This window comes from Hippocampus comes, unplaced genomic scaffold (genome assembly GCF_001891065.2).
Source record: "Hippocampus comes isolate QL1 unplaced genomic scaffold, H_comes_QL1_v1.1 scaffold147, whole genome shotgun sequence".
Classification (NCBI taxonomy): domain Eukaryota; kingdom Metazoa; phylum Chordata; class Actinopteri; order Syngnathiformes; family Syngnathidae; genus Hippocampus; species Hippocampus comes.
Genome location: NW_017805009.1, coordinates 2,356,152 through 2,425,786, shown reverse-complemented (window position 1 = coordinate 2,425,786; position 69,635 = coordinate 2,356,152). Strand labels below are relative to the sequence as shown.

The following is a 69,635-nucleotide window of genomic DNA, read 5'->3' as shown; positions in this document are numbered from 1 at the left end:
CAAAACCGTGCTCATCATGTCCAATGCTTTTGTTTCACTCCTTGGGCATTAAGTTCTTGGTGACTCATTGTTGAGGGAAAATCAACTTACCATCCATTTCCTCTGGACGTAGCTCTCTGTCCTGGTGAGAAAACACAATAAATCATTTGTCAGTACAAGGAAAAAAACCCAAAAAACAACCATAATTGATGCCCAAACAAAGAGCAGCATTGATCTACATAAAAGAGAAGAAACGATTTCATGTTTGAATGGGCTCTTTTGCCGATAATCACACACCACCACAACAGTGTTAACAAAAGAATGTGAACCTGTGTTTCTATTCCCCCCCCCAATGCTTTCTTACAATGAACGCAACCTTTAAAGGGCAGGGACAGCGGCAGACATATCCCAGAAGCCTCAGGGGTTAACAGCAGAAGGAGCGTGGAGTCTAAACACAACATTGTGCCTTGACGTCAGATCTAAAGATCTGACGACTGGAGGAGCTGGAAACAACTTAGACTCAAGAACGCAAGGAACACAAGCAGACAATTGAATATGTATTATCAGCACTTCCTGTCATCCTGACTGTCAGGTCATCAAACATCAGCACAATCAGTGATAGCAAACTGTTCTCTACTTGCTCACATGCAATGCATTGCAAGATGTATTCAGATACAGACGTCACAATGAAAGAGGGTCTACATAACGTTAGTATCACAAATGATCACTTTTAATTTTGAGATACAGGGCCGTGAAAAAGTATTTGGCCCCTTCCTGATTTCTGTGTTCTTTGCATATTTATCACGCACAAAGATTTCTGGTCATCAAACCAATTTTAATATCACATGGCGACAACCCAAGGAAATACAAAATGCAGTTTTTAAATGCCAAATTAATTTATTTAGACACACAAAAAAATCCAAAGTTACCTGGCCCGATGTGAAAAAGTATTGCTCCCTGAATCTAATAATGGGTTGTGCCACCCTTGGCAGCAACAACTGAAATGAAGCGTTTACGATAATTGGTGATGAGTCTTTCACATCACTGTGGAGGAATGTTGGCCCACTCTTCTTCGCAGGTTTGCTTCAACTCCGCCATACTGGAAGGTTTTCTAACATGAACTGCCCATTTAAGGTAACGTTACAGCATGACAATTGGATTCAAATCTGGACTTCACTTAGGCACTCTAAAACCTTAATTTTTTTTTTTTTTAAAGCCATTCAGACGTGGACTTTCTGGTGTGCTTTGGATCATTGTCCTGCTGCATGATCCAAGAGTGCTTCAGTTTGAGCGCACCAACTGATTGTCGGACGTTCTCCTTCAGGATCTTCTGGTATACAGCAGAATTCATCGTTCCATCAATCATAGTAAGTTGTCCTGGTCCCGAGGGAGCAAAGCAGCCACAGACCATCACACTGCCACCACCATGCTTCACGGTTGGCATAATGTTCTTTACATCAAATGCTGTGCCATTTTTACCCGAGACGTAACAGGCCCCACATCTTCCAAAAAGCTCAATTTTTGACTCATCAGTCCACAAACTGTTTTTCCAAAAGTCTTGAGGATTATCAAGATGTCTTTTGGCAAATGTGAGACGAGCCTTTGTGTTCTTTTTGGATAACAGTGGTTTTCACCTGGGAACTCTCCCATGGATGCCATTTTTGGCCAGTGTCTTTCTTATGGTACAGTCGTGAAGACTGACCTGAACTGAGGCCAGCGAGGTCGAGAGTTCTTGTTCTAAGTTCTTTTGCAACCTCCTGGATGAGTCTTGGAGCAATTTTAGCTGGTCGACCACTCCTGGGAATGTTTACCACTCTTCCCAATTTTATCCATTTGTGGATGATGTCTCTGAGAATGGTTCGCTGGAGTGCCAGAATCTTGGAAATGGCTTTACAACCTTTTCCAGACTGATAGATTTCAATTACTTTTTTTCAAATTTCTTTTTAAATGTACTGTATCTGGATTGTGGCATGATGCGCTTGTTTCTTGAGATCTTGTAGCCGACTTCACTTTTTCTGACAGATTCTATTTACGTGATTTCTTGATTCAACACGTGGTGCTATGGTGGTGCCTGTGAAATTTAACTCAGCTTACTTTTGGGGTAATTATTTTTTACATAGGGACAGCTAGTTTTGGATTTTTTTTTGTACTTTAATAGATTAAATTTGACAAACTTTGTGTGGTTGCGCAACTGCATTGATTTCCTTTACAAACTAAATGCATTGATAAAATGTAGAATCAATTCTAATATGCCATAACTCATGTTATTATGGGGAAAAATGTCGAACGGAAATCATCCATTGCATACAAAACAATACAAATAAATGACTAATATACAATATTCACTTAATTATTTAACATATTGGTGTAGTGTAGGCCAAATGCTAAAAGCATTACTTCGTTTTTATTTACTTGTGCATGCATTTTTAGCATTTAGCCTACATTTTATAAATACTTCTGACAGTAAAAAAGGAGCCTGCTTGGACAATGGGACCCGAGATTTAGCAGCCAACTCAACTACAGGTCACCAGATTGGCAAGCGGTGTTTTCTGTCAGAGAACGAGGACAAGCGAGACACATGGTGCGTGTTTCCGTCAGTCAGTAAATTCAGCAACAAAAGCATATGGAAACACTGGGCAAGAACTGCTACAAGGGAATATGTAATTTGATTGATTGGTAGCATCACAGAAGTAGAGATAAAGCAGAAAAGCACTGCAGCTCAATGTTGCCCATTAAAGGCATCTGAAAACAGACAGACATGTCTATTTAATCCATCTGTGTTGACTTACAAGGCAGAGAGAAGCAGGAGAGGGAAAAATAAATTTCCAGGACAACTGAAGGTTTTCCAGGACATTTGAATTTTTTTTCTCATTTTCCATGTGTTTTCCATGACTAAAAATTGAGGAATCATTGTCCAGGTTTTCCAGGACACGTGGGAACCCTGATGTAGTCTGCAATGAACTCCAAATTAGACTCAAGATAGCCTGCTTGGCTCACCTCCTTACTGAACAAAATGTGTTTACATCTCATGTTCGTACTGTATCTTCAAGCATCATTTGGGAGATGGAGTGCAACAGTTTATCTGTTTATTGGACTCTCTTGTCGTGATTGTCAGTGAGTTGTGTAAGAAAGCATTACAACAATGTACAGTATGAAAACAAGTTAAAAGCATTGATAAAAAGGCAGGCTGCCAAGTTTCCATTCATCACGCATGACAGTTTACTTGACACATTGTACAGACTGCCACCTTGCAAGTGTACACTGTCACAGGAACAGTACGGTAAGCATATTCAGGAGCGGAGAAAATCAATGCCGTCGCACAACCACACAAAGACAACATGATGACAACAGCACTTCTCAGGAAGTAGAACACAGGTGGCCAAAGATTTCTGACATTCATTTGGAAGTGGCCCTACACAAACAGATCTAAGTTGTGCACATCCAACAAGAATTACAAAATCAGATCAGACTTCTGTTAAGTTCAAATACAAAGAGACGGTAGATTTTAATTTCATGTCCTGGGACATTCTTTGTTCAGTTCAAGTAATGCACAAGAATACGACTCTTACCGTTGTGAGGGGTGAATCTAGGCAGTTGCCCATACCAAAGGAGAAAAACGGCATTAAAAAGGACCAGGAGGACCCTTTCCCTGAAGAAACATTTGCAGCTTGACTTGTGAGAGGAGCATAAACTCTGGTTTCAACAAGACCCATGCGGACTGAAGAACTACAAAGTGCCGATGTTATGCTATCAACTGCCTTTTTTTGTGTTAATGAACAGAACAATTGGGAGCTTCCCTACTGATACGGCAGTAGGATGCCTTTCTCTGAGACAGACTAAGAAAGACGAACGCAGGCCAAGGACGGAAAACGGGAGAACGCCTATTAAAGGGGCGGTGATCCAGTGTTTCATGTCACACAGACCAAGCAACACAACTCAGTACAGATGCACAATTGCCAAAGGATAAAAATAGCAGGAGGAAGGTTTGAAAGAGTTTCCTTTTCTCGATAATCCCTCAAAATGCTTGCATCAACATATTGTATTGTGCGGTGTTACAAGGCTCTGGCAATCACATTTATGGATTCATTCATTTTCTTGACTAGCTGTATTTGCCCTGCAAAATGGTCCATTTTATCCACGCTATGCATCATGTTAGCTGCATCCTACACCCACACATGTCATCCTCTGCCCTCTGCAGGACGACACAAGGTCACTCTGACCTGCAGCAGATGCTCCCCTTAGAGGAGCATACAAAAACTGTGTGAGAACAGCACATATATCAAAATGGTACTCGACCGTATTACATGCCGGATGTAACCATGAAACATTTATTATGGGTGTAACGACTATACAGATTAATAAAGGCACTTACATTTACAGCGTGTCTCTTCTCTAGGTTACATTAATGTCTTCCCTCTGGATTGTGGTTTTATTTGTGGAATGATTTCTTCCTAATAAATTGGAGACAGAGTTGAATACTTTATTTACAAGCAATGTTTTGTAACTAATCACTGCCCTGTTTGGCAACATTATATTTGAGACTACATTTTGCATCATACCTAAATGGAAAGATTATAAAATCACTGCATGGGAACTGGCTTCTTGAATCTATGTTTTTTTTCCACTAACAATGCAGAAAGCTAATAAATAAAACCTAAAAAGATAGAAGCTCCGTGGGCCCGAATGAGTCAGATTGCCTCAGATGCTCAAAATGGAGCCCGCGGCATTTTCATATCAGTTCTCTGCAAACAGAGTTCCCAATAAATCATGCAGGAAGTTAAATTTGGCCACAGATTTGCACCTCGACTGGAACATTTCCAAGGGTCCAGCACAATCCACTTCAATAAGGAAGGGCTCTCATTGAGAAGGTCTGTGGGAGGATATATTACATAAGAAATGAATTTCTACAAGAAGGATTACCTGTTGTCTCTCCAAGAATTATAGTACTATATTTACACACTATGTAACGCTGTACACACTACGTATTGCCTATTGATAAAACTCAAATTTGTGTAAATTCTTAAAGTCGTAGTTCAACACTTAACATCTGTGGTCAATCTGGTGCCTCGTAGAACCCTGAAGAAAGTAAGGCGATTGTCTTCAAGAATATTCTTGAAACATTCAATCAGGCACTGGGAGAACATAGACATGCCACATAGGAAGGCCGGGGCTGGATTCAAACCCCCAACCTCTGCACTGCGAGGGAAATGTGCTAACCGGTCTACCACCATGCCGCGAGTACACAAGTAACACAATGAAATTTTTTGTGAATTACACAAAACTTGCTTTGATAGCTTGACACAACCAACAAATAGAAGGTTAGTGCTCTTACTGAGAAGAAAAAACATTAAATGTCACGTGTTAGGAGCTAGCTAGTGTTATCTCGACTTTTATGCTGTGAAAATGTGTTCCCATAGCCTTGCAAATTGTTTGAACGGAGTAAAAAATGTTAAAATAGCTAAAGGGAAAAATTTTAATACACCTTAATGTTAAGTAATGGCTTTTTGCCACCAAAGATGAACAGTGATTGCCATCTGTGAAAAATAATATTGGAATTGTTTTGAAATGTCAATTATATGCTTTGACCAACAATGTTTTCAAAACAAACTTTTACCTGTTGTACATGTACTTTTTTGTTTTCTTTTAACTTAGGATGTCCAAATATAACATGAAAGGACTGCTGATGAAAACCAGCCTCTAAGATAACTTGTGGCCATTTACAATGTATTTGTTAAAATGTGAATTCTTGTACGGTACACTGTCCCTTTTCCAAGAATTTGAATTTCAACTTGTGTTTTCCATATTAATTGGAATCATGTGGTCTTTGGGCACAAGACACAATGCATTTACTGTAAATTATTCTTGTGGACGACAACATCAAGCAATTCTCTTGGCCATGGATGGGTAATATCTTGCTTCTCTGAATTTGTTCCATCATTGTCAGTAATGCTGTCTGAAACACATTCACTCATGTCCACGCCATCCCTGTTTTTTCCCCGCTTTATAAGGCCCCAAGATCTCAATCAATAGAACTCAACTAAGGTTGTTCTCTCTATTCAGTCTTTTCTGTAGTGAACATGTTTTGGAGAAATAGAAAGGAGTAGAAAATACTGATACAGGTTTTCAAATAGGGAGTAAAAGCTAAAAGTCGTGAAAAAAATAAATACTGAAGTATGAATATGAGAAAAATCTATACTCAAGTACAGTAACGAAGTACTCTCTGCGTTACGGGATTTTTGTCATGTAAAATTTGCCTCAATAAGTAGGTAAACACTACTACTGTCGAGGGGGTCTTACCTGGCCAAAGAGTGAATTGAGGACAGTACGCAGGTTAACATCCGATGCAGAAGAAGCAGCAGCACTGGACCTCCGGGAGCGGCGTGAGGAGGTGCTGGACAGCGGCACCGGGGAGCTGGCTGACGGCGGGGACCTACTGGCCTGGCCGTCGCTTTTCGTCAAACCGCCCCTCTTCTGTTCCCGCGGATCGCACAGGGGTGTCCTGTCGTCATGAATGTCCGAGAGAGAGGGCATCCTCGGGAGAGGGCATTCACGGCAACGACGGCGATGCTCCGGCTGTGGCGGTGGCTCTGGTTCGGGCGGTCCGGGCGCGGACACTCGGTCCTCGCGGTTGTGCTTCCGGCGGCGGTGGTGTCGGTGTGCGCCGCGTTCCCTCACTCCACGGCCCTCCTCGACGTGAGGCTCTGGGTGGTCGAGGTGGCTGTCAGACGCGTGGGGTCGACACTTGACCCGCGCGGATTCAACTCCGTCGCGGTTGCCACTGAGCGAAGGGTGGCACAGCGGTCTCCGGGAGCTGACGTCGCTGTCTGCCGACAAGAAAGCCTCAACGGTGGTTCCATTGCTTTGGAGCGCGGCGGCGGTGGGACGGTGATGATGGTGCTGATGATGACTTCTCCGGCTCTCTGCCGTGCGTTCGTGGACGTGCGTGGATCTTCTCGACGATGTTTTCAGCAACGAGGTTGTGGAGTCAGATTTTGGAAAGGAGGAGCTCATTGCTGCGGGTCTACTGTGGTGTGTGACGGTGGGTTGATCGTCGACATCACGCGTCCTTCCCTTTCCATTGTCGACCAGTTTTCTGCTGCTCGCGATAAGTAGCAGCACCTGCTCGTGTGTGTGGCACACGTGTATGGCAAGCAAATAGGTCCAGAGAGCGCAGGGATAAGATGTTATTGACCCCCACATCCGTATGCTTTTGCTCCGTCCTTGCAGCTTTGAATACTGGTGAACACATTTTTATAAAATGTTTTCATAAGAGATGCAAATAAACTTTTTTAGATGAATATAGCGAATCTGCCCTCATTTTCGCTATATCAGGTTTTGCAATATACTACTACTACTACTACTAATAATAATAATACATGTCATATAGTTAGTAATTTATTGGTCATATTTTCATCTTAAAAATATGTGGTAGAAAAAAAGTAAAGCCATACTTTAAAATCAGGGATAAAAATACGTTGAAAGACATGAAGCCATATCAGAATAAAATTTGCTTTTGTCCAGTGTTATTTTAGTCTCGAAATACCAATGTTGGCAAAGTATGACCCGCGGGCCACAGACGCTACTTTTGTAATCCAGCCCACCAAACATTCACATAATTTTACTCAATTTTCTCCAGGGGTTTGGTAAATTTATTAATTTGTTATTATTTAACATTATTTTACGATTTAAAACAATTTTCCATTCATCCGTTTTCTGTATGGTTTATCCTGCGGTTGGCAAGCAACCAGTTCAGGTACACCCAGCCTCTGGGACCAAAGACAGCTGGGATAGGCACCAGCACACCCGTGACCCTAGTGAAGATAAGCGATACAGTGAATGGATGGATGGGTGAATTGTCAAATGAATTATAATGTAATTAATCATAAGTAACAATGTATACAAGAGTCATGATTTTTTTTTCAGGCAGACAGTATTCATTTCGCGCAGCTAAATTTAGATCCTTTGTGGCTCTTTACGTCATGGTCGAGGGGAAAGAGAGTGACCCGTGCTAAGAGCAGGTTGTGAAGCAATTAGGAGCGTGCCACCATTAATAGTTTTACGACCCGTCAAGTATGTCGGTCTTTGACGAGGGTTTTATCTGTGCCTTTCATGAGTGTGCGCATTCGAGGTGAGCGCCATTGCCATTTCATCTGTAATATGATTAATCGTTTTTATTAGTTGTGATTTCAATATCAATCAAAATAATTGCTGATTATGTTTTTCCCATAATCATCTGGCCCAGACTGTAACTTATCCGTCCGTTTTATAAATCACATGTGGCCCTTGAGCACAGGTGTCCCAATATGGTACCGTATTTTTGTACGTATAGTTATGTTGTTTAAGCTACATTTTTCATCCTTGGAATCACTTAGAATACAATATTTGCATTGTCCTTTCCTGAGAGTGTGGTCCCCCAACCCAGCCGCTTCACATTTTCTTCAAATGGGGTTTGCGCTCGGTGATTGTCAGTTGTGCGGTCACGGCAGGCAAGTAAGGCTGTGCCGCCCCCTGTTGTCCGGTTTCTGTATGTGAAGAGTAAAAAAGACTCAAGGCACTCACACAGGAGATGCTGCTGTTTGACTTTCTACGGTCAATAAACATGTTTTATCTCACATGTACTACACGCGTTGACGTTCAACGGCATCTCTACTATATTACACGAATGTGTGTGACATTTTTAGTCTTTCTTATCGGCCAGAAAACCGACCGAAAGTGCAGGGTGGCGGAAAGCAAGTACGTTGCCGCTGCCAGCAGGTGGCAGTGCTGCGCCCCCACTGTCTCAATGAAGCCCATTGTCATTGACGTACACAACGCCTCGAGAAAGCCTTGGCTGGTTGAGGATTATGCAGACATCTGGCCACCTTGAACTGGGAGTCCCATTCACTTGCATTGGGGTAGCTGTGTTTGGCTCCAATATCGTCGTCATAACTCGTCGAATTCGTTACAAATTTTGACATGGATTTGTTAGAAATATCAGACATGCAGTTATGGTACCAGACATCCAGGTAATTCTATCATAGGAGCTCTCTCTTCTCTTTAATGAATGTTAAATGAGGAAGAGCAAATTTATAGTATTTGTTTTAAAGCTAGATCTGAAAAAAAAAAAACGACTTGAATTTATATTCAATATTATTTTGTTTTTCTTCCTATCACATTGTTCAACAATGTGCATTTGATTGAAGCATAATTAGAAGCTTTGAAAACAAATATTCAAAATTGACTTTATTTGACACATGTTTCAATGAAAGTCAAAATTGAAATATAGGCTAATCTTCAATTTTGGGTCCATATTTTTATATTTGACTCCAAAGAAGTAGTGCCTCACCTCACCAGTCATGAACCTCACCACATGTGAGTCACTAAAGTGATGTACTGAGTTCATGCTTGAATGTGTTTGTTGGCACACTAGAATGTGTTAAAATTGCATTTTTGAAATGTTGAAATTGTTGTTGGTCCTTATGTCTCTCCATAATGTATGTCGAGTAACCTTTGCTTTGGTTTGTCTCAAACAAGCACAAGAATAAAAACAACATAATCGAGAAAGTCACACTTTGCATCCTGTCATTCATTTTGCGGCTTCTCCACATTAGGATCGGTGAGTTGGACCCACAGCTGACTTGGGGAAAGAGGTGGGGTTCACTGGACTGGGCACCAGCCAATCGCAGGGCAGTTTGCAAAAAACGCAAATGAACTCTGTTTTGTTTTTAAAATAAAGTATTTCAAATGAACACGAAACAACCATTCATTATTAGCAATGAGTCTTAAGCAATTTCCTCGCTGCAATTTCAAATATGACTATTGTGTGATAGACAGCTGTGAATCCACAAGGTATGCAACATCATTTTAAAATGACTTTTAGGAAAAAACTGACAACATTAATATTGTTGACCATTTATTAAATGTGCAGAAACACTTGAAAATCGACGCAAGGAAGCAACATAACGGGAATATATATAATACAATAGCATTAAAAAAAAACACAACATTGATGGTTCACGGATGGTTGATATTCCGACTAAACTATTGTAGGTTATAACTCATCACACAATAACATGGTAAGACACACTTAATTTCCAAAGTAGTTTGTAAAGACTTCTGAAGGCACTGTCAACTGTCTTATCTGTCTACGCACAAGCATTACGCAACATCCCCTGCTAAATCAGTCAGAAAGCTCAGAATGCTGTACTATAACATTACAAAACATCATCTCAACATGTCGAAGTCCTTTAAATAGTTTCTCTTTGCAGTTCCTTGCCACCTGGGTGGCAACAGCAGTAGGCACCAGTGTCCTGTAATTATCACTTTAGACAGCAGAGGTTGTAGCCACTACAAGCGAGTTAGTTTGGCACTGTCCCTAATCCAAATGTAAACAATTTTGTTAAACCATGAAGTCTAAAGAATGAGCTTTGATAATTATGCTCTTCTTCATATTGACGACAGTCATCCCCAAATCAAAAATTAAAAACAGACAGCTCAATGTGAGTGCCATTGTTCTTCGACATTGTAAACATCAGTGTTAGTTTGCAAACAACACGTGAAGCTGCTTGAGATTACTTTTCATGTGCAAAAAAAGAAAAAAAGTCCCTTTTAAACAGCACAAATCCATTATGATGGGTGTTAATTTGGATTCAGGATATATAAACGTATTAATGAATGTTTGCAGGTCATGCATAACTCAAAATAAAATATCTCAAGAACAGCAGCGTAGCAACTTCAAAAGTATTTTACAGAATCTATCAATTGCAACCAACATTGTGTTTGGACCGGCGAATTTAACTAACTCAAGACAACATGATAGTTATAAGCATTTAAAGACTGTTATTTCAAAACACATCAAACCATTTCACCCCCAATTTAACTTTAACGCTTACATACTGTATTTACAAGAATACAAATGTAATACCAAATGCATCCGAATTACCACCGTTTAGCAAATTTAGCAAAACATATTCATCTTCATTGTATCTCCACAGTTTGATTCATAGTATTGCCCCCCCCCCCAAAAAAAAAAGAAATGTGCTTTTCAACCATGTATTGTACAAGCAGGTGGGGACTCTGAGGACAATAAGCGACCTCAGCCGCATTAGCTATGTAAACATTCACGTAATGACTGATGTGTCATACCCCTGTTATCAAAGATATTTAGATGAGACCAATGGTACAAATATCTAGTTTAGACATTGGCTTCATCAGTTAAATATCAAAGCTAATAATCTCCAATTGTACATTCTATAGGTGGCTGATTCCACATCTTTCCAGATTGATGCCAAATTGACTGTTTTGATAAGTTCCCAAAAGAACTCATGTGTATTTTTGTGTTTAAAAATAAGCAAACAATGCGCTGCATGACCAATGCTGAAGATTCAGAAGTATTTTGTGTGAACACAGACACCGCAATGGATTTGAACTAAAACATTCCAGATGTCACAAAGCCTGCCGTAATTTAAGAGGTTTCAATGACAGCCTGGCGTCTGCATTCCATGGACATTAGTATTCCAGCAAATACCAGACTTTTGTGAAACCTCTTACAATAATGCTGATTGTTTTATTTCAAATCCTTTGTGGCGGTCTATCAAGGCAAAAAAAAAATAAATAAATAAAAAAAATATTCCGAAAACAAGTGTCACTGTCCAAAATACTGCTGGCACTCATTTTAAGTAAATGGTAAATGTGCTGTTAAATGCGGTCGTGTTTGACACGGACATGAGGCTAATATTTGTGCAGCTTCTCAGATGTGCTCAGATAAGAGAAAGAAAATGGAGCACACAGTGAATGTGACATTTGTTCTCTGGCACACCCTCACACACCCTTCTACCTCTTGCTTGGACACGATTCTTCACATCCGTTCACCTATTTGACTTCCTTCTCTTCTAAGCGGCCTGGAGTGAAGATGTAGTCTAAGGCTTGTCTCTCAGCGGCGGCCACATTGGGGTGCCAGAGGTCCACCATGAAGACCACTCTGAGGCCGTCCTCTGGACCCCCTACAAACAGAACCCAGAAAGTCATCACCCCAAAAAAATTACAGTGTTGCTTTTCACTTATAGTTGCTTCTGGATTCTAGTTTTCAGTCAAGCAGTCTTCATGATAAAAAGTTGAAATGCTTACCCTCGTGGAAGGCCCTGTGGAGGAAAGAGTCATCAAAAAGCAGACAGCTGCCCTCCGACCAGCATTGGGGCTCTCCACCAACTACAAGCTCACATGAGGGGGGCACTCGGAGACCTGCCAAAAAAACAAAACAAAACAAAACATCACGATCAAATTCATAACTTTGAAAAGCACCAAGAGCAATTGCGATTGTTATTATTGTACTGGATTGCTTTTTGTTGTCCTGCTTGCGGAATATCACTTAAATGATAGCTCAGGAGTGTTTATAATATCAGCCATTTGGCATGCATGTTATCATGTCTGCAGAGATCACAATTGAATGAGGGGCCAGGCACCAACATATGGCAGTGTTTTTATTTCTTTACAAAAAATATTTTAGAATTATTTAAGTGCACTGATTCAGTTGTGAAGATGTGTGACAGGAATTTTGTATTAATGCTTCAGCTAGAGTGCCACAATTAGATTTCCATTGTGAAATTGTAAAAAAAACCCAAAGCTGTCTGTATGAGTGATAACACTGAAGTTTGAAGCACTCTTGGACTAGAAAAATGTGCATCAGACAGGAGGAAAGCACTCTGGATTTCCTTGTGTGTAACCTACTTCCTGTGTGCTCCTTCTGAAATACTTAGCCGCTGTTGCACAGCGAGTCCACACGGCACATCTGCTTGAATGTGTTTAACTCAGCCGATTCACACTCTTACCCAGGTGGCAGCGCAGCCGCACATTTGTCGGACCATAATGTTCAGTGATTAGAGCTCCCGGAGACAGCACAGAGAAGCAGGCGTTTCCGAACACGTTGTTGGCGATGAAAGTACGCAGCTGGCCCAACACCCTCCAGGCCCGTGGACACCTCCTGACATTAAGTACCAGTGGGGTGCCTTGGTTGACCAGGTAGTAAGTCCACCATTGGCCACGAGGAGTGGAGTTGGCTTTCCAACCCGGTGGCAGGGGGGAGCCGCTGCGGGCGGGTGGTTGATTGTAGATCGTCTCAAACTCAGCCAAAAGGGCGGGGAAGCTCTGCTCCAGGAATTCCACATCGTGTCTTTGAATTTCCCTGGAGAAGAAAGGAGCTGACGGTAGGTCAGGTAGGAAGAAGACCTCAGGCCGCTGGATGGTTGGTCGGGTGTTAAGGTATCGACCTTGGTCGCGTACTCCTTTGTGCACCCTGCCCATACCCGACCAGGTGTAGCGTTTGGCGTATTCCTGCAGGCTGTGGTAGAGCCTCTGGTTCAGACTTTCTCCAGCGCTGGTGCAGCGGAAACACTCGGACGACTGGCAGAAAGCAAAGCCGTTCTGCTCCTCTAACATGGAGCCGGATTTCCCTTTGCCCCGATTACGACAGTCTGAGCCGATGAAGCCCCCCACCACCCCTCCAATCCTGCTAGAACCGGTCAGATACCTGCCGCGCAATGGACTCGAGCTGTGATCGCGGCCCACCCTGTAGCAGTACCACAGGAACAGCAGCAGGACACACACCACTGTGGCACAAGCACAGATCTCACACTCTCTCACAGACTGCATCCCTCCGGCCACCATCTCTCTCACACCCTCGAGTGACCACTCCATCTGGGTTCTGCTCCGCACGGCTCAATCTCACAGCAGAAGGGAGATGCAGATAGCAGCTAACAGGTCTTGTTTTGGATAGGGACTGGGAGCAGCATCAAACCACACAAAGGCTGTTGTCTCAAGCAGCTCTTCCTGCCCGCGACTTGAAAGTAATCAGTCTGCTGATTTAATCCGGCACCCTCGCTCTCCAACCTTAGCATTTTAGCTCTGGGCAAAGAGGGCTGCTCTCTTCATGCTTGCTTTTGGGCCGGTGGTGCTCGCGCCGCGCCTTCTCCTGTTCTCTCACACAAATGAAGACAGACGCTGCGCCTCGAGGTTATCCACGCCCTGAAAAACAAGGATAGACGGAGATAAAGAGCGGTGACGACAAGGCTGGAACTGACATCGGGGGGCTTCTATCTTTCTTTCTGTCTGTCTATCTATTTCATCCATCCATCTGCCTGCCCGTCTATTCAAGCATTCTCATCCACAAACTTCTTGCTATGATTAAAAAAGGGAAATTGTGACTGGTTGGTAAATAACTGAACAATCAGCCTGTCCATTCATGTTTAGTACATCCACCTGACAGTTCTGAGTTACAAGTTTGAATCCCAGTGCCAGCCTTCCAGTGTTTGCATTTTACTCCGCGCTTGCATTGTCTTTGTCCAGGTTATCCAGCCTCCTGTCACATTCCAAAAACATGTTTCTTAGCTAAAATAAAGACTCTTAATCAGGGGTTTCAAACTCAATTTATGTGGGTACCACTGGAGGTGGAGTCTGGCTGTGTCTGGGCCGCATCATGTAATCCACAAAAAGGGGGTTCAAGTAAAAAAAGTAAAACTATTCCAATCTCCTCAATTTCTACTAATAACATTTCAAAACCAAGGGTGTACCTTGTCTCTTGCCCAAAGTCACCTGGGATAGGCTCCAGCTCACCTGCAACTCTACTGAGATTCTGGATGGATGCAATAAATAGAAAGGAAAAAAAAAAAAAACTATCATAAAACAAACACCAAAAAGTCAATCAGCAAATCAGAAGTCTGAGACTTCTTGTTCTCAAGCATTTCAAGATGTTCAAGGTCCATAATGGGAAAGGAATCCAAAGACCTTTAACGTGGTTGTTGCTTCCATACCAGCTATTTCAGAAACAGTATTGGTCTTTGTTTGACCTTAAAGGCCACCCTCAATCCGTCGCATACCCGGGAATGCTGAAGAAAACCAAAACAACTCAAAACAACCACGAGTCAGAATCTTGAAGCCACATCACTACAATTTCTGTTGTTTACTTGTTTTGAAATCTTGTGCCCTCAAAATGTTTAGTCCAGACCTCCTACGATCAGTGACCACAGCGTGTATTGGTCACCAGCCAATTGCAGGGTACATATTGACAAAAAAAAAAATCTGGACTATTTTGAGTCTTCATTTAACCTAACAAGATTGTTTTTGCTGTAATTCAAACTCAAGCAACCCAAATATTTCCATGGCTATTTCCTCCCAGTTGGTACATATCCATTCACACACACACACACACACACACACACACACACACACGAAACAACATTATATAAGCAGTGCCAATGCCCACAGTCCTACACACGTTTATAATTGGGATTCTGTTGGCGATCATTTTGGTGATGTTAGAGGTGATATGAAGTCTGTCATTCCTTTTTGAAATAACAACAATTATGAATAAATAATAAATGACTGTAATTATATAACTATAATAAACCAACAGCCAAACCCCGAGGGTTTCGCGTCAACTGTGATCAGCGGGCCAGCAAGATGCCTCACCAAAAATGGTCGTGTAATCCTGCGATAAATGTCCTCCCGGCCCCGATCATCCTGTCTGACAGCTTCAAGACGCCCCCGCATCCCACCCCCTTTCTCTCACACGCGCACGCACACACACCCACACGCACACAAAGCACTGCGTCTGGGGAAGACTGTTTGTATCAAACCACAGAATGAAATTCGCAACGGTCACAGTGTAGCTACAAAGACTTATAAAGGATCGCCACACATACCATCATGAGCCACAACATTCACGACAAACACTCGAGTTGACGTCAGTCTTTTCTTTGCACTCGCCCCCGCCCCCCTGATTGTTCGACACATTTAATCGTGCATCCATACCTGCTCAACATTCATAATGTAACCATATGGGAGCAGAAGAGAAGGCACACAGGTGTTCCCTCCTGGCCAAGCTGCGCACCACTGCAGTGCACGCAGACGGATATCAGTCAACATAAAAGCACATTTTTTCGAAACCCAAAATGGAAGTCCAAAACGGGAAAACACGCCACTTGTGTTTGACCAAAAAATGCACCCCAACCGACAATTTGACACTCTGTCTTTGTGTCTGTAGTGGCGACCAACCGCTGACAGGCCAATTTTGCCATAAATACTAAAGATCCACCGGGAAAGACACCCAGTGTAAAGACATCGAAAGAGTTATGTGTGTAACTAATTCCGGTTACACATTTCAAAATACATTTTGAAACTAAGCCAAACGTCGCCGCAGTTCTCACCCGAACACTAGATTGTTATGATACACTTTATCCAGACTGCTGAATATTGGCACAAGTTTGAGTCAGGATTTTAACAACTATAACGTTTTCAAGGGGTTCAGCGGATTGGAAAATTGATGGATGGATGAAAATGTCACCTCTGATTATCACACAATTATTTTGGAAGACTTTTAGTTTGAAAGGCATGTGTTGCCGTATCCGGATTTTATCTTTTTTATGACAAACACCCTCTTCCGTTTGGCTCCTGGCTCGTCCCTCCATTTGAAAACATCTGTAAACTTCACTACCCATGATGCTTTACGATATTGGTGGAAGACAGACCACATCTTGATGTTGTCTTACTGCAATTCACCACATCAGTGGACTCTGAACAATTATACGGCCCTCAGTGCCAAACAAAGTCACCGTGGCGCCAGTTTATTGTTTCTCTCAGTCATGGTTGGACTTAAATCAGTGCATCACAAATCAGAAAATGATTACAGCAGGAGGCCAGTTCAATCAAAATGTTTATTATTGCTTAAGTGTGTGTATACTTTGGCATGTAAGAGAACAAAACAAAACAAAACAAAACAAAACAAAACAAAACACAAATAGCCTGCTCTTGGAGCATTTTAGTGAGAGCACTTTTTTGAGCTCAGATTACACCTTAATAATGATGTAATTATTTACAGGCAACAAACCACTTGTACCACATAATATTCCACAGCACACATTTTCTTTTTAAGCCACTTGAGGGTCTGTCTTCAGACCCACGACTGTAATGATTAAAAGGGCAATTTGGGCATCTTAAAATCTGGACATAAAGAGTTTGTGACCTTCATAAATTCCTGTCACTTGTATGGTAAACGTCAAATGGTTGACTTTCATTGTCACTAAACGGGCCAATAAACACAAAGGAAAGACTGGATCCAAACCATTTAAAATTAAAGTGACTCATTCAAAATGGTGAAATTTATGATGCCTTGGTCGTCTACATGACATTTGTGTCCGCCACAATGCTTTGTTTGAAGAAAGAAGTGGGAGGTCGTCTTTACTTGTCTGTTTCAATCAAGATTAGTCACTACAATGTTCTAAAGTAAGAACAGGTTTCGGAAAAGTGCTTTTCCACAGTAATAGTTGAGGTCCACAGACAGATAAAATGAAATAACCAAGTTACAAGTGTTCATTAACTTTAAATTAAGTAAGACGCTATACAAGACTACTTTTTGAGGGTATCACAAGTTATAACATGAAACTGTGACAGGACTACTGAAGTGATACATTTTTTTAAACTCGAAGGCAGCAAGCTCAGCTGGAGCTGAGCAGCACGGATCCAAGCAGTGTGGAGCACCAACAGTGCTGGAACCTCGGTGCTTGTTGAAGGGCGCGCGGGGCAGCCGCCTTCCTTCATCGCTACCCGAGCAGAGCATAATTTGCGGTCGGCTACAAGTACCGTGCCTGTCACGTGTGTTCACCCTAAAGTGATGCCACAGAACTGTCATCGCTCCTATCCCAAAGGTATTGTATATGTCAGGCTGGTAAAATGGTATCGTTTGTGTGTGTGTGTGTGTGTGTGAGTGTGTGTGTGTGTGTTGTGTGTGTGTGTGTGTGCGTGTGTGTGTGTGTGTGTGTGTGTGTGTGTGTGTGTGTGTAGCATCGGTGCATTTTTATGAGTATGAGTACGGTACAGACCTACAATATCGACACCAATACAGACAATGGTGATGGATACATTTTTGCCTGATGCACTTTTGACAGTTCAATGAGTGCAATGTTATCAGCTGGAGGCCACACTTGACTGGTGTTTAACCTGAAAGTTATCGTTTTTATACCTTTGACGTTTCAAGTTTGGTTGTCTGGATCATTCAAGAATTGGGGGAGAATTTAGGCACCAACATCTTTTTAAACTGGAGCATATCTTGAATATACTTTCCATGAGCTCTAAGAAAACTTTTCAATTTTATGTATTTATTTATTGGGGGGGGCGACACAACAGACTTAAATTAGCTTGGCTCAATAAATTTTAAAACTTGTGCTCCACTTCTTGCACACCAGGCAGAGGTGGAGCCTGACTGCCCAGTTCAGCCCATTCTCTGGAGATATTTTTTTTTTGACATCCCGACTTTATCGCCGCACTCACACAAACACCCAGAAACACACAGGCACATCACTTCACACTTTTCACATACTGTATTCATAAATAGATAAGTTACGTTTTTGGACGCAAACTGAATGAGCGGCGAGAGGAGAAGCAGACATGGCCAGGTCAAAGGGGCAAGTGTATGCGTGTTGCGCACTGATGCTGGTGTTCTGTGTCATTTTCGTGTCTGTGTGCATCAGTCAACTCGGGAGGCGCAAGTGTCCACAAGGTTGCTTCTCTCATGGTGCAGTGGCTGCAGACACCGGGACATGTTCACAAATTGGACGGTAAGAGGAATTTCTGTTTAGTTTGATAATGGGAATGAGTGACTGAGAAGTGGACACACGCTATTTGTTTAGAAGCATGACAACTTCAATGAGCAAATGTTCACCCTCTCATATTCACCTGCTCATCCGTAGTGGCTAAATAACTAAACTGTCCACCATTCAAACCAAATGATAAGCATATGTAACGGAACCAGTTAATCGCTAAAACAAAGGATTCCTATATTACTTGAAAAATGACATCTACCAAAACATAGAATTTACTTGCTATTATTATTGGATCTTGGAGGCTGTTTTTTTTCAATCCTCTCACACCTAGCGCACAGCGCGTCTATCATCTGACATTTGTGTAATTGTGTATCTCTGTGCACTGACTGTTCATGATATGTTGAAGGCAGCTCGGAAATACATGTAACAAAATGTTGAACATCAATTGAAGCATTTGAAGGGTTGTAAAAGTTTGGGAGTCACAGAGGCCACAGATTCAGGAATTAGGCTTGGTCTACTCTTAACCACTTTTTAACATAAACTGCAACAGTAGTTAACCTAAGAAATATGATGAAAAAAATCATAACCTTTGTCATTCAAAAACCCCCAACAACATTTCATGTCAATATCAGCAGTGTGATTGTTATCTTTCAGGGACATGCTTCAAAAAGGGGGTTCGGCGGTAGATGGCGCCATTGCTGCTCTGCTCTGCACTTCTGTCCTGAACCCTCAGAGCATGGGCCTTGGGGGCGGAGCCATATTCACAGTGATGGACAGTACTGGTGCCAAGTCACATTCACTCACACATCAAAGTTCTAATGGGCCGAACTCAGAATCGAGAGAGCTGAAAAACAACTCTTGTCTCCTCTTCCTAAGGAAAAGTAAAGATCATCAATTCCAGAGAGCGTGTCCCTGAGAAGTACAAGGCCGATACATTGCAGTCATGTCCCGATTCTTCCCGTTTCTTGTCAGGTATCCCATTTTTGTTGGACACTTATAGCAATGGTAGACACACTATTTTACTTGCAAAATTCCTTCTCTAGGCAGCCCATAGATTTCTATATTTTCACACATCAGCAACTATTTTAAATGCTGAGTGTGGTGAATTCCAGTTTTTTCTCTGCAGTGTAAACAAATCTCTAATTCCCATAAAGCAAGGGAGAGCAAAGTATAGAATGCAGTACACAGAGTTCTATTTACACTGTCAAATATCCCGTATAATTGTTGAAATAGTTTGGCCATTTCCCTTCTCTTGGAAATTAGTTATTGTGTGTCAGACATGGGCACTTTACCCTATGTTGTCGGTCCGTCCTCTGTCCACGACCTGGGTACCCTCCCGTCATTGTCCCTCTATCCTTATTCATATAATAATCGTCCGTCGTCCCCGTCCGTCCTTGTCCTTTGAAAGCACTTCTGTCCCAGTTCGCCCCCTCCCCTCTCTTTCACATATCCATCCATTTTCTGATCCGCTTCATTCTGACAAGAGTCGCGGGGCAGGAGGCGGGGGACACCCTGAACTGGTTGCCAGCCAACTAACTGTAGGGCACAGAGAGACGAACAACCATCCGTGCGCACACTCACACTTGAGGGCAATTTAGAGTGTTCAATCAGCCTGCCATGCATGTTTTTGGAATGTGGGAGGAAACTGGAGTACCCAGAGCAAAACCACGCAGGCACGGCGAGAACGTCAACGCGCTAACCACTCGACCACCAGGGCGGTATATATAGTTGTAGTTTACAATAGTGCACCACATACTTAGAGCTGGGCCTAGTGATGTGCTGTGGCTGATTATTGAATGAATTGTATTTCAGTTGTCCCCCATCCTGGTCGCCTGTGGATTGGAATCCCAGGAGAAATCCGTGGCTATGAAGAAGCGCACAGGCTTTATGGCAAGTTGCCATGGGCAACCCTCTTCCAGCCGACCATTCAGCTGGCCAGACAGGGGTTTCCTGTTCAACAAATCCTTGGTCAATACCTGCATGTTTGTGATACCAACGAGACCCAGCCACTGCGGTAGGACACCCCCCCAACACAATTTGACAGGACAAAATCTTCCATCAATTTTGCCCTTACATTGATGTTCTGTCACATTCAAGACTTGTTTTATTTGAAATACAATACGAGCTAATCATTGAGCTAGCCACCATTACTCCTGATGGTATCGTACCAGGTTCACAAAAGGTGGAGTGGTACAAGAATGTAGGTTTTTGTAGCCCTTTGTCCCTTTCATTTAGCTAAATAAGGTGACAAAATACTAGAAACAGCTCATAGTATGGTATTTGGTTGTGCAGTTGTACCTATTAAGTGTACATCCTTGATACAGTGTCTGCATGATTAGTAGGATTCTCATACTGTATTTATCCTCTAGTGACCTGTTCTCCGATAAAAATGGAAACCTGCTGAAAACAGGAGATGTTGTAAAATTTGAGACACTTGCCAACACATTGGAGACAATTGCAAATCTTGGAGCAGATGCTTTCTACACTGGAAAAATAGCGGAAGATTTAATCCGAGACGTACAGGAGGCAGGTATTGTCAGATGAATTCAATCATGATCTGTTTTCCAACTACAGTATATATTATGTCTACCCGAAAATAATGTCATTGCAAATATAATTGAACAGTCCAAACGCAAAAGCCGACAAGCGCCATTTAAAACTTAGCAAGTAGTTTTCAACTAAATTAAAAAAAACAAAAAGGATAATTGCCCCAGATTAATTAGGATGAATGTAACCATGTTTGAAGATTCATCTAAATAAAGTGCAGCGCACCGTCCTTGCTACAACAATGCTGGTAACACAACCAGGGAAGGCAAACAATTGCAGTATTTACTTTGGTTTCGTGCTAATGAGACTTTCAATTTGTTACGCTTTCCCCTAGTAAGATCACCTGTGACACTGAACACTCTCCCAACATTAGCAATGGCAGCATTATTTACCTTGATTTTGAAATTAAATGACATCAAGGACTTCTTTGAAAGACCTTTCACCTTCAATACATTCCACCTAACTTGACCCCCCCCACCCACCTTACTTCTCTCACACAGAAAATAGCCCTCTAATGGTTTAATATATATATTCATTTAGAATACGCTACACAAAATTCTAATCTTTAAACCGGGAACTCGGAATAAGAAAGCTTTCTGAATCATTCACAAAAATGCAAGACATCGACTTTTGCGTTTGAGTTCTTCATTTGATGGATTTTAAGTCCTGATTATGTGTAGCTCTTTTCTTTGTTCAGTTTGGAACCATTTGTACCCATGTGTTTGCCCAGGAGGGTTGCTGACATTGCAGGACTTGGCATCTTACAGACCAACAGTGAGCGATGCATGGACAATTCCTCTGGGAGAATATCAGATGTATATTGCTCCACCCCCTGGAGGTGGAAACATCCTTAGCTTTGTCCTCAACATCCTGAAAGGTTGTTTCATCACACAGACCACAGGGGTATTCCAGTTAGTAGGCTATGCAAAAGCCCGGAGGAAGTTGACCCTGAGATGAGGAAAATCCTGAACCAGCCATTTCAAAGAGCTGTGTAGAGAAATTCCGACTCATTCGCCACTGTGACAGACTCTGTGATCCTTCCCTGCTCGCTTGCAGTTTTTGTAGGCTAAATCCTGACTTATTACCAGTCTCCTGCCACCTTAGGCAGACAATATTTGTCTGTTTCTTTGCAATCACGTAGATATTGAGGCACATCTACATCGAAAATGATACGCTGGCATTTCCCGATTAATTGGACAGTACCGCTTTTCATCGGCCAGTTATTTACTTGAATAACATTTTCTGGCTCTATGTCGTTGACCTCACATACGATGGATTGCATTGACATCGGGGAAAATTTTGTACATCGCACAATTGATTCATTTATTTGCTAATGGGAGGTTTGTTTTACATAAAAGCAACAGTGTGTCAGGCAGTGAGAAAAATCATTTGACCAGTGACGCCTACTGTACATTCTGCATCCCCCTCCTTAACATCAACCCTCATGTCTTCCCTCACTACATCAATCAACCTTCTCTTAGGTCTTCCTCTTTCTCTTTCATGGCAGCGCCGTCCCCATCACGCTCCGACCAATATACTCATCATCACTCCTTTGAGCATGTGTCCAAACCATCCAAGTCTGTTTTCTCTAACTTAGAACCCCCAAACATCTAACGTTGGCTGTCCCTCTGATAATCCATTCATCCATCCATCCATCCATCCATCCATCCATCCATCCATCCGTTTTCAACACCGCTTATCGTGAACAGGGTCGCGGGAGGAAGCTGGAGCCTGTCCCAGCTAACTTCAGGTGAAAGGCGGACTACACCCTGATCTGGTCGCACAACGGTCTTAATTTCTTAATTTTTCAAATGACAGTCGTGCAGATGATGCCCATAATTTAAAGTGACCAGTAGCACAGTAAGTGTCATACAACTTTGGATGTGCAATGATGCAGAAAGTGACTGGGCGCTTTAAAGGGTCTAGTGTGGGGCGGCATGGCTCAGTGACGGAGTGGTCGTCTCCCACCCAAGAGGTTGTGGTTCGATTCCTGACCCTTGTGACCATATCAAAGTGCTCTTGAGCAAGATACTGACTCCCCGGTTGCTCCTGATGCTGTTTTATTAGTAGTTGAATGAGGAATCAGTGTTGAAGCGATCTGAGTGCCTTGTAGGTGAAAAGCCCATTCACCATTACCAATTAGTAATGTGGAATATTGATCAACGGCAGTTATAAAAATATATTGAGAAACTGGAAGTACAGTAACAGTGTACTTGACATATTTCTATCAGTTTCCAGGGTCAATCGACATACTGGGGATCGATTGATGATGTCTTTTGGCTGTGACCATGCATGAGCTTTCCCTCAAAGTGAGAGTATTCAGACTTGATTGAACGAATTCATTTTAACTGCTGTAGAACCATTATCTATTTCTGAAGAAGTCAACTCGGAACTCAGGTGTAGGTGAGGAGTGTGTTGAACCTGCTTGCTGGAATAACCCCCCCAGTGTGATTTGTAACTTTGAAATCACAGAGTGACTCAGTTATATTGTGCAACATGTCAGACTAAGGCTTTGTACACACTGACAGCTGAGATTGAACTGAATAGATGTGTGAAGAGACATTGTATCTTTGTTTCTACAGGATATGACCTGACTCCAGCATCCCTGAGAGGTGAACAAAAAACATTATTTTATCACCGCTATGTTGAAGCTCTGAAGTTTGCGAACGGATTAAAGAAACATACCCGTGATCTTGAGGTCAGTTCAGAATTAAATTCATGCCTGAAACTTGTCACAATATGCAAAGAAGTAATCTGTATTAGCTAGAACTGACTAAGTCACAGTTTAGTTGCCCCTGATGGGACAAGCTGAACACAACAACAACAACAATAATGGAACACTCCAAATTGTCCCTAGTTGTGAGTGTGAGCGCGGATCGTCATCTGTCTATGTGTGCCTTGTAATTGGCTGGCAACTAGTTCAGGGAGGCGGCTGGGATAGGCTCCAGCACCCCCTGCGACCCTTGTGAGGATAAAGTGGATCAGAAAATGGATGGATCCATGGGTAATAATATTAATGTTAATCATGATGATGATGATAATATAATGACGACGATAATAATTTGGAATAATGTAGCATCTTCTCAGGGATCCAAAGACGCTTAACAATAACCCATTACCACCAGTCCCAGACTATGAGACATTTTTTCACTAACTATTTCATTGTGACCAAATGAATCTGGTTCAACAATTAGAAACAAAAAAAGCGTTTCCTATGAAGCTATGGTAAAGTCCTAGTTTCCGCTTTTATGTCCTTGGCTACTATTAAATCAAAGCGCTAAGTAATATAATTGAATTATACTGAAATTATAACTCTATCAATGCAATCTTCATAAAAAGTTCTATTTACAGAGTTTTATTTTGCCAAATGGACATTAGTCGACTAATCGTATGTAAGATGCAGCATATCACACCAGCAAGTAGCTGCTCTTATAAAATCACATTGTCCTACAGTTTGAATTCTTTAAGCTACGTGCAAATTAATAATAAAGACAACTAGAGCTGCGAGCAGTGAAAAAAGGGCCCTCGCAGCCCTGGCCACGATGGCATTTGGGACACTGCCATACTGAAATGTTTGGAGGTATGAAGTACATCAGATTAAAAACGAGTTTGATAAAATCCGACCTCTACAAAAGGCTAACAATGAATAATTTAATTTGAAAGGAAATTTTAAAATGGCCGACTTCCGGTTGAGTCTAGACGTGAAACTTTTTGTTGGCCTTGGGATGTTTTATATGGATGCAGCTATTAGTAGACCTTGGTGAGTGCCACATATCCTCAATGGGATACAGGTCTGGACTACTGGCATGCCAGTCTAGTACTCGCACTCTTTCATTTCGAAGCCACGGTATTGTAACATGCAAAATGTTGTTTGGTATTGTCTTGCTGAAATAAGACGGGGCTTATTTCAAGCTGGTTAGGAGTCGCGTGAACCTTTATCCTGTTATCATGCTTATGCAAATGACACACAACTTTACGTTTCAGTGTTATCACATGACTATGGTCCATTACTTTCAATATGTACGTGTTCACTTCACTTGATCACTAACTCAGTTTTCTGGGATGAAGAGTGGAGGTGCATACGCAGTACGGCAACGAAAATGCAGTGACAGAACACGTGAACCCTCGAACTTATTCATCCAAAGCTCACGTGACTCAGTGAAAATGGAAAGGGTGTCATCAAAAGCCATTGCGAATAAAAACTCTCCGGGGCTGAGCCTCACAAAGGGCGCCGAATAACAGTGAAGGACAACGTAGGGCAAACAAAAGAACACGCATAGCTTCAAGTTTCACCTTTTCAAGTTTGATTCTCATAACACGCACACATACAAAATGTTCTGTCGTTCTTACAGCTGACAACGAAATTCACAGAGGACAGCTTCGCCGACTACATCCGCAGTTTAATCAACGACAAAATGTCACACAGTCCGCAGTATTACAACATGACGCCATATCCAGACAGCATGGGCACCACACATGTGTCGGTGCTGGCCCCAGACGGTTCTGCTGTTTCTGTCACCAGCAGCATCAACCACATGTCAGTACTACCGAGGTAATTTCATGTGTTGCATCTCCACCCTACTCCTGAAAGGTAACTTGATAATTTTCTTTACAGATTTGGCTCAGGGGTCTTTTCTCCAAGCACCGGAGTCATCCTCAACAGTCATCTGTGTGACTTCTGTGGAAGAGTTGACAAATTATTTGCAGGTAGGCCCAAGTGGATCTCTGTATCGTGTAAATTATTAACCCTCATCTAACCAGTACTGAGGATTTGCCTCAATGTCGTGTGGCCTCCGTTTAGGCACACTGTTTCGTGCCCAACCACTCAACCAGTTATGGTGACAATTCAAGTGTCAGTCGTTATTTGCAGGGATCCCGATCACAATTTTTTGCACCCGAGTCCGAGGTACTTGATTTTGAGGATCTGCCAATACTGAGTCCCGATCTGATCTGGCAATGTAAAAAGCAGAAACCAAACAACATACAGTACAAATTGTCTTAATTTTTTTAAAAAATAAAACTGTCCCAACGTGACACATTTTATATGGAGAGTGATGTTTAGACCAAGCACACAATTTAAAATCCTTTTTGGGGGTCACATCAGTTTTTCAGGTGGCATATTCTGCAACACAAAATGCTCAATCTTCACACATGGCAAGTTGCTTTTGCAGTGTCTCTGCTTTCCACTTAAAAATCTTCCTATACTGCAAACATTATCATTGTTACATCACGTTAGCTTTGTGTTAGCTTCCCGCGACAACTTTCAGACCCTTCCCCCACTGGCTATGTTTACTTCCGCTGCTTCTACAGGCTTGGAACAGTACCTCCATCCGCAGCTACGATTCAGATGATTCAAAAGACGCCAGCTGATTGTACTTGCAACCATTTTTCTTCATGTCTTTTCAAATTGATGAGTCTGAATAGTATCTCGCTAGGCTTTTGTTCTGTTTGCAGGGGAGCAGCCTCCTTCATCCATGGCCCCTACTGTATTCAAGTCAAAATCAAGGGTGCTGGTTATTGGATCAACTGGTGGTGGTATGATCACCACTGGAATGGCCTCAGTGCGTGTCCATGCTAAGTGCCGTTAAGATTGCAAAGAAGTGCTGTCCTCACTATTGTCAGAGCGTGCTCTCTGTTCACAAGTGTATCATCTGGCAGACGCATAATTCTATTTCCCTTTTCAGGCAATCATAAACCACCTTTGGTTTGGGAAGAGCCTTAAGGAGGCGATTGCCACTCCAATTTTATTTGTTGACTCTGAAAATGCAGTGCAGTTTGAGTCCAATTTTGATAAGGTAAATGAACTGAAGGCATGCTTTTGGAAAAACAAGCGGTACTGTGTCCCGTCTGAATCTTTTTGCATTGTCTTTCAGGATGTAATCGAGGATCTGAAAGCTCTGGGACAAAAAGAAAAACCTGCCAAGAAGTTTTTCACTGTGGTCAATGCTGTGGAGAAGGAGGATGGATGTATCAGTGCAGTGTCTGATTTAAGGAAACTGGGTGCACCAGCTGGTTACTGATGCTGTGCATCTGTCAACATGGATATGGAAGCAAGATTTGTGGCGCGAAGTGAATGCATCCTACTGTTGAATGTAACCACGTGGCATGGAAACACATTAAAACTAAGACAGAATATGTCCCGGTAGTACATTTAATCTCAAAGGATAAGAAGAAAGCAAGATGAATAGTTCTGATGGGAGTAGTGCCTCTCTTCTTGTCATGGCATTCAACAAACATTTACTGTTCAGTTGCGTGCAAAGCTTGCACGATTTCGTCATGAGCGGAAATTATAACTCTACAAGACATTTATTCCTTGATTTCTTTTTTTTTTTGTTTGTTTTGGTGAGGATTTTCAAATACACTTTTTAATTTTTTTTTTTTTTAAATAAATAAAAAATAAATTTCTGGTCATATAAAGTTCCTGTCGGCCAGGTGGTTTGCATTACATTGTGATGCCCTGGTGAACGTGGCCAACTATTGACCATCAAACTATGCGTTATGGTAACACGTCTCCAATATGGGGCAAGGTCAAACTTAAAAATAAAAACCTAACAGGTAAAACGGCACTTGACATCAATGCCTTGCTAGGTTTTATGGTGACTTTGGACCTTGCAGCAATTGTTGTGGCAACTAGCTCTGGCTTGACTTCAACTTTTCAAGTGGATGCTGGCCAGTCTTCCTGACAGGGCTGCAATATGCTTGGTTTGCAAGTGAATTTGGTGTATGTTTTAATATTTTCAGTGCGTATGCCTACCACTGAGCAATATGCGCAATCCTGGTAAGAGCCAGCAGTTTTTGGGGATGATTCTTGTCGCTGTGCCACATTTACTTCAGGGGTTGTATGAGTATGCTGTGCTCTTCCTGACTTTTATCAGGGGGCTCCCGATGCAAATGACACAGCCTGTCTGAGAACAGGAACAATAGTTTTCCTTTCCAGGATCATGCATCGGATCTCATCTGATCACAAACGAAATGGGCAGCCAACGCAATGATGCAAAAGGGACAGATGATTCACAGTCACTGGCTGAAAAACATGTTTTGATACAGCCGCCCTATCTAGAGCAGTCCTCAATAATCACCGTCCCATTTTCAGAATCCCCGTCAATAAATCCTCTGAGCTAAAACCGGACATCAATGACTCAGTTTGGATCAATTCATTTATTGGTAGTGTTTGGCTTTGGAAAATACAAACTACAACAAGTCATTTGCAAACATGAAAGAGACGTTACAAACGAACTGGACAGTGTTCTGCCACACTCAAGACCAAACAAACATAAAATGGGCCTACTCTCAATATAATCACAAATGACATTATTTGAGAATGTAATACACTTTGCCACGTCCACTTAAGTTTTCTGTCGAATTGTTTCATTTTACACAAGAAGGCCACTGTGCTCAATTTGATGACATTGGAGCCGTATAGTCACAGAATAGGACAAGACACCAATCCACAAATAATTACAACACTTACCAGACATTTCAGTGAGACAAACATACATCTATTGCACATTTAGACATTTCGTGAATACGTATGCCAATGGAGCAGCATTTTTTTTTTCTGTAAATTACTAACAATCTTGAGCCATTTGGATCAGCGTTGTGAAGATGATAGCTTCTGCATTGTAAATTTCTATTTCAAACAATTACCCACAGAGACTGCTATATGAGGAAATACAAACAGAAAAGTGCATTGAAGTGCATCGCACGGTTTTGGTCTGCCTGACTACGTGCTACTGCAAAGGACATGACACTGAAAGTCAGTCTAATCACGAGATTAAGTCATGGCATTGTATAAATAGAAATAAATAAAGGTGAAGAAGGAAGTTTAATTGAAAAAGTGCTGACTACATTACGGAGGTTAAGTATTTAAGCAAGTACATAAACTAGTAACAGCTACCATTGTTTATTCCTGCTGGTCATCTCCGATAGCTTTGCTAATGAAAACTACAACACCCCCCCCCCAAAAAAAAACAAACAAAAAAAGACAACAGTGAGTGCGGTAATACAAGAGAACCATGTTTTGTCTCCTCGTTTACATATGCACAAGGGCAGCATGGGTATTCACAAGTAGACATTAGGAAAGTTGGGGAAAAGTCTTGACCTAGCAGTTTTGCCAGAGTCACGTGACAGGTCGTCGGCTGCGTAGTCTGTTGAACTTGTGTCATAGCTTTTGTTGAGAGATTAACAGAGAACACACAATGTGGAGCGAGGCTCTGCCTGCCGGAGATTGTCTCAGTCCTGGTCGAGAACTCTGGTGGGGATCCACTGGTTTCAAACGGACTTGCCTTCCACTGGAAAAATACTGCCAACATGCTGCTCCTCCAGCCGGACAACTGACGGAAATCTGCTCTGGATTGGCTTCTTTGCTGCTACAATCGAACAGATACACAATAAAGGGGAGCGAGAGGGCAAGAGAGAGATTTTTCTCCAATGAATCCGGTCTTCCACTTCTTGTTCCCAACGGCACCATCCACCAACACGGTAAGTCCACCGCAATGACTCTCACTCCACCGTCAGCTAGCGCAGGTTTCATTCGGAGACGTCTTGCTATTACGAGATGTCTGGTTGAGTGTTACACAATGTGGTCTCCCTCGTGCCTCAAAGGGTGATTGGGCTGGAAAGTGTGAGGTTGTTCAAGCTAGGGAAGTTAACAGATTGCTGCGTGATAACATTTCGGCCGCAGTTGAAAGGGCCTCCGAGAGAAACAGCTGATCACCTCTCACAGTAGTGAAGGGTGAAGTCTTTGGAGAGTTGCTTCTCACCTAAGCCCCACGGCTCCAGCTCAAATTTGTTCCCCACGTCATCTGTGTCCTCCTCTGCATCTTCCTCTTCCTCTTCTTCGTCATAGTGGCTGGGTTCCTCGATGGAAGTCTCCAGCCGGTAGCAGTAGGGTTGACCTTCCGTGTACTCGTAGATGGTGGGTAGACTGCTCTTCAGGCTACAGCGCCGGCGCAAAGCTACCAACAACGGCTGAGGCATGGTGAAAATATCAACATTGTTGCCGAGGTCGATCCAGGCCAGGCTGGAGAACTTCTTGGGGTCTTTCAGCATCTCCGTCAGGTCCTTGAGTATAGTCAGGGTGAGACGGTTCCCGTTGAGGGCAAGGGTGTTGAGTTTGGGTAGCGAGGCGAGAAGAGGAAGAAGCAGCTTCAGGTTTTCATCTTGGAGCTCGGTAAAGCTGATATCCACAGCCACCACACTGTCTCTGTTGTTCTGGAGGTAGAAAGCCACTTGACGGACATCTCGAGTGGACAGAGGAATGCCTGACAAGTCCACGGTGTCATTGGACAGTTTCTTCTGGAGGGTTGTCTTGAGACTGTATAATGAAAGGAACGGGAAGAACACGATTAATGGAAAGACCTATTCAAGTTTAAAAAGGTTGTTAGTTGGGCCACTGATCTGGAAACATGGGCCTGGCTTCATGCTGTGTTTCCTGTGTTGTGTAACAGAGGCGGTGAATGGATAGACTTGAGGCGAAAGGCTGACTAAGACAGCGGCATGGCCACTGACTAAACAGAGGAGCCAAAACATCCGCGCCAGCCAAGAGCGCAGTGATCTTTAAAAGACAGAGATGTAAAACGCAGCTAAAGCCCCATATCCCACTCGGCGGCAAACAATTGTGAAGTGTTTTGGAAGGCAGCCGATGTATCGTTCTCGTCAGGGTTCGTTCAAGAATGCAAATCTTCACCAAAATGGTCGTCGGACGTTCGCCTGTACTTTTCTTGTCGAAGAGAATTCATGCAAAAAAAAATTTCCTTGCAACAAGAAAAATCACCGAAAGTGTTGGCGAGCATTTGTAAACTTGAACGAGCCCTGATGATCTGACTGACGTGAACACAGATTTTGCTACCTTTGCAAACAATCGCAATTGTTCGGCCCTCAGTGGGATAGGGGCTGAATGAAGGTTATAATGCACATGGACCGGTTCTGATATGTGACACTTTAACGAACTATCTGCTATGGTGCCCAACCATTGGCCTCCTGTTGCCTGCACAGAAATATGTTTTTTTTTAAATATCTATTTCATATACATGCATACTATTGTATTTAGAGAAATGGCCACTTCCATCTGTAGCCTCTCAAGGTGGCAAGGGTCGGTTTACTTGTGAGCGGTTACTGGCGTCTCTTGTGGATGGATCCGTTTTAATTATAAAACTGGCAGGGATCTTCATGAATCACCCTGTTGTCATACCTGTCACTTCTGATGCTTCATAGTGCTCCGTGGCCACAATGACAGGGAGTGCTTTGCAAATGTGTGACTAACTCACGTTCAAAGAGTGTCAAAAAAAATATCAAATGTCACAAAAGTCAGTTCAGCAAGAGTTCAACATGTTTGATTTATACACCATTGTAAGCCATCCAATTATGACATTGCAGGCTCTTCCAGTTGGTACTCTCAACCGTCTGGCCTGCACAGAAAAAAATCTTCACCACAGGCACGAGAGTCCTTCTGTCCGTTGCCTGGTGCAGGCCCTTCCTGCATGTGCAAATTGGGTTTGATAACGCAGCTACTGCAGCCCCACCCCCCACTACGCTGTCTTTGAGCTCAGCAAGCATGAAAAATGGATGTCAGCCTGTTGAAAAGCCATTTTTATCCTTTCGGATTAATCTGCAGATAGACGTGTCACAAAGGTAATTTTGAGCACGGAAACATTTTGGAATGTTTTCACAGCAACACCACAAAGCAATTATTTCATATGATCAAAACTTGGTTGAAAAAGTACCTATAGGTAGACTTGAAAAACTCAGCATCTCAAGGATAGGGAATAATCACTGAATTGAAGTAAAGTGAGATTAATGATGACATAATCGCTATCGGGGAATTGCGGATGCTCAGCAAACTGCCTGTTGATGTATTTAACATCCAATTGACAATCCGTCTTTCAATTAAATGTATGTTGCCTAGTAAAAGAAATCTCTTAGGCAAAACCAAAGTCTTATAACCATGCGAGGATCGACAGTCAGGAATAATTTAACGCAAGGCAACACTGGATTTGTTGATTATCAATCACATGACTTGTGATGGCAATTATAATAAACATACAGTGGACCTTGAGGTCCAATACATTTCATCCAATTAAGTTGGATTTATCCATCTATCCATTTTCTTATGCGCTTAATCCTCACAAGGGTTGCGGGGGGTGCTGGAGGCTATCCCAGCCATCTTCGGGCAGTAGGCGGGGGACACCCCGAACAACCATCCACGCTCACACCCACACCTAGGGACAATTTAAAGTGTTCAGTCAGCCCGCCATGCGTGTTTTTGGAATGTGTGAGGAAACAGGAGTACCCGGAGAAAACCCACGCAGGCCCAAGGAGAACATGCAAACTCCACACAGGGAGGCCAGAGGTGCAATTGAACCCGGTACCTCTGCACTGTGAGGTCGACGCGCAAACCACTGGATCACCGGGCCGCCCCATGTTGGATTTAGATTTAGAAAAGAAGAAACCGCTGTTCATATTCAAAACGCTAAAATCATAAAACACTTCAAAAACACACTCTCAAATCTAAGGGCCAAGCTCAAATCCAAAAGCACTGTAAAATCGAGCAAACTACAGTACCGTACCTTTGCTTTCATAACAAGTGACAATGTCTACGGTTCGGGCCCTTGGTGTTTACTGAACTGATGTCTCGCGTCAGTTCATGCATGACAGTTTTGTTGTGACCCTTAGGGGCAGTCATTTGGTCACCTTACTGTATCCATGCAGCTAAGAGGCGAGAATCTATTTTTATACTGCATTCAACGTTTTCAGAAACACGAGATGGCAATCTAGTCTGGAGGGATCTTTTCCAACCAGAGCTGAGATTTCTTCCATATCATAAATGTAGAGGAAACCCATCCTGACAGTCCATATTAATACAATTATGAAGGATGAGACTTTTTTTTTTTTTTTTAGCTTTGGCACAGTATGAGGCGTCTGTTAAGACGCAATTTAGCTGGCTTGTAAGAAGGAATGGACAGCATCGATAAGAAAATAAAAAAATGAAAGAGAACATACCACCTTGAGGGTAAGCCACGTTGAATGAATTTGAAGATAGTGGCTTTTGCAATTGCTGAGTAAAGATCCCACATTTGTCCCCCAACATGAAATTACCATAACTGGAGCACGCCTCCACAGCCTGTGTGCCGATAACTGCTTCCATCAAACTCAATTGCCAAGTTCTTTTGATAAATATTAGAGAAAAATCTGAAATTAATAAAATCAAGACTAATGTGTCGCCGTGACCTTTCGACCTGGCTCAGCATCTTCCTATCCATCTGCACTCTGGCACACATCAATCTAGTTTGGGAACCAGTTAAGAACGTGGAGTCATACGTCGTCACGTGGACGAGGCAGTCGCCGCCTTATGGGTGGGCGACCGAGAGAGGATAAAGAAAGGGAATGATTTCGGGCGGATTAAAACTGGCTCCATGGCCGTGTCTCAATCTTCCTGGCATTTATTTAAATGGTTTAGCTCAGAATATGCAGTGTTCTGATACTTACTGTTCGTATAACACAGCGAGAATTAACAACAGAAAGTGCATTTTCTATTTTCATGATTTGCACTGTTCAAGTACACGTTTTTTTTTTTCCACCCCATCAGACAGATGGAATTTTTTTTGCAATGCCACTTGTGAAGAAAGCTTGAGAGACTGCGACAGAGAGCGGGGAGAAGCCAGCGGCAATGGACAAGCAATGCACGTAATCAAGCACTTAAAAGGAAAGATGATTGACAGCTTTGGTTACCGTGGCTTCCCCATCAGGGGGGGGCCTGTGGCCAGCTCTGTCCTAATTCGATGTCAGCGACTGAGATGGAAATCTCTCCAGCTCGACATGGACTGATGTCTGGACACAAGAGCTTACCATGCCTGGGATTTCCGTCTGGACATGCTCTGCCTCAGCCACTTTGAATGCGGTGTCAGGTGGTAGATCAGCTGTCTGCAAATTTTATCTGACGACTTTATGGTGTCTGAATCCTGTGGACCAAAGTAGAAGAAATCTTACATAAATCAAAAAAAAAGGTTTTGTACTGTAATTGCTGCAATCTCCATTTAGGCAATATGCCTAATTTGCAGCACTTAACAGCTCACTATTTTTACTCACTAAATCTTATTTGCAAACATGTTTTGTTCATGATAACTTCGCAGTTATAACCCAGATCGGACCATTCAGCCATGATATGATAACAACTAAAATTTCAACTAATGAGCCGGTAAAATGCACTACCTTGAAGCTGCAATTTAAACAAATGCCTCAGTGAATGTTCAGTAGCCTATTTAAACTACCGTATTGTTGTACTCCCCTCTTTCAATGACAATAGGTGGAAAGCAACTTCGTACGCCCACTGGCCTAAACTTTACATTTTTTTAAAGCTTCTTGTCTTTCTTTTCCCAAAACAGGTCTTCGCCAAGACTGAAGGAATGCCCAGCTCCGTTTATTTACTTTGTAGTTGTCCAGTTCAACTCAACTCAACTCAACTGTATTTATAGAGCACTTTAAAACAGCTCAAATTTAAAACAGTTCAAATATTATGCTACATGCTGAATAGCATAGGTGGCTCTGTCCCAAGCAGAATTATGAAGTTTTTCACTGCCCCCGCCCCCCAAATAAATAAATACATACATTAAAAAAATAATAATAATCATGAACTGTAATCACTCGACTGTACCAGATTGAAGGTCTGCCTTTGTACTATTGGTCTAGTTTTGCATTTCACATGGTTGAGTAAAACAAACCGTGAGTGTCTTACTTTTGAATGGTTGTCAGTTGCATTTTAGACAGCAAGTATTTTGTCTCTCTCTCTCAATGGTACATTTCGACTCCAAGAAGGACTATTTTCTTATAATCCTTATAAGCAGATAACACATGTAATTGTGTCTTGTTATTGCACCGGGATAACGACTTCGGTTGGATCTATTTACAGTATCTGACGACCCGTCTAAGTGTCTAGGTATGAACAATGGGAAACTAATTTGGGAGTCCATAAGATAGCTCTTGAATGATAATAGGATTTTGCTCATTGTCAGAGCGTGCACAGAGAGTATTCTGATGTAGTTTTTTTTTTCTTGGCGCACTGAATAGAGATTAGAAATACACTCCGAGTGCATTGTGCCACTCCAACGGTTTGTAAATTCAAAGTAGTGTTGGAATGTGCGGTTTGATTATTCAGAGTGCCACAAAATAGGATTGAAGGAGTGTGCTCTGGCTGTTTGGACTGGGAACGTGCAGCGACCACAGATTAAGGCAAGACTGTGCAAACAAGACGCAAGGATTATGGGCTGAGGGAGGATTCATTCATTCACTAGTCGGGTATTGTGAATACCATTCATGTTGGTAAATTACTAAGTTTTTCTGAAGTTGGTGGCTGTTCAGCAGCGTGACTGAGTCATTGTAGCTAATTTGTACAGGTGCATTTGTTAACTTGTAGAAGAGGAATGCATTCTATCTATCATGTGAGGGCATCAAAGAAGTACATTTCCAAATCCGGAGCAGGCGGAGAGAATGAGACAATCGGTATCAAATGTTTCACTTAGTTGGTCAAAGTAGGTTTGAATCTGGATTTTATTTTATTTTTTATTTTAGGCAAATTGGTACAGACTAAAAAACAATGTTAGTCAAGTTATTCTTTGTTGTAAGTTGATCTATACTTCTTTTTTGTGTTTCGTTAATGCTGATAAGGACACAATGATAGGCAGAGGTGAGAAGCAAATTCTAATATTTTTAGCCGCGCCGGAGTTGGGGGACACAAAATGTTTACTTCCTGGGGGGCGGTTCAAAAGAAAATTAAAAAGAAAAAAAAAACCTTTAGAGGGGGCGGGGAATGAACTGACCTTCTTAGGATTCTGCATCTCTCGGGCCAAGCTCAGCAGCAGCTCGTGCGAAATTGGATCCACCAGATTGAGGAAGGCAGCGTTCTTGTATAAAATGTCATTGAGTGAGGTACCTTCCAGTCCAAGATCCTAAAAGAAAACAGAAAAACAATCAATGACATGACAGTCACAAAAGTGTGCAAAATGGCGAAACACACCAAATAAGAATCCTGAAGTTTGTCAACTTTCAATCAAATAGTGCACACATTTAAGTTTGTAGCTATTAAATTGATTCACACTCCTCTAAAAACTAAAGCTATGCCGTAACCCAAAAAGGGAGAGAGAGACATTCATCAGGAACCTGTACTTTCAGTCAGGGAAGGACGTTTCGTCATTTACCGCATCTCTCACAATTGGTCACCCCGATGTGATCAATAACGTTAGAACACGACCGACAGCAACGACAATGGAACCGTGGTGAGAATCAGACCACCTGCTGGTCCTTAATGGCCTTGGCAACAACAAACCATCAGAATTGATGCAAAGGATGTTTGCTGGTGGCCTGCGGTGCTCAGCGAAGCATCCTGCCGGCTCAGCTGGTAGACGCTATTGCGGGCGGACACGGCCCCCGGATGGATGTTGCTATTGGCACGCCCAGTTTGTGGGTGTGTGTTTTGGTGTCAGGCATTTCAGCTGGGACTTGGTTACATCCTCTGAATTTAAGCTGCTGCGGGGAGAGGACTTTCTCTGCGCATTTTATCTGCTTGCGGGTGGTAGGAGCTGCTGCCTTATCAATGGATCTCTTTTGCCACGTACGCCTGCATGCTTGGACGGGCTGGCATGCTCTGCCTGTCAAACGTGCTCAGGACTTCAACTCAGTGAAGCTTACTATTGCCAAGGAGGATTTCTGAACGCCTCGGCGTTGTGCCCCCCCTCGAAGAGCCTGTATGTCTCCCCTCTGATGCCGTTTGTATTAGATCTTATGTTGTGCAGGCAAATGAAAAGTCGATCAAAAACTAATTGGAAGTGTCAATGCAAAGCAAGATTTCAAAAGCGCAAAAAGAAAGGCAACAGTCAGGAGTGATACAGCAGTGCAAATCTCCTCATCAACAAGTCCACTACTACGGTCCTAATGAGGCAAACGACAATGACAAGCACTTGAGCAGAGCATGCAACTTTAATAAGCAGTAAACTTTGGAGACCGATACACGACTGCACACACATTTGTTTATTTTCTTTTTTTTTTTTTTTTTTTTTTTTACACAGCACAATAGAAAGTTTGAGTGGGAGGCTGGAAGCTCCACATTACTGGCTCTCCTTTTAATAGGGCAACAGTAGAGTGACAGAACCAGAGTGGAGTTGACAGATTTTTTTAAAATGCCACTTACAAATCCAACTTTAAACCAAGAATCTTTCTAGCATCTGCACAAAAACGAATTTACATGAATTAAGAATACAGTATAGAATATATAGCAAACACCTCATTACGCCCAATTCAACTGGTACAATGTCTATCAAAATACCAAAAAGAGAAAACACCCCAGCAATTAGACGACGCTTTGTGTTAGACTTGCGCTGAGCATAAAAATAGGACACCTAATATCTACAATATACCGGGCCTTCAAAGCCTTCTGTTTGCTCAAACACTACCTGAAGCTCAGACCTATTTATTTCATTGTCTTCATTTCATAGCCTGTCTTAGCTGCGCAGCATTTTTTTTTTTTTTGGTACAATCAGATTTCAGGTTTGATATGTTTCCATGCACATATTAATTTGTCCAATGCCTTCTGGACATTGATTGCAGGTGTTGGCGACACGCACACGATATTGGAATCGCTGGTTCTTCTGTTAGCCAATCAGATTGTAGATTCACTTTGGAAAAGCAATCACAGGCTTTGTGTAAGAATGAGTTTCTCTTGACTACTCATTGATTCAGCTACTATCATTTCTGATTGGGTCAGCTCAACTGTGCCCCCAGAGCTTGTTTTACGATGGACGATGAAATGAGAGAATTCACTTTCAAGACGCTTTTTTCAAGAAACAGTGGACTTTATGAGGCTACTTCAACCAACGGCAGGTGAGAATGCTTGGAAGGTGGACTCGACAATCATCCATGAATCTGTTGTTTTTAGTAATACGCACTTCAGTGTCAACATAGTCATTTCTATAGCCCTTTTTTTGTATTTTGTGAGATGATGACATTATTAAGAGATGGACTAGGTCACTAAATACGCTTTGAAGGCCCAGGTCCAAAACTCACTGCCCACCACTGATAAGACAGTTAGAGCTAATAACTACCTGTATCCAGTTTTTTTGTATAAATCAATAGTTAGCTGCCCAACATTACGAAATACAAGAAACGAGGACTGTGAAATGAAAGATTTACACAGGAGACGCTAAATGTGCCAAACAGTTAATTGGGTTATATTTGCAAAGTAATAAGACAATTCTTTTTTGGGCTTTCCATCTACATTCAGTATACTGTGCTATATATGTTTATCATTCTTATAGCTGCTGGATAGATGTTCTGAAACCCTCCATCATGTAAACACGTTTCTAAAAATAAATACTGCTGTCGAAGTCAGCTAAGCTCGACGGAGGCAGAGATGAGAGATGCTTCAGATCACGCCACCGTTGATGACTGTCTGATGAATGCAGTTAAATTCAATTTCTAATGATGACTGAAAAAGGAATGTGTTACAAGCATCTTGTGATTTGAATTCAGATGTGTCTTGATATATTCTTATAATTTATGGGGATTTTGTTTACTATCCACACACAGGTGTTTGGATAACTTAAAAAAATACCACCAGGGGTGCGCTTAACATAATTAAAAGTGTTTTTTCATCAGAAGTGCAAGTGCGGATAAAACTCGTTGGTTGCCATCAAAGACTGCACTCGATCTGAAGTTTAATGGGAGCCATTTTATAGCTATTTAAAACATATCTCAGATGAACTACTGTATATGGCTGGAATCCCGGTTGACTACCGGCCAAATTGGCCAGCCAAACGGGGGAATAGTAATGCAACCTCCAGCAACAAGGATGGGAACTTTTCCAATATAAACTCGAAACTCCTTGGGCTCTATTTTCGTAGACAGCGACAGCTCGGGTGTAAAAAACTGACCCATTTCGATTTTTGCGCTTGGGAATTTAGCTGACCGCGTTGCAACACGTTGGCGGTTCAGACAAATTGCATTTTCTTTTACACGCCCCTGGCAGACCAGCTTGCACATTATTACTATTATTATTATCCTATTCTTCATGATGTTTTTCAAACCATCCCCCTGGCGGCAGCAGATATGGGCACACATGTCCACAAACGATCAGGGTAGACGACGGTGCCAATCACGGCTCCTCACGGTGAGCCACAATTGGCCATTACCTGAGCCCTGAGCAACTGTGATCTCATTTTCAGTTGACAGAAAATGGCAAAAATAACCACTTCCTGAGATGGATAAAAACGGTTGAATTTTTCTGCTCAATTCATATTCCTCGAATGATTACTTCTGTTGATACGACATTAACAGAAATGTGTTAAAACCCATATTATAAGTGCAAGCTTGCAAGCAAAACAATAAAAATTGGGAGGAAAAAAATCATTTAATTTCCCTTCGGAATACTGTATGGAAAGCACCATTTTTATTCGAATTTACAATTGCATCACTTGATACTAGTGAAGCTTATTTTGGATTAATGCTGAGTGAAGCAAACACACAAATGACAGAACATGATCCACTCAACATTCACGCGCCATTCTGCTCAAAAAGAAAAATAAGACAATGACTATTACAGTTTTAACGGTGCTAGAAGGTGCTACGGCATGTTGAAAGCATCCAGTGCCGAAACAAGGTATATGTTCATGTGTCTTACTTTGAGCAACATGCACAAAGGATCATACTTGGTGAGGAATAGGTTAAGGACCATCAACAATTACAATGATTTCATGTCGCTACATCACTACAGACAGCAGTAGAAAAGGGCAGCGACAGCTCCGGATTTCCTCGTCAATGACCTTCTTTGCAAAAGCACAGGCCATTATGGAGCGCATGTAGTGTTGGAAGTCTGTTGAAAAAGCCCAACCAGAGTAGAACTCTCGAAAGTGGAAGAAACTAGGACAAAAGACGAGAGGGCAGGGGAGATATGATGTTGGAGGACAACCCTGCCCTCATTTCAAGATGAGTGTCTGGTCAGAGGCCATGATGCGCTTCTTAATTTGGAGGGCAAGTTTTCCTTTCTAAAATCAACACTTTTGACGATGAGCGAAAGTGACCGCTGTGGTGAGTCACATGCTGTGCCTTCACTTTGACCATGTGTCTACGCCACAGTTTGTCAGTGGCCTACTTTTCAATCACAATAAACAAACACATCAGGAGGTGGCTACGTGTGCACATTGCATCGTCAAAGGATGAAGTTGGATGGTGACGCTGGTTTCATCGAGGAGGCTATCCCATTTTTCACCTCAAATTAGATGTTTGTTTCCTCACAGAAACCCCCAACCACACAAAAATATACCTTGCATTGCCATTATACCAAAATACATCCATCCTTGTTCTACAGCACTTGTCCTGGGTGATCTTGAAAAACAACAATTCACACACATTCACAAGTGGGAAATTTAAAATCTTCCATTCATGACACAATGACAACAGCAGACATTAATTGATACAACACACATATACTGCGCTGCCCTAATTAACGTCCACAAAATAAAAACATTCTTCGTGGTCATTTAAGCATGTGACCAATTTGGAGCACGTAGTCTGGTTGCAATAATAATAATATTATTTTATGGTCATAACAGCAATGCTGCAAGAACTCTTATAAAAGGCCAAGACTTTACACAGCCCTCTATCTACACAGACATGTCTGGTGGCAATCTGTTGCTTTTGGATTGCATCAGTAACATCAGAGGCCCGAGATGGGACAGCAGCAGGCTGACACGTCTCAGCAAGTCTCCCTTGAGTGTTTCACCTCACCTTCCTCAGTAATCTGAGCACGTCGGTCGCCTGCTCCATCCTGCGATCTCGAAGCAGCTTCTGGATCTCCCTGATCCACGCCACCCGTCTCATGTAGGGGCTGTGGTTGGTCCGACGCAGCATCCCTGGCAGTTTGTCCGTCTTCATCATAAGGGCGAACAGGAAGTCACCGCCTGCTCGGCCGCTTCGACTGTCGCCTTCCGCCGCGACATCGAGGAGCCCGCGTCTCTTTTTGGAGAAATTCTCATTGTCCAAGCTGTTCTGTCTGCTCAGTTTGGAGCCCATATCGATACGTGGCGCAGATGCAGGCTGCCTTGTTGTTGTTGTTGTTGTTCCAAGTCAGACGGGATTAGCAGCAGCGCTGACCCATGATCAGCCTCCTTTTTTTTTTTCACACGGCGTCGTGCTGTCTGCCTCTGCAGCCGGTCACCATTAAAGCCCCTAATGTCCACCACAACGACACTTTCTCCTCCTCACTGTCAATCAACGTGGATTTGCTCTTAATTTATACTCTGACGCGTCCCTCCTTTCTGGGGGCTCAGGTGATGACGGCGATGAGGACACAATGCTCGGAAAGCTTTGTCACGAAGTGTTTGTACGCCGCTGTTTAGGTTTGAGCAGCGTGGAACGTCTGACCAATCGCAGCGTGCCCCTCCTACTTGGATACTGGTCCTCCCATCCCCTCACCCCCTCCCACCCCCGCGTCCCCTCCCAACCCACAACAAGCAGACACGATGAAGTGCACTTGAAAAGCGTAAGAGAATGAAAGTCATCGAATGAATTGCGTTCCGGACAATCCCATTAAAGTCAAAATTAAAATGACAAAATGGACATATGTGTTTTTCAAAGGACAGCGACGATACAAACAAAACAGTATGTCATGGAAAATAATGAAATTGTAACCATCTTCAGACTTAACCTTTGACAGTGGCGTGTTCACAAAAAGACAAATGAGAATTGCGGTCTTGCGTAACAAAGATGTAGAATTGCACTCTTCTGCTGTGAATGATCTTTGGTATTTCTGCGGCAGACTTTGAACCTGGGAGATTCAGAACAGGACCACTGTGATTAGATTTAGATTCAATCAAAGCGGCAACAGCAGGAGCCGCGGCAGCCACATTATTAGTCTTCCCCAGCCTCAGCATGAGAGGCAAACGGAATATATGAGGTAACCCACAAGGGAACATGCTGTTGAGAAGCTTGCATCACCAATATTGGCAGGGCTGAAGCAGTCTAACGTATATTAATTGGTGTGAGACGAGAGCAGAATAAGCGAAATAGACGATGATCTTGCTACCTTTGCCATTGCTGGCTAAGAAAATAACACAAATCAAAGTTTCATCTGGCAGCACATCTCATATAGCTTCACTTTTGAGTTCCAAACATTAACATCAGTATTAGTTCAATTTAAAAGTTAAAATAGCTTACCTTAAATATGACCTGAAATATGTACATAGTTCCAACAACTGGAAGATGCATTCAAACAAAATCTGACAAATGAACTTCCTCACGAGTCAGACTGTTTATCCAGATAGCAAATCTGTCATACATAACCCAATTTGCCTGAAGTGCATCTGTCATTGTCCCATTCTTGGCATGTAATGTGACCAACTCACCCCACGATGATGGAGACATCTTGCCCCAAACTACAATGTTTGCTAATACCAGCTCAAATTTAAATTTAGTTTCAAAAAGAACAATGACTGATGTCTGAAAAGATGGCAAGATCTAACGATGCATTCAGATTTGGGGCGGAAGTGGATCTGTAGTAGCAGCACGTTGGCTGACTGGTTACCACGCCTGCCTCACATTTCTAAAGTTCAAATGGTTTCGACCTACCTGCATGATAATTGTGTGTGCTTCCCACTCCTGCACGTGTTTTCTAAAAGTTCTCTGGCTCCCATATACAAAAAAAAAAAAAAAAAAGCTTTGTTCATTGAAGACTCTGAATCGTCATTGGATGCTAACGGTTGTGTGTCTATACAAACCCTGCACTTGACCAGTGACCAGTCCGGAGTGTACCCTGCCTGTTGCCCAAAGTCACTTGGGATAGGCGACAACTTATCTGCAACCCTAATGAACAGCATATCGAAAATGGATGGATATGTAGTCGACCACTAGCTTGAGAACGTACAGTGTCTATACAAATACAACAAATGACGGTAAATAAATGCTCTGCTATCACTAGACACACATCTGAGGAATTAATTAATAACAACTAACTTCTCTTGGCTTGTCTCAGTCATCAAACCTGGTCTGATAATGGTCTTGGTTGAATTCACGTGGCAGGAAAATGATTGCCAAGCCTCTGATTGCTGGTCTGGTGGTCTTTTTGGTGGTTGTTGCTGGCCTGTTCCTCTTCATATGCATGGGGAAGAAAAACGTGACACCCGCTTCAGGCCACTTCTTCTTCAAGGCTGCTGTCGCTGCTGATGCTGGGAAGTGTTCAGAAGTGGGAAGGTAAGGAGGTGTTTGTTTACCAAATGTGCTATTTACAGTTTTCGCAAGTGCACACACACCTACGAACTTCTCTCATGTCCGTAGGGACATTTTGAAGAAAAACGGTTCAGCGGTTGATGCCTCTATTGGTGCCTTGCTGTGTGTTGGCCTTTTAAATGCACACAGCATGGGCATTGGAGGAGGGGTCTTTTTTGTCATCTACAATGCCTCTTCGGGTGGGTGTGCCTCATTATTTATCACATCTTAGGGAAGTTTAATGAGAAAAATTGACCACTGCTCACATTTTATACTCAACAGGGGGAGTAGAAACCATTGATGCAAGGGAGACAGCACCCAAGAACGCCACTCAGGACATGTTCGGGAACAACTCACAACTTTCTCGTACAGGTACAATCACGTGCCAATTTGACTGTTGCTGCGTTTCCACAAGGCGTTGCAGTTCAGTTTCCCGTGTTTGTGTTTGGCATAGCACTATTTGGGCATTCTTTCGGCAGGATGGATAGGGCGGATGCAAATGACCACATGCGCCTTGTGTGGCAGTGTCAAAAGTTATAGAGCAGGAGTGTCAAATCCATTTTTGTCACAGGCCACTTTGGAGTTATGTCTTCCCTCGGAGACAGTGGAACTGAATAAAGGTTTAATCATTAAAATTGTATAATTACTTGTACACAACAAATTGATGGATTACTAGTCAATTATTTATTGTTTGTTCAATTATCGTTCAAGTGAGTGTAAAAAGTGGAACATATTTCTTGCAAAATCTCAACGTTATCGCACATGACAATTTGACATTTCGGTACAGATGTTAGCAAAGATCATTGAAGTTGACACACACGATTTGCTTTCGCGGCCACATAAAATGATGTGGCGGGCCAGATCTGGCCCCGGCGCCTTGAGTTTGGCACCAACGTTATAGCGGACGTAGAGGACACCCGATACTGTGTGTTCTTTCTTCCTGGAAATTGTTTGGGAAAAAGTGTGTTTTGAGTTACCGGTATTTAATTTTGTATTGAGCAACACCCTTTAAGCAGCATTTTAATATGGCTAGCATAGTAATGATTTCATGGAATGGTGCTAAAATGTAATATAATAGTAGCAGTAAGTAGCAGTGCAAACAAAGAACAGCCATATGATATTCAAAACACTAATAACGCTTGCACATGGCAGGTGGACTGTCCATAGCCATCCCCGGCGAGATTCGCGGCTATGAGATGGCACACAAGAGACATGGCAGGCTGCCATGGAGAGAGCTGTTTGAGCCAAGCATTGCCCTGGCCCGTGAAGGCTTTCCAATTGGGAAAGCCTTGGCTCACGCCATCTTAAAAAGCAAGGACTTCATTCAAGGAAACGCTAACCTTTGGTAAGGAGAAAATGTCACCAACCTAACTGGTGGCACACTGTCTTGCTTTATAACATTCCATAGAGAAGATCCGGTATAGCTTGTGATATAAACATACTCGGACAATGTTGAGGAAAACATCTTTTGGTTGTGATTTTATATTCATTCAAGTCACTTTACATCCATTTGTATGAACCAGCCAAAACAAGAACAACTTCTTTTGGCTCATTAAAAAAAATCCACTTTGAATTTTACTGAACTTTTTCGTACACAACACGTTTTCTTCTCCTCTCATCTTACAGTGAAGTGTTTTGTGATTCACAAAAAAACATTCTCAGGGAAAATGACATTGTAAGATTCCCAAAGCTGGCAGACACATACCAGAGAATAGCAGAAGAGGGTCCTAACGTGTTCTATAATGGCTCAATGGCACAGAGACTCGTGGATGACATCCAGGCATCAGGTTTTGTTCATCTATTATCTATTACAAATGAAAAAAAAAAAAAAAAAGTGCATGTAAAGAACACAACAACAATTAACTCCAATCAACTGAAACCTCTATCAATGATTTAGGTGGGATTATCACCTTGGATGATTTATTGGAGTACCACCCAGTACTGAATGAAAATCCTCTGAAGACGAGTATTGGGGAATACACCATGTATGTCCCAGACGCCCCCTCCAGTGGCCCAGTGTTGGCACTCATTCTCAACATAGTGAACGGTGAGCAGCCTGGCCAAGCTTTTGTGTAGTCATGCGCAAGGGAGGATGTCAGCTTTCCTGAAGTGGGCGGTCGTTCCTCGAATGTTTCCAAACCTGTTTTGGTCACAGAAACCTAAGATATTGCTCAAATCTGTGTTTGAATGATAATCCACTCCCTGTATGAAAACGTGTAATCCAAACAGTAATTGTACGACGTTTTCACCGGTGACGAAGGAAGAACATGTTCCCGTTCATTCATTCGTTGCTGTTATTTGACTTGAGTGAACACTTTCATGACCCATCAATGCTATGGAAGCGTCTGAAATTGGCTTTTACCACATTGATAAAGAAGCCAAGAAAATGTGATTGTTTATTCACTGCAGACTTTTGTCCCCGTGGATATTTTTCAGGGTACAACTTCACAAATGCAAGTGTTTCCACAGCTGAGATGAAGACCCTAACGTATCATCGCATCATAGAGGCTTTCCGTTTTGCCTACGCCAAGAGGAGCAGACTCGGGGACCCGCGTTTTCTCAATATCACCGATGTAAGCCTCCAAATGATCACAACCAGCCAATTGCAGGGCACACCCTGACAAACAACCATTCACGCTCACAATCACACCTAGGGAGCCCGGATTCAAACCCCTGACCTCTCTACTGTGAAGCCTATGTGCTAACCAGTTGACCAGCATGCTGCCCATGTCAAAATACGAACATAAACCCCCCCCCCCCAAAAAAAAACAATAATATATATATTACAACAAACCAAAGCATTGGTTTTGACTTAAGAAAAAAACATCATCAAAAATATTCCTATTTTGTGTGCTCATAGTCTTTAACTGCAAACTGTTTGGCTTTTCTCAGCTCATCCGAAACATGACATCAACATTTTTTGCTGAAGGCATCAGGAAGAAAATTACAGATGATACCACTCATCCAGACATTTACTACGAGCCGGATTATTTTGTCCCAGACAGCCACGGAACAGCTCATCTGTCGGTGATAGCTGAAGATGGAAGCGCCGTGGCAGCCACCAGCACTATTAATCTATAGTAAGATTCTTATCTGCCTTGTCGGAATGAATCCCAACGTTCACTTCCATTTGACCTACATAGTCAATCTGAGTGTTTCTGTGGCCATATTTGTAGACGAAGTTGCATTTTTCCTCCAATCGCCAAATTTGAAGTTAAACTGAATTTGTAATGGTTTAATGAGTATCTCCAAACTATGGAAGTTAAACACTGAGAAGTTATGACAGAGTTTAGGAGCTTCATCGTTTGGGGTTCTTGTAATGAATAGCACAATTTGGCACGTTCTAATCAACTCCAAATTTAGAGCATAGATATGCATTTATTGAGGACTAATATGAATAATTGTCATACTTTTGGTGAAAATGTGAAAACAATAAGTCATTTCTAGCTAAAAGACACCCACTCAACGATGAAAAAAAAAAAAATCACCTCGAAATTTGGCCGAGGTATAAATAATGTTGTTGCTTAATTCGTATACTTGTTTGTGCATCCAGCTTTGGGTCCAAAGTCATGTCTCGATCAACTGGAATCATCTTCAATGATGAAATGGATGACTTCAGCTCTCCATACATAACCAACGGCTTTGGAATCCCTCCCTCGCCTAACAACTTCATCCAACCAGGTGGGACCCGTCCACTTTAGGTCATTATCATGGAGCGCGTGTGCTCGTCTGGTGTTTTGTAACGAAGGATTGATGGGGCTTATTTTTCACAATCACTGTGCTTTTATGCCTTATGTGTGCCTATGGGCATTTGTTATCTTCAGAAAGCTGAGAGAGATGTTCTGAAACAAACCTCTCTTCACTCCGGGGCATTGTGTTCATCTGTTACAGGAAAGAGGCCTCTGTCTTCCATGTCTCCCACAATAATCTTTGATAAAGACAAAAGAGTCAAAATGGTTGTTGGAGCATCTGGAGGCACAAAAATTACCACAGCTACTGCTTTGGTAAGACCACTCCCGTGTAGTCACATTGAGTCACGGTCTTTAAATTCCATGCTCCTTTTTGTCTTGTGAACAGGTCATCTTGAACTCTTTGTTCTTTAAGTACAACCTAAGGAAAGCGGTGACCGAACCACGAGTGCACAATCAGCTCAATCCAAATATGACGGTAGTGGAGCAAGATTTTGAAAAGGTGAGGGAAGGTATCGAGATGCCAATATGGCACTTGGATTATTGTGCAAATCTTTCCCTAGTGTAATCAAGAGAAATACATAGAAAGTGTTTTGGATGTAATCTACCACGGTTAACATGGCGTACACAGAAATAAGAATCATTCAAGATGCTTTGTCCGACGATGGCGCCGTTAATTGCAAAATAGCAACCGCCTAGAACCACTAGCTCAAAAGCACACGTATCATAAGACTTGCCTGCGTATGTGTGATTATACTAGAGAATCCTAGAAGGCCTAATCTGGAAGAACCATGTCACAGAGCTGCAGAGCGATCCAGATTCTGTGGTTCAGGTGGTGATGCGACAGGGAGAGCATCTATGTGCAGAATCGGATCCCAGGAAAGGAGGATACCCTGCCGGATACTAAATGTGGTTCCAGACTCCCTGAAAATTACACAAGGGATAATTTGGTTTTCATACACACCTCTGTGAGACAAACACTAAATATCCAACATTGCTACGTTTTGTTTTTGTTTTTTTTCTTTTGAACTTTGTTTCGTGAAGTAAAAAGTTACATCTGTTATGAAATGTCTCTTCTCAACACTCACTGATGTTATTCAGCCCTTAGGAGAGGATGGTGATGTTTCCGATATTTGACCGCTGTTTGAGTAAAGCTGACTTGATTTGGACAGTATCCAAATCCATGTAAATGAGTTTAAAATCTGTCTTTTGAAAATACACATCACAAATCCCGATAATGTAAAATACAGTGACACAATATGCTCAAAGTTGAAACGTGAAGAGTTGTGGTGAAATTAACTGACACTGAATCTTATTTCAAGTGTTTCAAAAAACGTTTTTAGCCATCGAATACTGCAAGTGGTGATAAGAAACCAGACTTGCAAGCAGCTGCTCTTCATAAAATAAAGACACTTCAGATTGTTTTCCTGTTAAATGTCTGCCATTATCTTCCTTCTTATCTGTGATGTCATCCCGATTGTCTGAAGACATGGTCATGTCGTTTCTTTACCACAAGCAGAAGCATTAAATTATTACTTTACAATAAATTGTACATGGATTATAGAGAATAGCTGGTAAGTTTATGTTTTGTTATTTCTGAAAACATCTGTACAAACTGTATATTTTTCTAAACCATGCATTGTTTTTTATCTATGTTTGTGACCAGATTTGTCATTAAACGCTTCAAATACATGTTTTTCTAGATTGTGGACACTAAATTTGTTTTTATATTTTGATTGGAAAATGAAGCAACTTAAAAGTTACAGACTGCTATGGTGAAGCCACAGAATCAGTAGTTAGAAACTGGCCACCATCTTGGAGTTAGAAAAAAAAAAGTAAAAAACAACATTGAACATTAGCAAAAGCACTTTTGAGACATTTCAACCAGACTGTACCTGATGTTGGTGCTCCAATTCAGAAGGGCCTGTATGGACCATTGTTGAAGATGTCCAGGTCAAAATGCCCTGCATACATTATTTCGTAATGACATGACAATCCCAGAGACATTATCTGGAGGAAAAACAAAATAAAACAAAACAGCTGTCACAGTGTATGTTTGGGCCATCTGATTTATTGCCTGCAATTTCTTAAAGTCTAGTTGATCACTATCACAGAGCAAGACAGAGCACAGTCACTTCAGTTCACTTCAAAGCAGGAATCTTATCCATATCACCCATCCACAGAATTTTAGTGCAAATCAAAGCTCCGAACTAACAAATAATATTTCACCGTCCGTGAGTGAGACCAACCACCAAAATATCAACCTGCCTCTTTCATTAGATTCCAAAGCAAAGACGCTCTATTTAAAGTCACATTTCAGCTGAGAGTTACTGCTGATTGTACAATTTTTATTTTCACTCATGCAAGTGCTCAGCTGCACTAAAAGCAGGGGCATTATTAGGCATAAAGCTCAACTGGGGCACAGGCCCCCTACTGCATTGGTCCGCAACCACCAGTCCTCGGCCCGGAGCTGGCCTGCGTATCTCTCGGTACCAGGTCAGAGAGATATATTTTAAAAAACAATTTTTTGTAGCGGCGCATACAGTATGTTCACCATTTGTACATTATCACCATAGCAGGGATGTAACGGATGGTTGGCCGGTTCACGAACTGGTCCGTTGTTAGAAAAAAAGTTGGGGACCACTGCACTCCCATATCTCCTTACACACACACAGTATTATATATTTAAACAAACATGAACACTTTGAAGATTACAACAAAGGCTAAGCAAAGCTGTTTTTATTTCTCGTTAGCAGACCTTAAACAGCATTAAGCGCTCAGTCTTCCGCAACACTGGGGAAAGCTGTGAGTGGGTGCAGTGGCAGTGCTAGCATGAATGGCACCATGTCGGTGTACAAACTTGGTAAAGCCCTCATTTGATTTGAAGAAAGTTGCCGTTGTTGTTCAAAAATCTTCGATCGCACCCCGAAGAAAAAAAGAGCAGGCTATATTTGGTCCGGTTGCTTTATTATGTTCATGTAAGTTAACAACAGTGTTTGCCTATTAAAACACTGAGATCTGTATGGACTAATTAACAGCCACTCACAGTAACAACTCCAATGCTTCGTTTGTTTCGTGTCAAATTTAGCCTCTACCAGAAAATTTGTACTATCTTTCTATCCTAAACAAATGAGTCCCCCAGTTTAGACAGACCAAGCTGACAGAAACATTGAGGTTGGTATCAATTTTAGCATTTGACAGCAAATGCATAATTCTGCTGATAGGAAATGATCATTGTCGAAACAGGACCAACTTCTTGCTGCATGGCTAATGATGGTACATAATACCTGCTCTGTGTAAAAAAAAAAAATCAAACAGATACCAAAGTGTTTCATCTGCTGGCCTGCTGTTTAATGTTAGCTCGTAATGTGCAGTCTACATTGAGATGGTTGATGGTGATACTGGGACGAAGTCACAGCACTATTTTGCTTATGTAACAGAGACAAAACTTACCATCTTTGTTCATTTCTTAATCCTTTAGTTATTTGGCTTTCTTTTTGCATGCCTTGGTCAATATGTTAGTTTCGTACAGTCTTGTTTTGACATCTTTTCAACAAGTCTCTTGAAGTATATAAAAGAGCCATCACTGTATTACCTGAATCGCTCATCCTCACCAGAATCGCGGGAGTGCTGGAGGCGATCCCAGTCAGCGGTCAAATCATGAATAAATGATAAGAAAACCATTTCCTTTGGCAGCCAGATATAAGCAACCATCTGGCCATTGAATGGCTGCAGTTGTCCCATCACTTTGGTCCCTCAAAAATTAGGAGGCACTTATGTATAGTATTCCCTCCACCGTTCACCTGATTTGGACGTACCGGTAAATGCTTAAAGATTAAAGTCCCAATTTAAAGCACACCTTGTTCCGTTCATTTCAATTCCATTGTGGTGGTGTTTTAGAGTTAAAAAAAACATGAGAAATGCATGGATGTCCCAATATTTTAGGAGCAGACTACCACCTCAACAGTGAAGCCTGATGAGAGGGCCATGGTGTGGGCATGCAAACATGCATGCAGGGCCGCCAACTGGTTCTGTTGAATTTATTGATGTGAGTGCTGACAAAGGCAGCAGGATGATTTTTGAAGTGCTTCAGGCAATCTTATCTACTCATAATCAATAGCATTGGCATTACCCTGCTAAAAACCAGTACTTTCAGGAATTCCTTGTTTTCTGTTGGTAACATGATACACCTTTCGCACTACCAGGCATTAACACAAACTACAAATTTAGGAATTGTGTTGATGTCTCAATATTTCCGGACTTGATTGTAGGTGTCTAAGCCCAGAAAAGGTTGGGAAATACTGATGTAGTTCATTCTTAAAGTGTTTGATGGGGTTGACCAGAGGGTTCTTGAGTAGTTCCATATCAAACTCCTCCAAGCATCCCGTTATGGATCTTGAATTTATGCACTGTGGCACAGTCAGGAAAAACAATGTGAATTCCCCCAAATTGTTTCCACAACTTCGGAAGCAAAGAGGTAATTAGGGTGATTTAAGGGTCTACCACAACCTGATTCATTAAAAGCTTCAATAATTTTATTCATACAGTGTACATACGGTAAAAGCTTTTAGTTGTCTCCAACTCTTATACGTCAGACGAAGATGAACAAAGTATGACAAAACTATTAACATATTTATATATTGAGGGGGGAAAATGTCCAGTCAGAGAAGATAGACGTTATCATTCTTCACACAGCGTGCCAAAGATAAGTGGAATCCAGACAGCGGCTAGTTATGTCTACATTCTAAGTGGAATCACAATTTCCTCCTGTGGATTCATCATCAGTATTCTCCTGGCAGACTGTGAATATTATCCAGGCCAGTGAAACGGCAAGATTACCTCCATTCATCAAAAAGCTGCAGTGGAATGACAATGCATGATAAACTTTCGCCATATCGAGCAGTGTCTGACACCTGGGCTCACTGTTGTGGCGCAAGCAATGAAACCATGTTATATTGAGCAATGTGTCATCATTCTAACCTGGAGGCGACTTGAACACCATTCGAAATTGTTGTTTTAGAAGTGGAGGTGGAAGGTATACTTTGGTTCTACGCAAAACTCACAGTGCTGAGTGCGTTTGGTTGATGCAGGAACACAACAGCATGCGATTCACATTCTCCTCTTGTTGGTATCAATACATGTTCAAGGTCAAGGGGCTGGGAGCAGAACCAAGAAGAATAGAGCCTTACTGCCATCTAGTGGCTGGTTTAGTCTTCTTATTTGCTCAAAGAGAGTTAGAGGCGCATGGAGAGCGGCAGTGCTGGTGATTGCAGGTCCTGGTCCAACAGGCGAAAGAGCATGGCACTTTTGTTGCGTTGTGACGTTTGTCCCAGAGAATGGTACAGCTGAGCCTGCAGGTAGTGGACCTCCCGCAGATGCTCCTTGCAGTTCAGCTTGGAGAAATAAACTGCAGCCTCATTTAACATGTCCACCGCCGAAACCACAACATGCAAATCTGTTGGGAGACAGTCAATTGCTTATGGAAAGCCATTTGAGCATTTATTTCATATGTTTGATATGAAAGTTCATGTACTACTATTCTCCTTGTCCTCACTTGTAAGGCAATTGAGTGTACTTGTAGGGCTTTTCTGTCCCACTACTGGGGCCACTTGTAGTGTACAGTACTAGTTTCCAATCAAATCTTAATAGTAAGCCATTGTGCTGCACTAATAACACAAGGCATAACTAGCAGGCACATGTCCCACACTAGTCGCCTTCTTGTCATTGGTATGCAGCTTCAGGTTCACATGCTAGTGAAGTACACTTATTATTCTCAGTCGGACAATTTTGGCATACTAGTGGGACAACAAAATATTACCAGCGAGGAAAAGCGGTGCACTAGTTGATATCTGTGCACTCATAATATTACTAGTGAAGTCCGAGATTTAAACATGCAAATTGTCGAAAGTCACTAGCAGTACGAGACTAGTTGCATATATTTATCAACTAGTGAAGTTTTGTCTCACGAGTAACATGTTCTTGTCCTACTCACATGCCAAAGTTGTCCTACAAGTGAGGACAAGTGGGGTACTCGTACTTGGATATAAAGGATATTGGAGAGAAAAAAAAGCATATAAGGGAAGTAAAGTCCAACATTTTCTTTACAATAATCATGCAGTGACATCCCGACTCACCTGTTTTCTGGGTTTGGTTGTGTGACATTCACAAGCTCAAAGCTCGAGCACTGTGAAGTCTTTTTCAGTTGAAAGTTAATGGCATAGCAGAGAGGATTTTGCCGCTGAATTCAGATTCCACAAATGCAACTTTAATCAGTCTTTTGACTAGTGGGGGCTTATCGAACATATTGGAAAGAAAATTTTTGAATTGATTTCCCCTTTAAAGGGCCTTCAGTAGCCACTGGGTGTGAGGCTGGAGAGCTACTCTCATGTTGGGCCTGTGTGGGAGGCGGAGAGTGTCACCTGTTTGCCCTTGTCTATTTGGCCTGAATCCAGCAACAGCCATCTGACAGCGCGCTGCCAGCAGCAGGGCACGCCCTTTGTCCACCAGCGCTCCATGGGCCAGAACAGGCTCAATGGCTTCATGCAGGACAAGAAGTGCCTGCTCAGGCACGCCCAACATCAACTACGAAAAGGAAAAAAAAATGAAACATTATATGCGGTGATGCCTCCAACTTTCTTCCTTTCATAACTTTGCTGCTGTAAATTGGGAATTTCTCCATTGGGAGACGAATAAAGGTTTTCTTATTCTTATAACTTACCCCAACTGTTAGCAAAAGAGTTTGGACTGACCTGTGTAAAGGTCAGGTGAAGGAGGGTCTCTGAGGCCAGCGACTGAAGGTGGTGCTGTCGGGCCAGAGCCAAGGCTTGGAAAAGGAGAGGAAGGGCTGTGGAGAAGCCGGAAGATTCCCAGTGGAGCTCAGCCGTGGAAAGCATTACTCTGCATGAGACAAAACGCCTGGTGATTCCTCCAACTAAAATATCACAACATTTCTCATGATAAGAAACGTTCACATCACATATTCAGGTTTTAATTTTGCATTGGGATAGGCTTGGTGATATAGCAGCAGCATCTTCCTACCTGATGATCATCTCTGTGCATTTGGTCTTCTCGCAGTGCACTTGTAGTCGCTGCAAGATGCTGTAGGCCTCAGTGGTTCGATGGAGAACTTTTAAAACTTGTACTTTCCTGGCGACGAATACAACATTTGAACTCGACTTGGGAGAAATAACTTCACGTGTGCCTTCATATTACCTGTAGAGGCCCTCTGTTTTGTTTAAAGCAGAAATGGAAGGGACCAGTTGCTCTGCCAAATTGTATTGCCCCTCAATCATGTGCCTCTGAAACTGGATTTTTTGATCACACAGCATCCAGAGCTGCATTGGAAAGTAAAAACGAGCTGAATGCAGGACTCGATTTATGGAGAAATGACTGGCGGGTCAGAGGACACACCTTGGCGTGCTGTGTGTGAGCAGGAAACTGATCTTTCAGATGCTGGAGGATGTCTGAAACGGCAGCGTACAGGCCCTGTAGCACAAGCCAATGTGGTATGTGAACAGTGGTGTCGATTCCCTTCACCCTGCTTTGTATAACAGCAGGGCATAAATCACATGTACAGTATACAGGATCCAATGTGCGACCTGCTCAGCATGCAATTCAGCCAGATGGCAGAGAGCCACGGCGAAGGCCTCCGTGTTGTTCTGCTCGACCCCATAATTGACCGGTTCCAAGCTGCTCATGTGGAGGAGCAGTTGGGCCTGCTGCAGAGCCATGGTGCTGCACATATAAACACGACGAGAGTAGGACAATTCCTCTTTACGGATTGTAATGCAATTGAGTTATTGAAATCATCATTACTCGAACTGCATCTGTTATTTACATTTCAAATGTGTGTATTTTAGAAATGGTTCGCTCACAGCCCACTGTCATTGCATGTACATGCCGAGAAGTAGGGCTGAACAAAAATAATGCGACTGTAATTTTTTTGTCCTGAATATTGTTTTTTAAACGAATGCAAGCAATAAATTGATCTGTATACCAATAATCAATTATCAGACCTATTTTAAATAAAGGAAAATTAACCATGAATAACATGAAAGTTTATTTCTCTCATGTCAGGAAACAGTGATACGTAAACATTGACTGCACTTCTTAAATCCTGAACATGTAACGACTATATATAAATATACACACCCACACATACCTACATACATTCATTCAAGCCTACCAATGACCGAAATGAAGTTGAATGCAGTTTGTAAATTAAAAATTCTTTTCTACCACACAGCAATGTCGATTTGAATTCGATTATTTGTTCAGCCCTATCGCGATGCGTGCCGCAAACTTTGTGCCGGCTTTACAATGTAAACAAGTCCGACCTTTTGCCGTACATCCTCCATATGGATGTAGTCTGAGCCAAGCTGATCTCGATCAGCTCCGACAGGCTGTGCTTCCAGTGCAGGACGTCCGTGTCCTTAAGCGCATCCATCAGCTTGTGTGCCGTTTTGCCCTGTCTTGTGCCCTGCTGGACCAATGACTGGATGCCAAGCGATGCAAGGTACTGTGGCAGAGAAAGTACTCCAATGTTGAGAATTAGGGTGGATGATGTGTAACCTCCCATCAGAACAGTTTTTAGTCTAATGCTGGGAAAGTCCAAGATCAGTCTGCTGAGTGAGATGTCCAAGCCCACGTTGCTCAGTTTCCGAACCAGTTTGTTGGAACGTACTGGATTGAATGGGAGTTAGTGCAACCAGATGATAATCATTCAGATCGTTCAGTGTGGGTTTCTTGGGTGTTGGGATGATTTGGGGCAAGTGGGAACTACAGCCTGTTTTTGAACAAGAGGCTGACAATGTTAGTAAATACCTCTGCTAGCATTGTGTCGGTCAAAGCGAGCGAAATACTGATTTCAGTGTGTATGGGAGAGTGTTGGCTTCCCTTCAACTCTCACAAAAATGAGGTTTACTGTTGCTGAATCTTTTCATCAGCCACAATGTGAAGTTTTAACATTTTTGAACAGCCATTGAAACATATGGTTCAGTATTTAGATCTGCTTTGCCAAAGAACACACAGGCAGGACGAAATCATGCCTATGATATGATGCAGCCGTCAAGTTGTGTTTCCACTTCACTTCTGCTTACTTCCTGCAGTCAAGTTGGCAGTTTTTTTCCTCTCATATTTGTATGAGTAATAAAACTTTGTTGGAGTGCATGTGGTTTATAGGCTGGAGAGCTGAAACAAAAAATTATAGTTCTTGTCTGACTCACAAAAGAATTCCCATGTTAGCCGACTACTGTTTCTCTGCAATCTCTATGATAAAGACACTGAATGTCGGACTTTGTCATCAATCTTTGCTAACTTTTAAAAACTTAACATAATTTATTTCAATAGGGTTTTGTTGGTAACTGTAACTTTGAAGTGCTGTGTTATTTGCATGTACAGTAATCCAGGGGGGTTAGGGCCTGAGCCCTGTCGCGAAGAGCGAGAAAAAGCTAAGCATTTAGCTTTTTGAAACTGCCTATACATGTGAATAGGTGAATATGCAAATAGAACTGTGATTACTGTAGAAAGTAAAAATAATCCAGCCACAAACAACAGCAGCTTCATTCGCTTATAATCATTGCTTTCTGTGGTCACTGTTATTTTTTTAGTGTTGACCCATCCATCAAATTCAGCATAATCTGAGGATATTTGAGCACCTACACGGTATCTCATGTCCTTGGTACTGCAGAATTTATGTCCCCAAGTACTTGGCGGTCGGGACTGGTGTGGGGCAGCTTCAAGAAATATAGAACAAATGTTTCCTTGGGAGGAACCTGTATGCCTTTGTACTATAGATTCTTATTCTTATTATTACCAGGTTGGCCTACACTGGACAAATTAAGATTAAATAAACACAATTATTACTTTTTTTATTATACTGTCTGATTATTGTATAGAAATGTTTTCACAGTAAATTTTACGGTAATGCAGAACAGTATCATGAGTCTCTTATTTTAGTCATTGCCGTCCCACTAAATATTGAGTCGACCACGTTCAAATCTCATCTGCTGGAAACTGTTAATTAAAAATCAACAGTAAAATACGGCCCCTGACACTTTTCATGACAGCAATCCTAATTCAGATCACGTGACACTCACCGGCAGGCAGAAATGAACAGCCATTTTAACAGAATCTTCAGTTAAAACGGTGCTGTCGCATCCCTTCATCTGTTCCAGTGTATAGAGCCAACTCTGATACAGGACGGTGCAAAAAGAAAAGGAAAAGCGGTGAAGCTCATGATCAATAATTGTTCAAAAAACACACAGATGTGAAATAAAAGTTGGTTTTACCAAACAGTGCTGCAAGCAGACATGATCGTTGGACTCTTGGGCGATGCGCATGGCCTCCTGCAGAACCAGACCAGCCTGCAGGCTTGGGGACAGAAACGGGAACATTCAGGTGATCCAAAGACCTGTCTGTTGAGTTCAACTGCTCTTGCACTCACTAGTGCCCAAAGCGACAGTGAAGGCTGGCCAAGTTTAGAGTGGCGTAGCGAAGATTTCTGCTGTAGCCTTCTTCTCCATTGCTTTTTCCTTCATTTCCGGATAAGATGAGGCGGTCGAAATAATGTAAGAGACTGTGGGTGGAGAGGTAGATGTCCTGTACTCTGATGCTGTTCAGATAGTTCAAGTAGTGCTGAGGAAAGAGAAGAATATCCATAAAATTACTCAAAGGTCGAAATAGTGAGGTTGAAAAAGACGAGCCTCACCGCCTCAGCAAAGTCTGGGTTAAACTTGAGCATGTTGTTGACTTCCTCCTGCAGCAATGCAGGCTTTAAAGATTTGTTCTCGTCGTTCTTCAGAAGGTACGCCTGGGGACACGCGTACACACCAAAATGAGCATCACACAAATGCCAGTTGATACGAAACAAACTGCTCAAGTTAGAAACTCACCTGTCTCGCAAGAAAGTACTCGGCTTGTTTTTGTGACAGGGGACCTCGGCTTGGAGTGTTTTCAGGCCTAATATAACATCGGAGATAATACAAGTGAAGAGTAAGCCCCATCGAAACAAAATTGATACTTTGAATAAAACAACTCAAAGACGTACCGAATTTCCAATTCGTCTGGAGAGTTGTCCCCCTCCTCCCTGTCTAATCGGTCCCCAACTGCATCCTCAGTGCTGGTGAGATCCATATCAAAGTCATCCACAGCCAGAGACATCAAACCCACTTGGCCCTCTGTGGGCTTGGAGTAATTGCTGTGGTAGTAATGCTGCAGGGACTTGTACAACTTGTACACTTGACTAAAGGAAAGCTTGTTATAGGCTAGGAGCATGTGTCTCATGAAAAGACCTAAAACACAGGGCAGGTAAAGATGAATGCTTGATTAGTTCCATTGTAACATTCTTTTCAGGGGGCTTTGTACTGCTACCTACCCACAACACTGGTTTTATACGCCTCTGAATCAAAAGCTGTGAATGGCGTGATAGGAGTCGAAAAGAAATGCTCCATGTCCTTTAGCTCACCATCAACCATTTCATGAAGGCTTTGAATGGGGGGGGAAAAAACAATACAGCAACAAAATGAGAAATACATTGACTGTACACTGCTTGTTTATTCTGACGACAAGAAAGGTTGCCATTTTCAGATACAGGCCAAGTGGTTAACATGTCTGCCTAGCAATCAACACACCGTTTAATCATTAAAAGCAGTTTCAAGGCATGCATTTTTGTTTTGACTGATTGTTTTGGCCGACTCGACTTTTTTCCCCAGTCGTATATGGAACGACTTAAAGTTCAATCGTGCCTTATCCATACAGTGTGTGCTGACATGTGAGTCCATTAATTGCACGGCTGGGATAGGCTCTAGCAGGTCCGTGACCTTAGTGAGGATAAGCGCTTCAGAAAATGGATAGATGGACTGATAATTTAAGAGATTGATTCTGCTGCTTCAACAGCAATAAAAGTCCAACGACCAAAAAAAAAAAAAAAAACCCACGACGTAAAGGTGTATACATGATGTGCAAAACCTGTATGCACTGGTCAGTGCCCTCCGTAATTATTGGCACCCCTACTTAAGATGTATGAAAAGCCTTTAAATTATTATTATTTTTTTTGCACAAAATACTCTGATACTGGAAATTGTAGAAATAGTTTGCCAGACACAGAATCAAGCTCCTTCATGGCAATCTCAGTCCCCACACATCAACCCCATTGAAAATCTGTGGAGTGAGCTAAAGAGGAGAGTGCAGAGCAGAGGACCTAGGTCGCTGGAAGATTTAGAGAGATTGTAAACAGGGGAATGGTTGACGATTCCTCTTTCTGTATTCTCCCGTCTTGTGAGGCACTATAGAAGATTAGGTGCTGTTTTGTTGGCAAACGGGGGTGGTACAAAGTATTAACATCAGGGGTAAAAATAATTGTGGCACACTTTATTTGATGGAAATATATATGCATAAATAATGTGGGATTGTTTTCCACTGAATAAATGCACTTGAATTAAAGGTTGGATTTTCTTCTTTAAAAACGTCCTATATTGTTTAGAAAAAAATATATATATTAGAAGCTCAAGGACGCATCTTAACCGGGGGGTGCCAATAAATATGGAGGGCAGTGTATATAGCTCTGCCATGGCCGTTTTATATATATATATATATATATATAATTCTCCCTAACGCCATTTGTAAAACGAGAAAACACACACACACACACATAATATTATTAATGTATTTACAGTAATGTATTGGACCTAGAGGTTTCTAATATCCAACTGATGGATTCAGCCACATCAGAGGGACAAAATATTAGAACCATATTAAAAGGTGTTAAGGTTTTGGGACAATTTTTCTTTCGTTCAAACCTTAGTCTGATGAAATATACAATACTGTATCAAGTACAAGAAAACTTTATCCAATATTTCGGTATGTGTTCATCGCCAACGGACGAACTATCGGCTGCTGGATGACCGTAATTGCTTCTTTACTTTCAAGCTTTTAGTGAGTGACATCCAGCATGTTGTCATCGCGACACCCCTCATCTTGTCAAAGGAGACTCTCTCATTGCTCTCATCTGAGAGTTAAAGGTTGGGGCAAGTGAGCTTTGATGTATTTTGATTAGAGAAAAAGACTTTGTCTGGTTGTTTGTGACTGTATGATTATTAATATTCATCCATCTGTTCTCTGTACCGCTTATCCTCACTAGGGTCACGGGTATGCTGGAACCTCTCCCAGATGACTTTAGTTGAGAGGCGCGGTACATCCTGAACTGCCTGAAAGGCCACCATGCCACCTATTATGGTGAAATTGTGTACATTTTTGTTTTGTCTGCAGTTTGTGTACATCACATTGCACAGTTTGTTGAATGTTTGAATTTGCTTTTATTTTGACTTGTTTTACTCTGCTGTCAGCAGAGAATAAGACGATCTGTTCTCAATTGCCTTACCTGAATAAATAAAGGTTAAATACGTTTTTGAAACTAACTACACGTTAAAAATATTATAAACGTATTAAAGATTGTATACGTTTAGGGATGGTTTTTCCGTTTTCAGCAAACCTTATTTTGACAGAATACGCAGTCTCAGGACAACACTCTCCCACAGTCTTGAGGAACTGGCCAAGAGACAGGTCAGAGCTCTGAAACGCAGCATAAAATAAGCACACTCAGTCACTCCCACTGGTGCAGACTGCAATGTGTCCACATCATTTAAAACTACCTGCTGTAGCGGTAAGATGAGTTTGTTCAGGCGTCTTCTTTCCGGCAGAGTGATCTTAAACGATGTCATCTCGTACAGTAAAGCCAGTAGGGAGATTTTATACGGAGTGACCGAGTCTTTAATCCCGAAAACATTAGCATGGACCACCCCGTTGGTCATCATCGGGTTGAAATACAAACTTTCGTGTACACTTGCCATCCTTCCAAATGTTCGCCGGTGTCTCTGTGAAGAGGGACCAGCGCTGACGAGTCTTCGATGAGACAGCGGGGGCTAGCTTGTTAGCAAGCTACCAAAGCCACTTCTGAACGTTATCTCGTGTGAAAGGCATTATACTTTTAGAGCTGATTGTTATCTTTAAAAATAAGGCATCGGATCATTCACTTCTACCTCGTCAATTAATGTAATGTGTTAATCTTATTGTAACAATAAAACAGCGTAACAAAAGTTATTTACTTCTGTCCACTTAAAAATACGTCACTGTGACGTATAGTTCTCCTCCTGCTCTATCATAACTTTATTTTGAGCACATTCGTTGACAACAATATTATTATTATTAGTCTGCATATTGTTGCCTATATTATACCGTAGCCTACTTGAGACACGTGCAAGTATTCTGATATCTAAAAAAAATGTAGTGTTTGATTTTTAACATGATCACAGTGTGTTGAGTAGTTTGGGAATATTTTGAAGGAAACAATTTACACTGACTGTTACTTCTTATTTTAGTAACCACAGTACTCTATATTTCAGTGGCTAGACATCCACATCAGGACAACCTTTAAAACTACTGTCAATGTGAAATGATATAGCCGATTACCTTTACCCAAACCCGGTCAATATTGTTCATAGACTCAAGAGTTTCCTACCCTTTATTCAGCCAAGACAACCGTGGAAGAACATTGAATTGTTCTGCCTGTCATTATATTTGATTGGAATCGATAGAGCAGTATACGTTTTTTGTGGTAAATAAATATATATGTATATTAGGCCGATTCAGTGAAATAGTATTTTTTTTTCTTGTAGAACTTCTAATAATACTTTTGAGTGCACGAGTGTGCCTTGGCACCCTGGTTGGGATTCCTTGTCTTAGATTCCGATGTCAGTAAAGAAAAATTGAACAAGGTGGATTTTAACACTCTTTATGTAACATAATTAAGAGGCAGCACAAACAAAAACCTATCTAAAATCACCTAAACTCCTAATTACTTGCTGACAAACAACAATCCTACCACCTATTTGCCTCTAATTATTACTACTACACGTTCTGTTTAAGTCGACATACATTTTACTCTCTGTCAAATAATCAACAGTAATCAGTTCCAAAGCAGCTCTATAGAGCAACAATTCTACAAAACCAAAATCTCCTCATAATGGCTCTGTATGCCCGACATGTTTGGCGTCATGACAGGACGGTAATTATCCAGGAGATGGCACTATCGCACTGCCAACTCAATGTCTGGATTTTAATTTATTTTAATGAGTTTATACGCGCGCGCGCGCGCGCGCGCGCGCACGCACGCACGCACACACACACACACACACACACACACACACACACTCGGCTATTTATCGTTCCAATTTTGGTTGTGGAGCACAGTTGACTAGGCTGACACCTGTCAGAGTTGACATTCTCTGCAAAACGTAAACTGCCTGTAAATGCTTCTGTCAATATATGAGTCACAGTGAACAAACAGTAGCAGCTGCAGTTGCTAGGGTTTCGTATATTAAGGATTTTACTATATTGTTCAAAACAGCCAATGTATTCTCCCCCAAAAGTTTTATCTAAAGTGCTTTGTTACAGCTGCAGCTGTTGCGAAATGTGCTATATTAATAAAAGTTGTATTGTATAAAATTCCACATAATTAACAGAAATATACTTTTAAAATGCTACACATGCAAAATTTCTAGATCACAATAATTTTTAAGTAATATACCGGTAATCATTTTTTAATTTGACACGCCTATCAAGAGGCAAACAGTGTTATATGGGAATTTTCTGTCTGATCCGATTAGTTTGTGACATTTCTGTGAAATTCTATTTTTGGTGCATTTGGTCGCTTTTAGAACGGCTTTCATTATATATATATATATATATATTTTTTTTTTTTAAGTAGGTCAAATCAACATTCTTCCAATTTATCTTTCAACTCACAAGATTTGAAGAAGAAGAAGAAATTACATCTGTGCTGTATGCAATACAGCACATTTGACAATAAAGTTGTATTCAATTCAATTCAATTCAACAATGAAGAAGTCCTGCTCATGTGTCTTGATAAATAGCTTTGAGAACCTGAGAAAATAAGCACAGTATAGTATCATCAATATAAATGATGGCATTGTCGAAGCTGAAAATCGAACAGTTCAGTAAAATGCAGTTTGTTAAGATATCATTCCGTGTCATATCGAACAGCATTCACTTAACACACTGAAGAGCTTCATCTGCTTTTCTAATGTTTAGTGTCCGATTCAACGGTTGAGTCATTGTTTGGAAGTCATGTTGCTTTTCACACATTCCCGGACACAAATGTTCTTTTTTCATGTCACGGGCACACCAGAACTCTATTCTAAAATGTATTGCAAATATCACCTTCTGTTCTACCTGCGATGGTTCAAAGAAAGTCAGAGAGACCACCGGTGCCCTTCACTGATCTTCATTTTTTGTGGTTGGAACAAGGACTTTTTAATTAACGTATTGACCTGCTCCTTTTTTGAAAGGTCATCTGATCTACCTTTATCACTTGAAGCATTTTGCATAATAATATCAGAATATCGTGCACTGTCATGGTGCACCGTTGCTGCTGTTTGAAAATGGACAAAACAAAAGCCATTCTTTCCAAGCATTTGTTGTGTGACCTCCATTCGTGAGGGTTTTTGTGTCGGAGCACCTTTTAATCATCGCGATATCAACGGGATGATTGCATTCTTCTCCCGCTGCCTCTCTTTGTGTCTCAAGTGTCTTTTATAGATTAGCAGAGATACTGTAAACCTATTGTGCCTCGTGTGAGGAATGACAGACCTCTCTGTACGCTGACCCTGACTCAGCTTCCTGCTGCTTACTCAGAGACTCTAAATGGATTAAGTTGTCAGCTGGACAGCCCATCTGAGATTTTTTAATATCCAGCCTGAGGTGTACCAAGCCACCGTCTGCCAAGCGTTATCAGAGAGATTTACTTTTCTTTGATTGCATCTTTCTTTCTTCATTTTCTCATCGAGGACATGGTCATACCCTCGCTGATTCCTTAAGGTGCGCATAACAAACAAAATAGATTAAATGAACTCCAAAGTGAATATCATCTTTTATCATGTCAATTTATAGCAGATGGGAGGCAGGCCAATTAAAAGTCCCAGTTTTATGTTCTTGGCAGATTTTCATTGTTGTCTACGGTATACCCACCCCCCTTTGCCCCCCCCCCCCCACACACACACAAAAGGCTGATAAAAAAGAATGAAAAACAAACACTGGTGAATCGAGGCGACTTAATGGATTCGAGAAGAGGCAGAAAAATGGTCACAAGCTTTTCTACTTAAAGTGAGAGGAAGCCCATGAGTGACATGCCATGGTCTCTACATGTTTCAGAGTTTCACCCGAGCAAAGATCCAGATCTCTTTCTTTGAATTGACCTTGATCCCAATCATCTCTTTCACGGTGTTGGTGCACAGTGCTTCTTTCTGAAGTCATTATAGGCTGGAGGAGCATCGAGAAGTCTGACAAAAAAAAACGTCAATTGTTTTCTTGTTTGCAGATTTTCTCTTCTGGGAAGAGCGTTTGATTTGCTAAGTTTGTTTCTTTGTGCCCCCTGTGTGTGTGTGTGTGTGTGTGTGTGTGCATACCTCGAGTGATGAGAAGTGGGTGTTTTCAAACCATGAGGATACATTGGAACTCTTGCTGCTGTTTGTGACAGAAAAAATATCCCAAAAAGAATTGACGAATACAGACAATAAAATAGTCTGCGTAGTAAGATAATTACAGTTTTGAGTACAGGTATTTTGAATGTAACTTAAAAAAAATGTCACTCCTTTGCGTGGCTTATTACTTTATCTTTAGAAGAATACTTTAATGCAGAATTAGTGCAAATGTAATTTTTTAAAGAATAAAAATATTCTATGATCATCTCGACTCTCCATTCATCCATTTTATTCTGTTTACCGAGTTTTGGTCATATGTGATCTTGAGTTTATCTCAGGTGATCCTGGCCTGGTCGCAAGCTAATCACAAGGAATTTAGATTAAAAAAAAAAACTTTCATTTTCACATTCCCACCTATGGGAAATCAGTCTTCAATTAACCTAACACACATTTTTGAAATGTGGGAGGAAGCTGGAGTATCTCCAGAGGAAAGCTCATGTAAGCAAACAATATTCAAACAAACGCACGTATGCCTGCCTTCTGACTTGCTCTTTTAACCTCATTTGGGGAAAAAGGAGTAACATCAATGGAGTAGAATTGATGGTTGATTGAAATTGAGGCAACATTAGGTTTACTGCTTGACTGCAAGCAGCAGAAGCGGTTTTGATTCCGTCTCAAGTAGTTAATGGCCTGATCAAGAAGAACATGATAACATCACCTCCAGACGTTTGAACTTTAACCATGCTGTGAAAGTTCCTTAAGGCAGCATTATTTTTGTTCAGCAGAAGACTGGATACTGCAAGTTCATACATTTAGATAAAGAACCTCCCCCCATAATTAATTTAGTAAATGTAATTTAATAAATCACAATTTGTTGATAATTCCCCCCTCTTGTTCATGAAACGTAGTCTTTGTCCATCCATACTTCAAAATGACTTTCTTAGCAATATATACAGTTTATAATTTTCTTAGCTTTGTCAAAGGATACACATTTTTCATGATCATAAAGGTAAATAATATTGATATAATATTTGATCACATGTTACATAAAATGCATAGTCTGTTACTTATTAGCTGTACACTGTGTTTAAACAAAATACTGTAAATAGTTTGTATAATTGAGGTAAAATTTATTTTGTAGATCATTATGATAACCAAACCCTTCAGACTCCTGACCAAACCATCCGAAACTTCCGAGACATTATACATAGTTCAGGGTGAATCTATATGCTTTAGGTAACGAACTGAAAAATGAAATCAGTGGTTTGATTCAGGGAATCACTTCAGCCTGCTTGCCAACCTTTTAAAGAAGCTTACTTTGTGACTTTACGTTATAAATGATCACAAATACTTCTTGTTAAGATACAAGCTGTAATATGACATTGTGGCAAAATTAATAAATACAGCATTGCTAGCATCTCCTGTAGCTACATGTGCCATGTGTAGCTTAGATGCGTCAAAGCTTTTAAAGAGAGACTGGCATGGACATTCACAGCCAGCAGATTTCAAAGAGCTCGTCAAGTTCTTCAATAAAAGATGAGCACAGAAGGCTTTTCTGAATGGACATGTATTTTTCACCCTCTCCCACTTCTCCTGACTGGCTTCAGCAAGAGACTGGCTATCAAATTGTTCGCCCACTTGTTGATTGTATCCTCAATAGCCCAAAATGGATGTTAAGGACACACTCCTTGTGGAATCCCTTTCCAAGATTTGTGAAAGGATCTGCCCGTTTTGTAGTTTGTGAAAAAACAAACAAAAAATAAACCTGCAGAAGACCATTAACCACTTGGTTGAACTTGTAATAAATAAATAACTAAATAAACCACGACCAGTTCAGGGTGTAGTCTGCCTTTCGCTCGGAGTCAGCTGGAATAGGCTCTGTTCAGGATGAGCGGTGTTAAAAATTGATGGATGATTAAATAAAACAACTTTATTAATCAGTCGGCAAATGCACCCCGAATCTGAATTTGAAAGTGCCTATTTTAAACACAATTCATATCATATTTGATCGTGGTGAAATTTCCTTGACGATGACAAAAAAAAAAAAAATCCATGAGATATAAGATTGAAAAACAGGTAGGTCTGTAGAATTCTGCATCTTACAGCAGCAGCCTCACATAATTCATGTGGAAAAACATCACGAAGACCTTGAAGACAAACCTTGAAATCAATTGATGCAAGTTTAATGTTCAGCAATGAGGGTCTCTCCTTTCAAAGAGAGCTCCTGTCACATTCAATGTGTTTTTCAGTTGCATGTGTTTTTCTTTGCTGTCGATATTCTCCTATATTTCACAATTCAACTCATCTGGCAAATTACTTCTAGGTCAACATTGTGTGATGCATAAAAGTATAGACAGTAATCCTTCGATTTTCATGCTTAATGGGGACCAGAAACCCCCCGTGAAAGGTGAAAACCACGAGGTAGGATTTGCCCCCCCAAATCCCCCCAGGACTTTTTAGTACAGTATATGCTTTTTATTCACCCACTTACATTCTCATTTGACATTGGTAAAGTAGCGGTACGAGAAACATCTGGTAATTCTACATGTTTATGCCCACATGCAGCATATTTCAGGATTTATCACCACGTCAAGAATGAGCCATTAATAAATGTGAGTAAAAATATACATGAGTTCTTATGTTTTTTTTGAGACATTCAATTTATAAGTTGTTTTTCCTTTATACTTTTAGAGATGTAAATGTGGGCAGCCCTGGGCCCAGTGGTTAGCGCGTCGACCTCACAGTGCAGAGGTGCAGGGTTCGATTCCGACTACGGCCTCCCTGTGCAGACTTTGCAGTTTGATCTGAACGACTTGATCGGAATCTGTCAATATTTTGCATTTCATGTATTTACGGTATTATATAATTTTATGTAGGTATTCCTTCTGTGCCAATGCTTAGCACGTCTGCCTCAGTCGGGAGGTCCGGGGTTTGAATGTTAAATTTGATAATTAATTGGGGACCAGTCCAAGGTGTAGTCTGCCTCTCGACCAAAGTCAACTCATCCTATAGGCTCCAGCTCACCGCGACTATAATGAGGACAAGTACTACAGAATAAGGATGGATGGGTTTTGTTTCCATGAAAATATATACGTTTTAAGTCGAACACAATGAGCCAGTAAGTAACCAAAGAGCTTGAAAAGCTGAAGAACACTCAACGTAAAATAGGAGAATGGAAAATGTTGAGTTTCTAAGTAATATGAAGTCATTTATTGCGATTTGATTTCTGTACTGCCCTGTATCTGAACATTGTCATGACAATATTCCAGCTGTATGAAAACATATATGCACTAATAAAGCACAATTTTGATTTGGGCTGTCAGAGTGAAATTCATCACTTGCAATCGATTGCAGTCTATCCATTGCCATTTCGGCATCAGTGAACAACTACAATGCATTATTCTGAGAACCATTATTTTTAACATCGTTTATTAATACAGTACTTACAGTACAAAAATAACAACAAATCTTTCGGTGTAACACAACAAAAGCAAAGTCATTAATGCTCATGAGCGATTTGGGCATAAACGCATTGCTTTGATGAACCTTTGCTTTACCATAGCTGAGTAAATCTGGAATTTATCATTATGTGCTGCTTAAAAAAAGTATAGCTTATAAAGGAAACGTGTATTTTTTTTTCCATAAGAAAGAATAGGTCCGAAGTGTCTTAAGTGTCTTTCGCAGTAGAGGATTCTCTCTCATGTAAAAGCCGTGGCTCGTGCCACCTATCTGTACAATGGAAAGTATGGCTTTTGTCGCCATGACAACCGGGGTCTGAGCTAGGACATTACTACTAAGTGAACAGTTCTTTGTTGTCAACCAGAATATAAGGAGAAATCTGAGCCTCCATAAAGATGGGGTAAAAGCATTATTTTATTCTCACTAAAAGCTTCGACATGATAGTGCTACCGCATTGTTTAAAAATGGAAGATTTTTTTTTTTTTTGCTCAGCATAGCAGCCGAGTCATGGATGGAGAAAATTATGTAATATAGCTGCACTGCTACATCCAAATCTTGCAAATCTCAGAATGGCCGGCAAACTGACATATTTTTGGAATTAGGCAGCTTTGAAAAAGACATATTTGGTTGTTCAATTTTACACTTAGTGGGTAGACACTCCGGAGATTCAACTGTTTGTATACAACCAATTGAAACGTTTTTTCTCCCCCACTTAATACTTTATGATTACTTCGTTTTTAGCTCCATGAGTTGAAAAGGGAAGCCCAGACAATTGGCTCCAATTTGAATATGAAAAGGTGAATTCTGTTTGATATTGCTCATCCTGTTCAACATCATAACGAGCTTACTGAATTTGTAACAGTCTTCGTTAAATCATTTCATGATGCTGTCAAGAAGAAAAAGTGACATCTTTTCATTCCATGTATGAGACATTCTGATTCATCCTGTTCAACATCATAACGAGCTTACTGAATTCGTAACAGTTTTCGTTAAAGCATTTCATGATGCTGTCAAGAAGAAAAAGTGAGACCTTTTTATTCCATCATATGAGACATTCTGAAGGTAGAACTTGAGTCCAGATACTGGCATTGTTGTAACCCGTAACCACAGATCCGTGTCATATCTCTATGAAACCTCATAAAAATGATGATTTCCACTAGTGTACTGAATATACTGTTGGAAAGCAAAATAGAAAAACAAATAGCCTACAAAAGAAGACAGCACTTCTTTCCACTTGAAGCCCTGACCATAATTAACTCATTCACCACAGTGACATAATATTCAGTTCCACAAACAGAATGCACTGTTGTTAGCCATTTGAACGGGCGTTTGTGAATACGATGGCACATTTCAGTTTCTCCTTCATGCTACTTCCATCTTTGCAGCGGAAATCCAATGTTTCCTCTTATGAATGTTCATCCCGTCCCCATTGTCCTTCTGTCAGAATGGCATACTGTTTCACCTGTCCGATTTCAAGTTGACCCATCGGATGTCATTGAGGTGTGCTGATAAGCGTGAAGCTGTCAAAGGTATTGATGTCATGGGACACATAGGTAACACAAAAACTATACATCACTTGATCACAACAAACATGTTTTCATAACGTCAAAGGAGGATGATAAAACAGCACATCCTGACTATATTATATATCA

General features: G+C 41.6%; 6 protein-coding genes across 10 annotated transcripts in view; 2 read left to right on the top strand and 4 right to left on the bottom strand.

Annotated features, from left to right (window-relative positions):
- Positions 1–7,211, bottom strand: part of cabp1a (calcium binding protein 1a) — a 9,149-nt gene extending 1,938 nt beyond the window's left edge. Inside the window, exons 1-2 of one of the 2 annotated variants that reach the window (XM_019862900.1) lie at positions 6,277–7,211; positions 91–121 (exon numbers count right to left, since the gene is read on the bottom strand). In XM_019862900.1, coding sequence (XP_019718459.1) covers positions 91–121; positions 6,277–7,179 — 934 coding nt within the window. In that variant the 5' untranslated portion in view covers positions 7,180–7,211. Of the gene's footprint in view, positions 1–90; positions 122–3,548; positions 3,839–6,276 lie in introns of those variants that run through there. The other variant, XM_019862901.1, reaches the window with a different exon arrangement.
- Positions 7,212–9,858: 2,647 nt separating this feature from the next.
- asphd2 (aspartate beta-hydroxylase domain containing 2) lies at positions 9,859–16,074 on the bottom strand. Of its 2 annotated transcripts, none has more exons than XM_019862331.1 (4): positions 15,763–16,074; positions 12,786–13,977; positions 12,085–12,198; positions 9,859–11,960 (listed from the first exon to the last, which is right to left on the bottom strand). In XM_019862331.1, the coding sequence occupies exons 2-4, from the start codon at positions 13,648–13,650 to the stop codon at positions 11,830–11,832; spliced, it is 1,110 nt and encodes a 369-aa protein (XP_019717890.1). In that variant the 5' UTR covers positions 13,651–13,977; positions 15,763–16,074; the 3' UTR covers positions 9,859–11,829. The 2 variants fall into 2 exon arrangements, with proteins under 2 accessions (XP_019717890.1, XP_019717898.1); XM_019862339.1 differs by lacking the exon at positions 15,763–16,074 and adding an exon at positions 15,421–15,743.
- A 2,110-nt stretch (positions 16,075–18,184) lies between these two features.
- Positions 18,185–28,224, top strand: ggt5a (gamma-glutamyltransferase 5a). Of its 2 annotated transcripts, none has more exons than XM_019862302.1 (12): positions 18,185–18,563; positions 19,203–19,330; positions 19,425–19,520; positions 20,361–20,562; positions 20,918–21,078; positions 21,826–21,972; positions 23,678–23,793; positions 25,448–25,647; positions 25,711–25,802; positions 26,550–26,656; positions 26,780–26,890; positions 26,969–28,224. In XM_019862302.1, exons 1-12 carry the CDS (start codon positions 18,394–18,396, stop codon positions 27,113–27,115), a joined length of 1,677 nt encoding a protein of 558 aa, XP_019717861.1. In that variant the 5' UTR covers positions 18,185–18,393; the 3' UTR covers positions 27,116–28,224. The 2 variants fall into 2 exon arrangements, with proteins under 2 accessions (XP_019717861.1, XP_019717864.1); XM_019862305.1 differs by having other exon boundaries at positions 18,187–18,563; positions 25,448–25,632.
- Positions 28,225–28,238: 14 nt separating this feature from the next.
- On the bottom strand, positions 28,239–41,513 carry lrrc75ba (leucine rich repeat containing 75Ba). The gene is made up of 4 exons (XM_019862318.1): positions 40,866–41,513; positions 35,909–36,037; positions 33,942–34,054; positions 28,239–30,411 (listed from the first exon to the last, which is right to left on the bottom strand). Exons 1-4 carry the CDS (start codon positions 41,148–41,150, stop codon positions 29,808–29,810), a joined length of 1,131 nt encoding a protein of 376 aa, XP_019717877.1. The 5' UTR covers positions 41,151–41,513; the 3' UTR covers positions 28,239–29,807.
- Positions 41,514–41,569: 56 nt separating this feature from the next.
- Positions 41,570–48,030, top strand: ggt1a (gamma-glutamyltransferase 1a). The gene is made up of 12 exons (XM_019862289.1): positions 41,570–43,325; positions 43,410–43,540; positions 43,623–43,712; positions 44,493–44,685; positions 44,967–45,127; positions 45,238–45,387; positions 45,777–45,913; positions 46,233–46,420; positions 46,894–47,021; positions 47,232–47,344; positions 47,418–47,531; positions 47,790–48,030. Exons 1-12 carry the CDS (start codon positions 43,159–43,161, stop codon positions 47,934–47,936), a joined length of 1,719 nt encoding a protein of 572 aa, XP_019717848.1. The 5' UTR covers positions 41,570–43,158; the 3' UTR covers positions 47,937–48,030.
- A 3,512-nt stretch (positions 48,031–51,542) lies between these two features.
- On the bottom strand, positions 51,543–61,173 carry anapc5 (anaphase promoting complex subunit 5). 2 transcript variants are annotated; one of them, XM_019862748.1, is made up of 17 exons: positions 60,679–61,173; positions 60,519–60,598; positions 58,404–58,513; positions 58,077–58,320; positions 57,922–57,988; positions 57,738–57,839; positions 57,474–57,664; positions 57,319–57,400; positions 57,127–57,219; positions 55,366–55,547; positions 54,628–54,763; positions 54,440–54,514; positions 54,242–54,363; positions 54,068–54,175; positions 53,779–53,926; positions 53,449–53,611; positions 51,543–52,487 (listed from the first exon to the last, which is right to left on the bottom strand). In XM_019862748.1, exons 1-17 carry the CDS (start codon positions 60,874–60,876, stop codon positions 52,264–52,266), a joined length of 2,325 nt encoding a protein of 774 aa, XP_019718307.1. In that variant the 5' UTR covers positions 60,877–61,173; the 3' UTR covers positions 51,543–52,263. The 2 variants fall into 2 exon arrangements, with proteins under 2 accessions (XP_019718307.1, XP_019718308.1); XM_019862749.1 differs by having other exon boundaries at positions 51,543–52,484.
- Positions 61,174–69,635: the final 8,462 nt, after the last annotated feature.

What these genes read in the sequence shown, in the direction of transcription:
- asphd2 (XM_019862331.1), bottom strand. Translation starts at nt 13,650, where the DNA reads ATGGAGTGGTCACTCGAGGGTGTGAGAGAGATGGTGGCCGGAGGGATG. An exon ending in GCGGCTGCGCTGCCACCTGG is followed by an intron (nt 12,199 to 12,785) that starts GTAAGAGTGTGA and finishes TTTTTTTGGCAG; the next exon opens with GTCTCCGAGTGCCCCCCTCA. An exon ending in CCACAGGGCCTTCCACGAGG is followed by an intron (nt 11,961 to 12,084) that starts GTAAGCATTTCA and finishes TTCTGTTTGTAG; the next exon opens with GGGGTCCAGAGGACGGCCTC.
- ggt5a (XM_019862302.1), top strand. Translation starts at nt 18,394, where the DNA reads ATGGCCAGGTCAAAGGGGCAAGTGTATGCGTGTTGCGCACTGATGCTG. An exon ending in CCGAGACGTACAGGAGGCAG is followed by an intron (nt 21,079 to 21,825) that starts GTATTGTCAGAT and finishes GTGTTTGCCCAG; the next exon opens with GAGGGTTGCTGACATTGCAG. An exon ending in TTGAGTCCAATTTTGATAAG is followed by an intron (nt 26,891 to 26,968) that starts GTAAATGAACTG and finishes ATTGTCTTTCAG; the next exon opens with GATGTAATCGAGGATCTGAA.
- lrrc75ba (XM_019862318.1), bottom strand. Translation starts at nt 41,150, where the DNA reads ATGGGCTCCAAACTGAGCAGACAGAACAGCTTGGACAATGAGAATTTC. An exon ending in TGCTCAGATTACTGAGGAAG is followed by an intron (nt 36,038 to 40,865) that starts GTGAGGTGAAAC and finishes GTTTTCTTTTAG; the next exon opens with GATCTTGGACTGGAAGGTAC. An exon ending in AGATGCAGAATCCTAAGAAG is followed by an intron (nt 34,055 to 35,908) that starts GTCAGTTCATTC and finishes TTTGGTCCACAG; the next exon opens with GATTCAGACACCATAAAGTC.
- ggt1a (XM_019862289.1), top strand. Translation starts at nt 43,159, where the DNA reads ATGATTGCCAAGCCTCTGATTGCTGGTCTGGTGGTCTTTTTGGTGGTT. An exon ending in AAGTGTTCAGAAGTGGGAAG is followed by an intron (nt 43,326 to 43,409) that starts GTAAGGAGGTGT and finishes TCATGTCCGTAG; the next exon opens with GGACATTTTGAAGAAAAACG. An exon ending in TGGAGCAAGATTTTGAAAAG is followed by an intron (nt 47,532 to 47,789) that starts GTGAGGGAAGGT and finishes TGATTATACTAG; the next exon opens with AGAATCCTAGAAGGCCTAAT.
- anapc5 (XM_019862748.1), bottom strand. Translation starts at nt 60,876, where the DNA reads ATGGCAAGTGTACACGAAAGTTTGTATTTCAACCCGATGATGACCAAC. An exon ending in GCGTATTCTGTCAAAATAAG is followed by an intron (nt 58,514 to 60,518) that starts GTTTGCTGAAAA and finishes CCCCATTCAAAG; the next exon opens with CCTTCATGAAATGGTTGATG. An exon ending in CTGTTCATTTCTGCCTGCCG is followed by an intron (nt 55,548 to 57,126) that starts GTGAGTGTCACG and finishes TCTCTGCCACAG; the next exon opens with TACCTTGCATCGCTTGGCAT.